Source organism: Lagenorhynchus albirostris, chromosome 7 (genome assembly GCF_949774975.1).
Source record: "Lagenorhynchus albirostris chromosome 7, mLagAlb1.1, whole genome shotgun sequence".
Lineage (NCBI taxonomy): Eukaryota > Metazoa > Chordata > Mammalia > Artiodactyla > Delphinidae > Lagenorhynchus > Lagenorhynchus albirostris.
Window position 1 is genome coordinate 90,914,286 of NC_083101.1, and position 72,089 is coordinate 90,986,374.

At 38.9% G+C, this 72,089-nt stretch overlaps 1 protein-coding gene and 2 pseudogenes across 1 annotated transcript; 1 reads left to right on the top strand and 2 right to left on the bottom strand.

The window, feature by feature from the left end:
• Positions 1 to 4,178: 4,178 nt before the first annotated feature.
• LOC132523813 (RING finger protein 11-like) lies at positions 4,179 to 48,170 on the top strand. The gene is given in 3 exon segments (XM_060155499.1): positions 4,179 to 4,556; positions 47,266 to 47,446; positions 47,449 to 48,170. Coding segments are annotated over 3 exon segments (450 nt in total). The 5' UTR covers positions 4,179 to 4,475; the 3' UTR covers positions 47,637 to 48,170.
• LOC132523099 (centrosomal protein of 78 kDa-like) lies at positions 25,497 to 46,237 on the bottom strand (annotated as a pseudogene).
• Positions 48,171 to 71,407: 23,237 nt separating the features above from the next.
• On the bottom strand, positions 71,408 to 71,834 carry LOC132522993 (mitochondrial import receptor subunit TOM20 homolog; annotated as a pseudogene).
• Positions 71,835 to 72,089: the final 255 nt, after the last annotated feature.

Below are 72,089 nucleotides of genomic sequence, written 5' to 3' on the forward strand. Positions count from 1 at the left end.
AAAATTTTTGAGGACTAGACAGTCCTCCAGAGCCACTGCACCATTTCATAGTCCCATCAGCAAAGCACAAGGACTCCAATTTCTGCGTATCTTTGCCAACACCTGCCATTGTGTTTTGTTTCAACAACAGCCATCCCAAGTGTGTGAGGTGACATGCCATCCTGCTCTCAGTCTGAATTTCCCTAAAGATTAGTGATATTTAATATCCTCTCATATGCTCATGCACTACCCGTACATCCTCTTTGGAGAAATGTCCACTCAATTCCCTTATATTTAATTGGACTGCCCTGTATTTTTATTGCTGAAGTGTAGGACATCTTTTGGTATTCTGGGTATCAATCCCTTATGCAGTATATGATTTGCAAATATTTTCTCCCATTCTGTAGATTACATCTTCACTCTGTTGATAGTGTCCTTGGATGCACAAAAGTTTTAAATTTTGATGAAGTCCAACTTATCTATTTTTTCTCTTGCTGCCTGAGCTTTCGGTGTCATATCCAATAAACCATGATCAAATCCAATGTCATGAAATTTTGCCATGTTTTCTTCTAAGAGTTTGATAGTTTTAGCTTTTACATTTAGGTCTTTGATCCATTTTCAGTTAACTTTTATATATGTTAAAAGCATAACTTCCTTTCTTAATGCATGTAGATCATCTACTTCTCCCAAAACCACTTGTTGAAAAGATGTTTCTTTCCCCATTGAATAGTCTTGGCATCCTTGTTAAAAACCAGTTGACTACTTCAGGTCCCTTTAAATTCCATGTTAACATTAAGATGGGTTTTTCTATTTCTGCAAAAAAAAAAAATCATTGTGATTTTAATCGGTATTGCATTGAATCTGTAGTTTACTCTGGGTAGTGTTGACATTTTAGCAATATTGAATATCCCAATCAATGAATATGGGACATCTCGCCATTTATTTGTGTCTTTTTAAAATTTGTTTCTTTAATTTCAGTGTAAATATTTTTTCTACTTGGTTAAATTTATTCGTAAGTATTTTATTCTTTTTGACGCTATTGTAAATTGAATGGTTTTCTTAATTTCCTTTTTGATTGTTCATCATTAGCATACAGAAATGCAACTAATTTTCGTTGTTGATTTTGTATCTTATAACTTTGCTGAGTTCATTTATTAGTTCCGTTTCTTCTCTTTTTGGGGGTGTAATTGTTTTGGTTTTCTACATATAATGTCAAGTCATCTGTGAACAGAGATAAGATTAATTCTTCCTATCTGATTTGGAACGTTTAACTTTCTTTTTCTTGTCTAACTGCCCAGGTTGACTTCCAGGACTATGTTGAATATAAGTGTTGAAAAAGAACATTCTTGTTTTGTTCTTGATATTAAGAGAAAAAGTTTTCAATCTTTTATCATTGAGTATGAAGTTAGCTATGAGTTTTTCATATACGGCCTTTATTATGTTGAGGTGATTTCCTTCTATTCCTAGTTTTTAGAGTGTCTTTATCATGAAATGTGTTAAATTTTGTCAAATGCTCTTTCTTAATGCATTGAGATGATCATGTGTTTTATTCTGGTTTGGTTTGTTTTTTCTGCTAATGTGATGTATGAATATTACATTGATTGATTTTCATATGCTGAACCACCCTTGCATTCCAGGAATAAATCCCACTTGGTCATGGTGTAAGTAAACAGAATGTTTATGGGGAAATTTAACAAATATTTTTAAATTATAAAAATTTTCAAATATTTACAAAAGAAGAAAGGTCAATAAATCTTATGAATTCATCATCTAGCTTAAAAAAAACATGTTTTAAATCTATCCCCTAATATTTGTTCTTTAAACCAAACAACTTTAAAGTTAATATGAATCTCAAAAATAGTAATAAAAATATTTCTTACATAAACACAATCACATTAGCACTTGTTACAAATTTAATTATTTATTAATGTCATGTAATAATATTCAATTCATAATCAATTTCCTTTACCTTCTAAGAAATGTATTTTCACAGTTTTTGATCACATCAGAATTTTTAAAAATCACGCAAAATCCTCCATTTTAATTTTTTTCAATTCTATTAAAATTTTAAAGAAATGTAGGCAATTATTCTATAGTACACTCCAAAGTTTGGATTTTATTGATTGCTTCCTTATGAGGTAGTTTAACTTTTTCCCTGTTCTCCATATTTTCTCAATATTTTAGTTAGATATAATGGTTTGAATATATTAAACTTCAAAAATTTTGTCAAGAATACTGTGTAGGGCTTCCCTGGCGGCGCAGTGTTGAGAATCTGCCTGCCAATGCAGGGGACACGAGTTCGAGCCCTGGTCTGGGAAGATCCCACATGCTGCGGAGCAACTAGGCCCGTGAGCCACAGCTACTGAGCCTGCGCGTCTGGAGCCTGTGCTCCACAACAAGAGAGGCAGCGATAGCGAGAGGCGCACACACCGCGATGAAGAGTGGCCCCTGCTTGCCACAACTGGAGAAAGCCCTCGCACAGAAACGAAGACTCAACACAGCCAAAAATAAATAAATAAACATTAAAAAAAAAAGAATACTGTGTACATAATTTTGGGTGATTCAGTTGCATAACATGGAGAAGCATAGTATGTTTGTTTGTCTCAGGACTAGTGATTCTAATCAGGAATAAGTCTAGATTAGTTAAGGCCTGAAGCTTTTACACTTTGAAGTCTCTTCTTTAACAAAAAGGCTACAGAATTACAAAAAAAGTGACAAATGTAAATGTTTAGTTAGAATAGTAAAGAAATTACAGACACAAAAATTAAAATTCGTAAAACCTAACTAATTTCTTCAAACATCATACAGTTCTGGCCCCTCCCAGAGCTTGGAAGTGACATATGCAAATAAGGGAACCTGAAGCTGAAGCTTAATTACCTTCATGGTAACCTGCTTCTGATACTAAGATTGATTACTGCATTCCAGTCATGACATAACTCCTTCTTTATAATTCTTCCCATTAGCATTCCACCTTAGTACAATGGTAACAGCCATTATGACTGTTGCCTAAATCCATTATTTCAATATAGATTGCAAAAAGTTATTTAAATTTGATCATTTCTTCTCCATTTTTGAGATAGAATTCATTTTTAAGAACAGTGACCCTCAGAGCTATTTGACTATCTAAAATACAGTTCCTACCATAAAGATAGTAAAATGTGTATTTCCTTACCATTATCTCTTTTGAGAGTAATGAGTTGATGTTTAAGCAAACTCTAATGATTTTATCATTTTGATATGTTACTTTTTTCTTCTTTTTATCACTATCTCTATGAAACAGCATGTTCACCTTTATAATATGTATACTATATATATACACATACATACATGTATACAATATATACACACAAATATATAGGCTTGTATGTATACTGTATATAGTACTTACACATAGACTACAAACGCATGCACATATAAACATATGTGTATACATATATATATAATATCTATACACACATATACAAATTAATAGGCTTGTATATATTCAATATTTTTACATATATAGTTTCGTTTTAAGGAGTTGACTCTTGTGACCGTGAGGCAGGCAAGTCAGGGCAGGACTCTGGGCTGGAGACACAGGGAAGAGCTGATGTGCCAAGTCCATTGGAGGAACACTTCCCTCTTTCTAGGGCACCTCATTTTTCTCTCCAGTCCTTCAGCTGATGGACGAGGCCCACCCACGCCGCGGCATTGCCAATCTCCTTTACGCAAAGTGGACCAATTTCCGTGTTAATCTCTTCTGAAAAATACCTTCCTGGCCACATCTGGAATAATGTTTGTGGTTGCCGGGGCCCCACGCAGTGCGCACATGAGATTAACCATCCCCGTGGCGATGATGACACTTTATTTTCTCCCTTGACCATTGTCACTACTATTCCAATTAAAATGGCAGTGCTATGAGGGCAGGGCATTTCCTTTTTTGCCAGTACTGAGCGTCCGCGGTCTGGTGCCTAGCATAGGCTAAATACACGGCATTTTTGTGAACAGAAGCCCGGATTCCAGCTGTCATATTTAATAGGAATTATAGTCTTATTATTGGGGGGAAGGGGGTGTGTCACGGTACGTCGAGGGCGGGAGTCGAACCCGCCATCACTGGCCCTGAGGGGGTTTTCCCGGGTCCCCACTTCGGGCCGGTGGGTGTGGCCAGGGACAGCCGATGACGTGCGTACGTGCGTGCGTACGTGCGTGCGTGCGCGCGCGAGAGCGTGCGAGTCCACGGGGCGGGCCGCGCGCGCGGGGAGTGTTTTAGTCCGGACCCCGGCTCATTGTGCTCGCCTCACGCCGGCCCGAGTTCGCAGCAGCGCTGGAGGCCCCGGGCCTGTGACCACAAAGAGGGAGCCGGGGGCCGGGCGGGAGCGCGGCGGCGGCAGCTGAGGCCCAGGCCAGGCCCCCTCCCCTCAGCCTCCCGCCTGCCCGTCTGCCCCGCCCCCGCCGGCGGCGCCGCGGCCCTCCTCCAACCGCCCGAGTAGCGCGGTGCGGGGGCCGCGCGCGAAGACATGGGGGAGAAGCTGGAGCTGAGGCTGGAGTCGCTGTTGGGGACCGAGCCCGCCGTCTACCCGTGGCAGCTGCCGGTCTATGTAAGTGCCGCCCGTCCCCTCCTCCCGGAAACCCGCCCCTCTTCCCCCACGGCGCGCGCTGAGCCCACCGAGAAACGGAGGGACTCGAGTCGCCAGACCCTCTTTGGAGCCCCCCTTCCCGCCCCGCCGTGGTTCTCCGCGGCAGTTTCCAGCCCCCGCGCGCAGAGTGGGCAGAGGGGAGCCGGCGCCGGCCGGGGGCGCCGACTCGGCCGCGGGGACCCCGCGCTTCCGAGGGGCGCCTGAGCCGGTCTGCGGTTGGCTCTGCAGGGCTGCGGACCCCGGTTCCCTCGGGCCTGGAATGTCGGCGGGCTTGCCCTTCTGTACTTTAGGATCTGACATGTAGGGTTTCTTTTTCCTGGTAGTTTATTCTTAGCGCTGTCAACGTGCTTAGTTTTTTTTTTATTTTTCAGGTCACCCTTTCCTCTCTCTCTCCAGTTTTTTTGTGTTTCTGTTTTGTTTTGTTTTAGTTAGGCATTTTGTCCCTCTGATCTTGAGTGGGTGGGCTGGCAGGACACTTGGAGAGGAGGCGTTCTGTCCCCTGACCTTGAGTGGCCTTTGGAAAATGACAGGCCAGACGGAAATGTACACAGGCGTCCGGTGATTCCAGAAATGCAGGGTGTCCGGCTAGGTGGGCGCCCGGCCTCTCGTCCCCCGTGGCGGCGTGGTGCGCGTGTTCCTTGTTTCAGGGTTTACGCCTGGGCCCCGCAGCCCACCTTCCGAAGGGAAAGCGCAGCGGGCGCCTTGGGCCGGCGCCTTTGGGGCGCCCTTTCGTGCCCTCGGCTTGCGGGGGACCGTCCTCCAGGCGACCCGGCCCTCGCGCGGGCTCCGTGTGTGTCAGTTTGTGGAAAGTGTGTCGCGGCCGGGGTCGGGGTCGGGACGCTGGGACCGCCTGGGAGCCGATGTTGACTCCCGGGCCCCGGTTCTCCGCAGTCATCTGAGGTCCGAGGGTTTCCAGCCCGCCACCGCGCACTGGCGCTTTCTATTTTTGCCCTTTCTGTGCCCGGAGGCGCGGCTGAGCCTGGGCTCTGGCTTTTCCGGTTGGGTAACTCCGGGTGGCCCTGGTGGGCGGCCTGAGCAGTGGGCAGGGCGGGGAGACATCCCAGGGGAGGGAAACTGAAAGTGGGGAGAACCTTCAGAAGTCCAGCTGATCCACTTGCCTCCCCGCCCCTCTTACTGCACTTGTCATGCACGGGTTGGCTGGCCGGCGCATTTTTCAAAATGTAATCATTTGTTTATCCTTAGTAGCCGTGAAGCATAGTTCACTTGTAGTGCACAGTTGTAGGAGTTTTGACAGATGATCGCCGTCCGGCGGCAGAGCAATCCTCTCATCCCTTTTGCTGCCCTTTGGCGCCAGTGCGCCTCTAGCTTCTTGGCCGCTAATCTCCTGTCTGTCCCTAAGGTTTTGGCTTTTCCAGAAAGCCAGGTAAACGGAACAACAGCATGTAGCTTTTTGATTCTGGCTGCTTTAGCTCAGTAAAACCTATGCGAGATCCATCCCGGGTTTTTTTGTTGTTGTTGTTGTTTTAAACATTGATTTAGTTAGTTATTTACTTGGCTGTGCCGGGTCTTAGTTGCGGCACATGGGATCTTCATTGGCGCATGCAGTATGTTTTCGTTGCAGCGTGCGGGATCTAGTTCCCTGAGCAGGGATGGACCCCGGGCCCCCTGCATTGGGAGCGCGGAGTCTTAGCCACTGGACCACCAGGGAAGTCCGTCATCCCTGTTGTTGCGGGTATGAGAAGCCACTCCTTTTTCTGGCTGTGTTGTATTCCATGTTCCGTTTGTCCATTCGCCTGTGGGTGGCAGGACTTGTGGGATGTTTCCAGTTTTGAGGGGATCAGGAATAAAGCTGCTGTAAACATCCCAGGGCAGGTTTCCATGTGAACTTGGGTTTTTACCTCACTTGAGAAAATACTCAGGAGTGGGACTGGGATCTGTGCTAAGTGTATGTTTAACAACTCTTCTGCATCTTAGAAATTGGTATTTTTGAGTATTGGAAGAGTTTAGAAATGCACTGTGACCCAGCACCCAGGCACTTGAAACGAAGTTGAAAGTTCATCTGGAGATGGTCACGTTGTCCCCGTCTCTGTCTTTTATTCGAGGCAGAGCAAGGCCACAGATTTGTAACCCTTGTAAGGAAGGCCTCGTGTGTCCAGGCCCTGGCAGGACCTGGCTTTCTAGTGGTGGGCGGTTCTGAAGTGGAGAGGGCGTCTTTCCCTTGCTGGCCAGACCTCGCTTGGCAGGGTGCGGGGTGTGCTGCCTGCCTGGCTGGGCGCTCTTTCTGCCGGTCAGCAGCCGTTCCTGGTGTGTCTGTCCTACTACCAGGCAGGCGGTCAGGGGCCCTAGTGAAGTGCTCAGCGAGCCGCAGCCTTTCCAAAGCTTTGCGGGTAATGTCTGCTACCCTCCTATTTCCCTGCTGAGGAATTTTGCTTTCTCATGGGAAGTGAGGGGGCAGTACTTTATAAGAGTTCATATTTTGTGATGACTCGATGCTGACTACGTTAAGAAAATGGGCTCCTTCCAGAAGCTTAACTTCTTAGAAGGTCGGATTACTCATGTGACCGCACGTTTGAAATGAGTGAGCTTGTTTGTTCATTGATTCATTCATTCTGCAAGCACCTCCTGGATATTTAGAGTGAGTGTTCCAGGGGGCACGGAGGACAGTAGACAGTATTCTTTTTTTTTTGATTTTTGAATTTAATTTAATTTATTTTTTTATACAGCACGTTCTTATTAGTCATCAGTTTTATACACATCAGTGTATACATGTCAATCCGACTCGCCCAGTTCAGCACACCACCATCCCCACCCCACCCCACCCCACCCCCCGTGGCTTTCCCCACTTGGTGTCCATACGTTTGTTCTCTACATCTGTGTCTGTATTTCTGCCCTGCAAACCGGTTCATCTGTACCATTTTTCTAAGTTCCACATACCTGCGTTAACGTACGATATTTGTTTTTCTCTTTCTGACTTACTTCACTCTGTATGACAGTCTCTAGATCCATCCACGTCTCAACAAATGACTCAATTTCGTTCCTTTTTATGGCTGAGTAATATTCCATTGTGTATATGTACCACCACTTCTTTATCTATTCGTCTGTCAATGGGCATTTAGGTTGCTTCCATGACCTGGCTATTGTAAATAGTGCTGCAGTGAACATTGGGGTGCGTGTGTCTTTTTGAATTATGGTTTTCTCTGGGTATATGCCCAGTAGTGGGATTGCTGGATCATATGGTAATTCTATTTTTGGTTTTTTAGGGAACCTCCATACTGTTCTCCATAGTGGCTGTATCAATTTACATTCCTACCAGCAGAGCAAGAGGGTGCAAGAAGCTAACCTTTTAGCTTCTTTTTGTTCCTTGATTGTAGTTAAGCTTCATCTTGCCTCAGGGCTTTTGTATTTGTTTTTCCCATGTTTTGGAAATAGTATTTCCAGAAAAATTGTCCATAAATGATTCCTTTCTATTCTTTGGCACTCATCTCTTAAAGATATTTTTTCCTTGATTGTCCTACCGGCCTAACTTAGTCCCAATTTATCAGATTACCTTACTTCTTTCACAGAATAATCATAAAAACAAATATTATCTTTGGTGTCTCTTTGTATTTAGATGAACTTCTTCCCAAAGAACTCAAGCCCCACAGTGACAGAGGTTGTTACCTTTCTTATCCCTTATTCTGTGTCTTAGAACTGTGTCTGGCATGTAGTAATCACTCGAGGTCTGTTGACTGTGTAAAGAATATGTGAGTAGATGAACAGATTTGGAGTTATTTAAGGTCGCTCTTAATGATGGCTGGTGTTGGTGATTAAATTAAAATTGTAGGTTTTAGAGTTGGAAGTGATCTTGCTGAGTCTCAGAGCTACGGCAAAACTCTCCCTACTGTAGCATCCCTGACAGATGATCAAGTCTGAGCTTGAATGACTGTATATGAAAGACCCTAACCAGGGCAACCTCGTAGCTTTCTTCAAGCAGCTCACAGCCTTCCATGGGAGTTTGCTCCCTATTAGTCAGCTGTAATTAGGAGAAAACGGTTTGATTTACCCAGAATCATCTTCTCTCAGTCTCCTTGTTCTAGTTCCTAGAGAATAGACAGGACAGAGTTTCCTCTAAATTGCATCCTTTGGGTTTGCACTCCTGCTTGTAACAAAATAAGCACCATGCTATGGCAAAATTCCCCTTGATTGTCTGCCACTTGTTGCTACATTCCTTGTTAGTGTTTAGAAATAATTTGTCTTAATGTTCCACATTATAATTGATGGAGTACAGAAGTAAAAGAGATCTCGGGGTTATGTCAGAAGCAATCAGACAGATATTTTAACTTACCCTTTTAATGTATTTAATGCTGACACTGTGAGGAATTGAGCAGTATAGTCACCGCGTTATTGCCATTGCTGAAAAAATGTCTTTATGGTGAAATTTATGGTCACTTTGAAAGCATTAGCTGATGGGGGAATTGTCAGCTACATCTTAGAGCGCTGAGCATTTCTCAAAAAGTTGTGATATGAAACACCCCTGCCTTTTCTTGTATTTCTGTGACATTCACCTACTTCACAAAAAGCATTCGTCATATTCCTGAAATAATGATGGGCTTAGTTGAGATTCTTTTGGGTCCTAAGGGACCAACATGTGTGCATAATAGTGTCGAGTTACACAGAGCCTGGATGTTTGGCTCCAGACTGAAAGCCCCATGGAGTCGTTTTCTCACATCTGTTCACCAATGTGTATGAATGGGAGAAAACCAAAGTTCTGGTTTGTTTGATCAAGGGGAGCCACACTCCTTTTACTTTTGCTGTGACAAACAAGTAAAGAGGTGTAAAATATCTGATAAGAGCCTCTTAAGGTTTGGTAGAATGCTTAAGTGGGATGTAGAGAATATAAAACAAAAAGAAAAGCAAGTGAGTACTGCTGGCAAACTTTTTCAAGGACAGCTAACAAATTAATAATAGTAGTAACAACAATAGTAAGATTGATTTTCAAAGACTTAAGAGTGGCATGGATTCCTAACCACTCTACATGTATTAACTCCACGCCACAGCCCTGTAAAATGGGTGAGGTTATTAAGCCCTTGATTTTCAAAGAGGAAGTGGAACACAAAGAAGTACCACTCCTGAACTCCCACCACTAATAAGTGGTGGAGCTGGGGAAAAAAGATCCAGGCAAATTAATTTTAGAGTTAGTGCTCTTCACCCGTAGGTTATATCCCACAGGTAATATTTTCACATTTTGAAATCACTTTACAAATACTATTTTTACCCCTAAAGTACACAGGGAATACCCAGGAAAATTGGCATTCTAATTATTTTTATATCTTTGCCAATAATCTGTTAACTTTTGGCAGTTCAGTATCCTTCCCCAACTTTTTTTTTTTTTCTTCCCCAACTTCTTAAAAATTCAGCCTACAATCCAAAAAAGTAAGGGCTAGTGAAAAGAAATGTCTTGTAAATCCAGTTCAAGAGAGCAACTAAAAACTAAGGCCCCTCAAGGATGGAAAAGAGAAAGCAAAAGAAAAGAAGAGACAAGAAGCCCAAACCCTATGATTAAGCTCCACGTTGTTAGGTAAAGGGGCATTTAATTAATGCTTCTTTAATACCATGTGTACAGAGTCATGGCTCTACAGAAGCCAAGGAGTCTCCCTTTCATCACTGATTTATGGTATGCACCTGGCAGGGTCACTTCCTTCTTTGAGCCTCAAAACTTTTCATGAAGACACTGAGGGAAATGGAAAAAGGTTAGCTCTCACAAGCCAGCTCTCATGTTCTCTCGTGTTACCTGTGAGCCTAGGTAAGTGCCGAATGTCTTTAACATGACAGATTATATTTTTTCTTAACCATTTCTCTTCTCCTGATATTTACGTAATTTCTAATACATAGTAGAATAGTAGAAAAGAAAACATACTACACTAAAAAGTAACCGACACACTAACTTTCCATTCTCATTTCACTGCCAATTCAGCCAGATGCCTTCTGTAGAATTCTGATGCAGACCATGAAAACACACTGTAAGTGTTCCAGTCTTTTCCATATTTGGTAGTCCTGTGATTTCCATTGGCAGAACTATCTTGGACTGGCATCTGAAAATCTATCAAAAAGAAATTAAGTAATAGGAATTCATATCAATGGTATTGGAGAAAGAAATCCTTGAACTTATCTTACTGTGTGAACCTTCATCCATGTACAAAATCAACAAGAAAGTTTAAACTTTAAAGGCAACATATTCCCATGAATATAAGGGAGAACATAACACAAATAATATACAATGCTAACATTATGTACATACACATATATACAAGTGGTCTTGAAATATATTCCCAGATATTAATTGGATTAAAGTTTGGGGCATTAAAGCATATTTTCTCCTAGAGAGCATTATTCTTTAAGGCACATATAGACACACATAGCTGCCCTGCTGGCCTCTCACAGTTTCAGTAGATTCCACTCATGTCCCCAGTTCATTTCCCCATATATTTATTCTCGGATTAGTGATTTTTGAATAGGTGTTCCTCTCTTTAGAAATACCTGTGCCATGACCGCAGAGTACTCAGATTTCTTTTTGGCATTTGGTGGCAGATGATGGGGAAAGTGACGAGTTGTATGACAGGAGAGGTACAAGGTGAACCTTAGAGTAACTAAGACTTTATGCGTAGTTCTTAATCCCAAAAGAAAAAGAGAAGGATAGCAGTGGAAGTCATTGGAATAAAGGATCTCTGAGATGAATCAGCATTAGAATAATTCATTGGTTACTGACTGTCCAGTCAGTTTAGGTTATAAGGTATTCCTGAGTGACTGCATCACTTTATGAAAGGTTCTACCTAACTATAGCTTTCTTTTGCTGGAATTAGTTTATATGGCAATAATATGCATAGAGAATGGCAATAGTGAATTCATGTCTTCCCCAAATTGAAGACACTCGTTAAGGTACAAGTTTACCCAAGCCTGCAAATGATTTATCCATACTATACTAACTGAGACTGTGTCTTACCATTCTTGTTTGTTAAAGGAGATAACAAGCCTAACTTTGAGTAATAGCAGGATACTTAGAAAATACTTTCAGGTTAAGTTTTGTAAACAAAGTTCAGTGTTTACCCACCAAAAGCAAATCAGCTCATTTAGTGTTGCAGGAAATGCCTTCATACTTTTTCACTGCCACTAAAGCAATTTAAAACACCTGTTGGATATATTCCCTCCTAGAATGCCATTTGTACACTTATTCCTAATAGGGCCTGTTATTTTAAATGCAAACTCGTATTATAAGGCTCAGAATTGATACTCAGTATTTTTAGTGATCACATGGTTTAGGGTTCTCAGATTTGGACTCAGACTTGCATTTCAAGCATTGCAATGTGGGCCTGTTAAATGATTTCCTTGCAACCAGGAAAAATTGTTTATCTGAATCTAAAGTCCAATTAAAGAAATGTGATAGTGGTGATAGTGGTTGATGAAGCCGACTAGCATAGCAGCTAGGGCAATTATAGACAAGTTACATTTAACCTCTCTGTGCCTCAGTGTCTTCCTCTGAAACTGAGTTTCTTCATCAATGGGGATAGATACTGGTACCAATCTGACAGAGTTATTGTAAGAAATGAAGGAGTTCACAAATTTCCTAGAGACTTAATGTTTGGCTTGTCGTTACTAAATGCTGGTAATTATTAGTAAAACAATATCCCTCTATTATTTATTATATCAAAATAATAATGATAAGAGCCTGTTATTTTAGTAGTTTGATTTTTTGGTCATATAGTTTAGACTAACTCATATTGTTTAAATGTGAAACCAAGAAGAAGAACAGTTTTGTTTTGTTTTTCTTAACCTGGTCAAGGAACCCAAATCACCTAATTCAGAAATGTTTCTAACTTGGCATCTGCTTTTAATCTGTCACAGCCAGAGAAAGTTTAATGTCTCAGAAAGTGACAGCCTTGTATTTGTGTAGCATAAAAAAGAAGATACATGCTAGATAACATATATACCCCTTATCATAGTCATGCCACATGTAATGCAACACTATTCCTGCTGGGTTCAAGCATTGTGATCCAGAGCCTGCCATTGCCTATTATCAGGAGCAGGAAAGCGTAAGAACCGTATGTGTTTGCCCTTAAGTTGGTCTACAACACAGATACTGTCAATCAGCCTCTGATAGTACCCTCCCCGTGGACAACCTTCTGTGCCCTTTTGAGCAGGCTCAGATGGAGTCTACCATCAGTGTGGTGGGACTTAACTTCGCTTCAAGTGTGTCCAAGTTGAAGGGTGTAATTAACAAATACTAACCAAATTTGTGGCTGTCCAAACTAGGAAAATAGTTAAAGAATCAGGACATGAAGAATCAGGCAAATACTCATTTGGTGTCAACCCAATAAAAAAGCTTCATGGTGAGAAAAAAGTTGCCAAAGATGAAAGCCCAGAATAGTGCTACCTTAGCCTAACCACAGTGTCAAAGCAGATGACACACATACACACAAACACAAAAGGAAGCCCTCTTCACACTAATGCCCCCAAATCCTTTATGGGGCTTCAGATTGAGCAGATTAGGTAGATTGATGGTTGTCATTTACGGACTGGGTCCACCTAACAAGACTGGTTACTAACAGAATATCTCTGTTTTGTCATTTAATAGACATCCCAAACTTAATATACCTTGCAATCAAATACACACGTAGTCGCTCATGCTTTTCCTGTAGACTTTACAAAACAGAAAAGCGCAGCTCCATTCTTCCTGGTGCTCAGTTACAAAATGTGATTCATCTTTGACGTTTTTCTTTCTCTCTCCTTTCACATCCAATACACAAGCAAAATGTGTCAGCCCTATCTTTGAGATAGAACCAGAATTTGACAGTTTCTCGATTTTTCCACTGTTACCACTCAGGATTAAGATTTCGTTGTCTGTCATCTTAATTATTATCCCTCTGAACTGTGTCCTTAACATAGTGGCCGGAGAACACTTTGAGAATCTAAGTCAGAAGAATTATGTGACTTCAGTGTCTTCCCCTTCATCATAGTTGAAGCTGAAGTTCTTAAAATGCTGGAAAGTTGCCACATGATTACCCTCCACATTATATATTTGATCTCATGTCCTCCACCTCTACTCCTTGCTCACTCTTTTGCAAACACCTTATACTCTTTAGTCCTTGATGTTCAACAAGTATAGTAGGAAGACATTTTCACTTGCTGTTCCCTTTACCTGAATTGCTGTTGTCTTTACTATCTGCAGTACTCATCCACTCACTTTTTTAGGTCTTTTCTCAAATATCACCGTCTCCATTATGAGGCCTTGCTTGCATTCCCTGTAATAACCTACAGCCCCACTAATACACCCTACCTCCTTAGAAGCCTCCCTTCTGCTGTAGAATCTGTTGAATGAATGAATGGAGTGAGCTATATCTAATTTCCATAAAATTAAACATCAACCGTGAACACTTGTTGAGAGACAGATTCAGGGTATAAAGAATAAAAGAAGTGTAAATTCAGGCCTTAACATTCACCATCCATCCCCTCAGGGTTCTGCTATGGTGTATCTTTGAATAAAGAGCACAATTTGATAAGACTAATTAATAGCTTAAATTCGTTAGAATCCCAAACCTTTTATAGTAGAAATGTGATAAAAATGGTGTCAGAGATTCTCAACAAAATGTTAGTGAATTGAAGCCACAAAAGTATAAAAACAATTATATACCATGACCAAATGGGATTTGTGTCAGGTACGTAAGGCTGGTTCAACATTTGAAAATTAATTAATATAATCCAACCAAGACAAATAAAGGAAAAAAACATATAAATACATGCAGAAGAAGCATTTGACAAAATCCAGCATGCACTCATCAGAAAAACTCTCAGTAAACTAGGAATAGAGAGGACTTCCTTAACTTGATAAATACGATCTACAAAAAAACCAATAGCTAACATCATACTTCCTGGAGAGAAACTCAATGCTTTCCCACTAAGATTAAGCACAAGGCAAGGATATCCTCCTTTATTATAACTTTTCAATATTGTGCTGCAAGTCCTTGCTAATGCAATAAGGCAAGAAAAGGAAATAAAAGGTGTACATATTGAGAACGAAGACATAAACCTGTCTTTGTTCACAGGTGACATGGTCATCTATGTAGAAAATCTTAAAGAGTTGACCCAAAACTCCTGTAACTAATAAGTGATTATAGCAAGGTTGCAGGATCCAAGGTTAATATACAAAAGGCAATTGCTTTCCTATATACCAATAATGAACAAGTGGAATAGGTTTAAAACAAACCGACACTATTTACATTAGCATTGCCAAAAATGTAATACTTCTGTATAAATCTAATAAAATATGTACAACCTCTATAGGAAGAAAACTACAAAACCATGATGAATGAAGTCAAAGAATAAATAAATGGAGAGTTATTGCATGTTCATGAATAGGAAGACTCAGTATTATCAAAATGTCAGTTCTTTCTGACTTAATCTATAGAAATTCAGTGCAATCCCAATAAAAATCCCAGCAAGTTATTTTATGGATATTGGCAAACTGATTCTAAAGTCCATATGAAGAGGCAAGAGACCCAGGATAGCTATCACCTCATTGAAGGACACAGTTGAAGGAATGACACTACTCAACTTGAAGACTTACTATGAAGGTGCAGTAATCAAGACAGGGTGGTATTGGTGAAACAACAAATAGATCAGTGGAACAGAATAAAGAGCCCCAAAATAGACCCACATAAATACAACCAACTGATCTTTGGCAAAAGAACAAAGACAATACAATGGAGCAAAGATAGTCTTTTCATCAAATAGTGCTGAAACAACTGGATGTCCATAGTTAAAAAAAAAAAAATCGAGACACAGACTTTATATCCTTCATAAAAATTAACTCAAAATGAACCACAGACCTAAATGTAAAACACAAAACTGTAAAACTCCCAGAAGATAGCATAGGAGAAAACCTAGATGACCTTGGGTATGGCAATGACTTTTAAAATATAACACCAAAGGCACATTCCATGAAAGAATTGATAAGCTAGACTTCATTAAAATAGAAAATTTCTGCCCTCTGAAAATCACTATCAAGATAATGAAAAGACAAGCCACAGAGTGGGAGAAAGCATTTGTGAAAGACGCATCTTGTTAGGGTAAAGTGGCAACTTGCAAGCTTCTTACATGTGCAACTGGTGTAATTTATTTTGGTATGTAGTGTGAGGTACAGACTTTAGTTTTAAATGGGTGTGTAGTTTTCTAGGCATCAATTTTAAAGATTATAACTTGACTTTATCACAATCAAACTTCCCAGACATACTAAGAACTATTTGTGGATATTCTTTTCTGTTTAATTTGTATATGTGTTCATTCATGTAGTGCTACAATGTTTGAATTGTAGTGGCTTTATAGTTAAGTTATATAGCTACCTGCTAATTAACAGATACTCAACTTCTAATAAAATTTAGGACTTGTACCTGAATGCCTCCAGACTATGTTCTTCATTCAGACTCTTTACTATTCACTCAATATAAATTCAGAGCTGATATACATTAAAACTGAACTAAAGAGGCTAACATTTTTTAGTTTTCATCTATATTCCTAGATTCAAAATATGAGAAAGTAATACAATGCAACATTTTTTAAAACCTCTAATGACTCACATTTTCTATCTCTAATTAAAACAGAATACTCTGTGGAATATCTTTGCATCATTTACCCGGTTTCATTAATTCTGGCTGCTGAAGTTAATTTAAATTCACTCTGGTAAAATGAGAGCTCAGTATAAGGTTTTAGCATCTCAGTGAGACTTACAAATAATCATCTGCTAGGTGGTAAACAGTAAACAGTCTTGTTTATTGCAAATAATCTTAGCCAATAAATGTTATTTATGCTCCATTTAAGAATAAAGATGTTAATCAGAGATCACAGAACGATCTTTTTGTTAAAGCTAAAAGCAATTCTGCTTTGATTAGTTGCAAATGCAAATATTACCCACCTTCTTTCTCCTTCTTTGATAGTTGTATAGAAATAAAACTAAATATAAGAATGTAAGCCAAACCCACTCCAAATGAAACTGCACTACAGGCCCAGTATCTTCAGTGATTTCCAGAATGATTTCTATGCTCAAACCTTCATTCTATCCTCTCTTCCTAAACAGAATTGTTTTGTTTTGTTTTGTTTTTGAGTAACTTTTATTACACAAGAGATTCATATTCTTTATAGAGAAATCATGTAATCGAATAATCCAAAAATAGATTAAAAAAATAAAAATTAGCCATAATTCCACCTCTCAGATATATTATCACTGTATCTATTTTATAGTATAGCTTTCTTATATACATTTTTTAACATCTTTATTGCAGTATAATTGCTTTACAATGTTGTGTTAGTCTCTGCTGTATAACAGTGCATCGGCTATACGTATGTATATATCCCCATATCCCCTCCTTTTTGCGTCTCCCTCCCACCCTCCCTATCCCACGCCTCTAGGTGATCACAAAGCCCACAGCTGATCTCCCTGTGCTATTTGGCTGCTTCCCACTAGCTATCTATTTTACATTTGGTAGTGTCTATGTGTCCATGCCACTCTCTCACTTCGTCCCAGATTACCCTTCCCCCTCCCCATGTCCCTAAACAGAATTTTAAGAAGATAGCCAAGATAAAATGAGAAACTGATTTAGACTTTGGTACCAGGTTTACAGCTTCAATGATTTAGGAAAATCCCTTGACAGCTATACTGAGCCTCAGTTTTCACATTTGTAAAAGGGTGAGGATTAAAAAAAACTGATACTTCTGGAAATGCCTGTCATTCTGATTGGATATTTTTAAAATGTTGACTGAAATTTAAATGTATAAATTATAAAAAGATGACAAAAAGAACTATTATCATTTTATTACCCAGATAAACCCTGGTGGCCCACTGATAGGAGACAGGGCTTCTCTAAGTAGTTTTCTTCATCCTGATTTCTGGACACTCCCTTCTTTAATCTGCTTTTGGAGGCACTGGGTGACATTTTGGCAAGTTTTATTCAATTTCTTTATGCCTTGATTTTAGGAAAGAAGAATAGTAGCTGTGCTGAGCTCTGCCAGGTCAGATAGAATTTTGGAGTATTCTCGTTCTCTCTCTTGTAGACAGCCACTGTCATTTGGTAAGCCATAAGCCTTCCTTTGCTTTGACTGTGGTTAGTGTGTTTGCTGGATTTCTAAAATATATTTTTAGTGTTTACTTGTTTAGATTGAAAAGATTGGGCTATATTTTTAAAAGTTTATCCCTCCATTTTGGAAGGCCTTTTAAGTTGTGATATTACATGCAAGAGAGCTAACGGAATTCTGGACTCCATATTTTCGTTTTTACCTTTTTTTTTTTTCCTCAGACTTTGAACCAACAATGGCTAAGAATGAGAGGAACTCAGACCCGAATATTTTTTCCCTTGTCAAGCACAGAGAATATGGGAAAAAATGAAATTGGGAAATTGTTTTGCTCGTCTTCCTTTCCTCCTTTTTGGTCAGTTACCTTAGTCGTCCACCTCACTTTGTATTTCTAGCCTGGCTTCAGAAAGACCTGAATTTGATGAACTACACATTGTTGGAGTAGTAGATTGCTAGAAGGAACCAAGATCCAGACGACCTTAGATGGTGGCTTCATGGATTATATTCAAGGATGGTCCAGCCTATTTCCTCACTTCCATTGTGAAAGGAGTTCCCTATTCCTAAGATAATGGACCTATGTGCCACTGACACAGAAGATGGAGATTTATCCCAGTGCCTTTATATATGTATAGATATTAAAATTATGTATATATATGTGTTTATATATAGATAATGCCTAATGGAAATATCTCAGATGTTCTATTTTGTTTTTTCTTTAATTTTACTTATAAAAATTGTGACGATTTTTTAACTCAAAAGAGGAGAACCTTAAAAATTAATTAAAAACACATTCTCAGTAGTCTAAGGTTCAGAGTGACTTGGCAGAGAAAATTGCTGAATGGTTAGATAACAGTGCTGGTAGGCTTGGCTATTGTAACACTTTACATTTGAGTTTCTCTTCCTTGAAATTACAAGAACTATATGGCTCAAGAGAAAGATTGATAATTAGGAATATTCTGCTTGCTTTTAATATAGCCTATTGAAGAACATTTTGATTATTTGGAGATCATAGGAAGGAACCTTTATGATCTAACTTTTGAACAAGTAGTGTTGCAACACAAAGCTATGACTTAAAATTAAAAAGGAAATTTGAAATGACCTATTACTTTTGGCATCTCAAGCCAGATATCTGTCAGAAAAATGAGTCACTTTTCAGTCAAATGGGTGGTCAGCAATATAATTTTTCATTGGGAAGCTGAAAGACACCATTGCCAAACAGAGCATCTGCAGTGTTCACATCTATATTTGAGCATCTTTTGTTTTCCCAAGGGGTGCAGATGAGAAGAAGGAAGGCAGAGAAATGCACTTGCATAAAGCTTTCCAAGATGGATAGAACAGAGAGCATTCCCAGAGGCAGGTCAAGTTCAACACGAGAACAATTCTCTCAGTGCTTTCACAACTAGTTAAAATACAAGACCAGTAGTAACTCAGCTCTCAAATCAGTGCTGAAATCAAGCAGAAGGTTGTTAATATTGATACGGTTAACATACATCAAGTAGGATTACAGAATTTTCTGAATCCAAAAGTTCTTCATAGTGTTGACATTTCCTTACTGAATTCCTAGGATTGTTTGGTTTCAAAGGCTGTTGTGCTCAAGACGCATTTGTTTTTAAATAATCCTTCATAAAAAGTTCAGCTTTCAGTCTAATATGATTGAAACCCAGCTTGAGTGTGTTTTATAATGCACTGAAATGGAAAGACTATGGACATTGAATTATTCAAAACATGGTAGGCGAAGGAGTGATATGTGGGGAAGAGGTGATCAAAGAAATCAGTGAGACTTGATATGTCTTGTTATCGCATTTTATTTACCTTTTAGAACTCTTCCCAATATTAGAGGAAAGAAATCAGTATCAATTTTCACCTGTTACGTTCCACACTTCAATTATTAATGAATGTCAAATTCGACCACAGTTTTCTGTACCACCTGCTCTGCAATAATATTTCTGAGCCTTTATGAAAAATGTAAAATTGTCATTGAATTTCCAAACATGATTTCTCCAGTGGCTAATTCAGTTTGTTTTATTAATAAGCAAGTTCTGAGGAGTAATACTAATTTAATATGCCTGCATGTAAGGTTAAACTATGAGATGGTGATGAGATCTGACTGCGATGTGGTGGTAGGGCACTCACCTTCCTGAACAAACCCTGCGAGCGTACAGTTCTTGGGAGAAACCAGTACTTCATATAGTAGCAAATCTGATATTATTTTGCATGTCTCCTGTAGCAGTGGAATGCACACACACACAAACATGATCATGGGTGAAAAAACACACATGCGCACCTTAGGTGCTTACATTAATTTCTGAATATAGTTCTCCGGAAAGAAAAAGCTTTACTGATGATTTGTATTTTTATAGTTTTTTATTTTATGCATACTAAAACACTTCATGAAATCACTTACTGTTTTGTTGTCCATGGAATCCTTTCAATTTTGAGATGCTAAATACAATAATGATTATAGTCCTTGGCCATGAAAGACTAAGTTACAGAGAACCTGGTGACTGGAGGTCAGAGCTGCCACGGAATTATTCTCTGCTCCAGAGACCATTAGAATATCACTGTGTACCCACTTAAGGATAGAATGCTGCTATTGAGAAACTAGCTCTCTTTTATTTCTACTAAAAGGAGAGAACAGTAGGGGAACTTGCCTGAGTGTATAAGACTTTCTCTGTTTTGTACAATAAGCCAAAAACAATACATGACATAGCCTCAGGTCTTTTGTCTTTTGTACCCAGCTCCTTCCTGTATTACTCCTGATCAATTACACTTAAATCCACAACAGTTGCTTGAACATTTTGACAGTTATGTTCCCCATACCCTGAAGCATTTTTAAAGGGTTACTGAGATAAAGCTATTTCAAAAAATACTCCCTCCAAATTTTTTCCGGGTGGCATCAGTGAAAAGGTAACTTAGAGGAAAAAAACTCCACCTTGAGTTCCTGGCCAACCACTCTAAGGCCAGGCAAGCATAAACCTTCATAGCAAAACCTAAGTTTGTTCCCAGTTGAGAATTTGGTTTCTATGGTCTTATTTAGAAAGTATATGGAGACTTTAATTCCCTATAAGCCCTTTCCAAAGAGTGAATACAGTTCATCATTAGTAAGAGATGATGAAAATTACAATTTTGTTGAATAGGTGGAATATATATTATATATAATATATATATTTATTTTTAATATATATATAAAGTTACTATTCAGAGTCCTAAAACATGGATTTTTCTTACTTACCAAGAATGAACAGTAACTTGATCTCTAAACACAATAAAGCACCTGGCCATAGCAGAATCATAACAAATATTTGCTATCAGAATGAATTCACTGTTCAGGTGTAAAGAGGGAATAGCTTCAGTTTGCCTCTTTCTTGCACCCCATTATTGAATCCTGGACAGAGGAGATTTTCTTGATTTTAATCTAAAGGAGAAATGTTCACTTTTGTTAAGATGGAAATTGACAACCTCAGTAGGTAGAGGCACTGTTTTTATTTGGCTGAATTCATGTTTCCAGTGATAATTCAAGGTATAATAGGGTTTTCTCTGCCACTCCAAAATCTGAAAATGATAAGCATCTCACCAGAGTTTCAGGATGGCCCATTACCTATGCTGTGGAAAGGATATTCAAAATACCATGTTTCATCAGTGTCTTCTCAGATTTATTAATCAATGGACAACTACTGAGTTAAGACAGTGTTTTATCTTTGCTTCAAAAAAATAAAAACAAAAAACCCCCACAAACACAAAAAAACTGTTAACGATGAAAACTTATTATGCCAGGACTTAGTATGGCCTGACTTGGAAATTTAGTTTCAGAGGCTTTTGTGAATATACCAAGGAAAGAGGACCTAGGTGTATCTTATTCCCACAGGCTGCCAATAAATATTTGCTTCACAGAGAAAAAATTAATATATAGTATAGGAGAGAGCCTGACAGATGCTTAACATTATTGAGTGACAGCAATGCCCAAACTCATCTGTGATCAAACACTATGACAGTATCCTCCTAAGGATAAATTTATTACAAATAAGTGAAAATTCAATTATGGAGATACTTTGTTTCAGCTCTGATATGCAAAACGCTTGGAAGTTGTCACTGTATCTTGTCCTTACAAGATAATGCGGTACAAAATGAAAATCAGTGACTTTTCTCAGACGTGATTAATAAAACATGTAACTATGAAAGAATTTTAAAACTGTAATTATGTGTGTGTATATATGTGTCTCTGAAAAATCTGGGTCAAAGAAAACTGAGGCTATCAGTATAAACTCATGTAACTTCTATCTCTTCTTATGTTTATTTCCTCCCAAACTTACCAGTATCCATCCAACTCGAAGGATACAAGTGATTTTTATATACTGTGCAAGGTTTTTTTCTTATTCATATGTCCATGTTTCCCCAATTCTCTAAATTATTATCTACATCTTCAGGATCTCCTTTATCGGTTCCTTCATTTCAACATATAAAATATAAGTCCTTCTCATTCTAAAAAATTCTTTTTTGCTAATTATGTTCTCTTTTCATCCAAACTCCTTGAGAGTAGCCTATTCCCACTGTCTTCACTAGCCCCGCCTGGCCCCCACAGGCAGCCCTACACCCTCAATTTATTGCCATCTGGCTTTTTGTCCACCACTTCACTGAACTGCTCTAAGGTCACTGGGGACCTAACTGCCCAAATCCAATGGACACTCACATTCTCTGAAGGATGGCACTGTCATCTACTTCCTCCTTCTTGAAACTTTATCACCTCACTCCTTCCCAGAATTCTTTCTCTGCTTATTACTTAAACGTTGTCAGTACTCACAATTCTCTGAAATCTCATCCATGTTCATGATTTTAATGACTGCTGATGACATTCAAATTTTTATCTTTCCATGTCTTCACGTGCATGTCCAGTTATCTACCAGTCTGTCTCCTGAATTCTACAGGTGCTTTACAATTCAACATGTCCAGAACTAAAGTCTTTTTCCCAATTCAGTTCTTTATCCCCTATTTCCAAACTCAATGATACCACCACCCAACCTTAGTCACACAGATGGGGGTTCAGCCTCCGCCTCCTACTTCTTCCTTACTTCCCAAGATCAAGTCTTGCTTGTAATTTCCTAAATACAATTAGACCTTATTTCCTCCCTTCGTCTATACCTTATTTCAGACCCCTTTCTTCTTGGTATTACCTGGTCTAGAAGTTACCAAATTGCTGTTTGGTGGAACCAGTTGTTAGACACTTCTGTTAAAAAAGGACACTAGAGTCAAATAGCTTTGAGGATGGCTGTGTACCATGCGCCTGCTGTGACAATCCAGAATGAACACTAGCTTGCAGCAGCCCTGAGGAGATGTACAGTAAAGAAACCTGATTAACTTTACTTAAGCCAGGTTCTCCCTTCTGCCGGCCTATAAACTTTTCAGTAGGGACAGGAGAGGAGGTGGCAGCGTGAAAGTCCCACTTGAAAATAAAAAACACTGCTCCTCAGAAGAGTGGGGCGTAATTGTCTCCAGGCTTCTTCAAATTCCTCATCCATACTGACGTCAGTGGTCTAAAATACCACCTGAACTTGTCCTTTCCATTCTTAGCTGTTTTCTGAGGAAACCAGCTCCACACACATGGGTGGTTAAGACCCGCTCTCCTCCTCCTCGCGGTCTCCTTTAGGGGCACTTGCCACTGCCTGGTGACACTGCACTGATCCTGCAGAGCCTGTGCCTGTGGCTCCGTAACACAGCCCTCGCACACTCATGGCTCTGGACTTCCGCTATCCTCTCTGCCTTGAGTGTCCTTTCCCTTCACCGGCTGACTCACCAGTTTTTCACGAGTCCTTTAAGACTTAGCTTAGCGACTGCCTCTTTCGATAACTTTTCTTTGCCTCACAGCTCCCCCTCTTCTTCCACAAACACTGACCAAACGCCCTGAATATGCCCATCACAGCATGTCATGTGCAGGATGAGACATCTGCTGTGTGTCTTCCCCTCTCACTCCACTGCTAAAGGGCCAACGCTACATCTTGCTCATTGTTTCACTCCTCTAACACCTAATCCATGACGAATGAACTAACTAGTACTGTAGTAGCCCTCTTAGTAACAATCAGGCAGGAACTTCTAGAAGAAATCTGACACTCCAGCTGTTCTCTGCTCTCACCTTTCAGTCTGAATGAACTAAAGACTCATCCGTACATGTTTTACCAGGGAGACAATTTAATCCAGAGATGTGTCATCACATACTCTTACATACTCTGCCGTTTAAAAATTCTGCTCACGATGGGGGAAGGAGACAGGTGTGCTTTCTGACAGCCCCACTGTTTTGCACTTCTAGTGCTCACTGCCTTCTCTCTCAGTCCCTTCCTTAAACCCTTCTTCTGTTCTTAACAAGGAAACAGGATAACAAAGTAATTAAGAGCTTGGGTTCTGCCTATCTGTGAAACAGAAACATAACCAAGGACAGAGAGAATAGACTGGTGGTTACCAAGAGGGAGGGAGTGGGAGAGGATTGGATTGGGAGTTTGGGATTAGCAGATGCAAACTGGTGTATATACAGGATGGATAAACGAAAAGGTCCTACATGGGACTTCTCTGGTGGCGCAGTGGTTAAGAATACGCCTGCCAATGCAGGGACACGGGTTTGAGCCCTGGTCCGGGAAGATCCCACATGCCAGAGAGCAACTAAGCCCGATGCCACAACTACTTAAGTCCATGCACCTAGAGCCCGTGCTCTGCAACAAGAAAAGCCACCACAATGAGAAGCCTGCGCACCGCAACTAGAGAAAGCCTGCGTGCAGCAACGAAGGCCCAGCGCAGCCAAAAATTAATAATTTATTTTAAAAAAAGTGGATGTATTTTAAAAAAACCAAAAAGGTCCTACTGTAGAGCACAGGGAACTATGTATCCTGTGATAAACCGTAATGGAAAAGAATATGAAAAAGAGTGTATATAAATGTGTAACTGAGTCACTTTCCTATACAGCAGTAATGAACACAACACTGTAATTCAACTATACGTCAATAAAAAAATAAAATTTTAAAAATTGCCATAAAAATAGTCACATAAGGGGGACTTCCCTGGTGGTCCAGTGGTTAAGACTTCACCTTCCAATGGAGGGGGTGAGGGTTCGATCCCTGGTGGGGGAGCTAAGATCCCACATGCCTTGCGGCCAAAAAACCAAAATATAAAACAGAAGCAATACTGTAACAAATGCAATAAACACTTTAAAAATGGTCGACATCAAAAAACATCTTTAAAGAAAAAATTCACATAAATCAGAAACAAATGAAACATAATAAAGTCCATACATTAAAAAAAAAAAAGAGCATGTGTTCGGGTCACATCGCAGCTTCCCACTTACTTACAGCTGTGTAATTCTGGGCAACTCACATAATATCTCTTCAGACTCCTCATCTATAAACGGGGATGGTAACAGTTCCTTACCTCCTTAGAGCGTTGCTGTAATCCATAAACACGGTTAAGTGCCTTGGTAAATGTTTGAGGCTCTCTGGTTATTGTGAATTAAAATACCTCAATGGCTTCTGGCCATGTGATTTATAATAGTTTGACATTTAACCAAATGGTAAAACTATTCCATTTATTATTCCCATCTCTTTTTAACCCTTACCCTGCTTTGTTGTTTATGTTTTCTCCCAACACAGAGTGCTAGTTCCAGGAGAGTAAAGGCTTTATTTTGTTCACTGCTGAAAGCAGTAGCACCCAGAAAAGTACTGTACATATGAAGCCCTCAGTAAACACTAGCTGAATGAATGGTGCAAAGTGTCACAAGGAAAAGTACACCAAAACTTCCATTATAATTAAAAAGTATAGATAAATCTTTCTCTAATGGCTTCCAGTCAAGTAACTGAAACCACCATATGCTATAATAAAAACATAAGTAATTTATTAAAATTTGAAGGCAAAAACATAATTTTAAAAGATTTAGACCTATGTTAGGCGTGATAGAGTATGGATGCTTTCTTGAAATTCACAGTCACATCCAGGAGTATCACTTTCAGAATGTTCTAGTAGATTGAGTTTACTTTTAGTTGTCTTTGATGAAAGTCACTATTCTACTCTCTTTCTTAACAGAAATGTTTTTTCGAAGACTCACTTTTAATTGGTTTATTAACCAAAGAATTATTTTGCCCAATTCCTTTGCTTTTCCGCTTTACAGGTGAGTCAGAGCAGGAATGCAGGTCCTTCCCAGGTTGTTTCCTAGCAGAGTATTTTTTGGTATATTCACCTGCTTTGCTCATTTTCTCTGAAGAAGACCTGCTATTTCTAGATAATTCCTCTTCTTTTCTTTGACTTCCAGTTCCAGAAATGATGTCTGCTGAAGGGAGAACATGTTCTAGCAATGAAATCTTCAAAAGACTCCTGCCGCTGCTCTGTGACTGGGACCCCCAGGTTGTCCTTGGAAGTTTCTAAGGCCTCCTGAGTAGACACTGGGACATGGAAGGAGTCGAGAGGCAAAGGAATCCTAGCATCACCTGTAATTTTCTGAAACTGGATGGAAAAACAAAAGACAAGACAAAAATTCAGTGATGAACAAAGCCAACCATTAAAAAGTAGAGTTCAAAACTTCAGTGTTACTCTGTGATCTTATTATTAACACAGTCAATATTCAGATTTCAGAGCCAGTTTTTTTCTAATTATATCTTGCCAAGTGATCTCAGCTTAACCTAGCTATATCCAAGGGTATGTCCGCTACATTTTCAGACTTTGGTGACTGGGGTAGTTATTACCCATTTCCTTTCCCTCACTAAAAATAAAACCCTATTCTGTAAGATAATTAATTTCTCTTCTATCCTCCAGGCACATGCAAACAGTATATAGTTTGTGACCAGACTGTGTTCTCAAGCTGTCAGTTCCCAAGACCAGTCTGAGATTGGTTGATGGGGGCTCCAAGTAAGGCTAGAGGAAAAGCTGACAGGTTTTCCCCTCCCATTCCCATAACCAGGTGAGTCACTGTAATATGTTACCTATTAGCTATGTCTGGATTACTTATTTTAAAAATTATATCAGTATGTGTACCTTCATTAGTGTTCCTTCATTGTAAGCTGACTGCATACAAATAGAAACCCAAATAAAATATGAATAGAATAGACATTTATATAATTTAAAATCTGGAATATTTTCTCTAATGTTTTCTTTCTTCATTAAGGATAGTTTGCTTTAACTCATAAATTTTCGAAAGAACTTCCAGTCTCCTTATTTACAACAATACAGTATCATGAAATGGGCAAACATTTACTAATCTCAGATTTGGAAAGGCCTCCAGAGTCTTCTAGCTCCTGAGCATGTGAACTATTAGAGATTGATCATTATTGTTTTCTCCCTGACTTGGTCATTTCCTTTTTGCTAATCACTCTTAGAATCATTAAGTGCTGTTCTGTCCACTTACTTGGATATTTTTCATTTGTCCTGGGGCACCCTGTTTTGATTCTGATTTTTCTTCTTCAAGTCCCTTTTCTTCTTTACATGGACTACTAACAGTAGAATTCATCTGGGGACGACCTAGTAAATGAAAATCTGACTGATCTGTACCAGCCATTGTGGCCAGCTGCCCAAGCCTGGACCAGAGGAGAAAAGGAGAAAAGACAAAGGTTATTATAATCACATAAGAGCAGTTTAGATTTCCCCAGACCTACAATCATGAAATACTTCTAAAACTCTTAAAAGCCAACATCCTACTCCAGACAAGCCTCTCTCTCCCCCAAAATCTCAGCCCTTTCCAGATTCATCCTCTAAGACACATCCCACTGTCTCACTAGGAGCTTCAACATGTACCATGCATTTCGTCCACTGCCTGTCACACCTCTATTCCCACACTTCTTTACCACCTTTCCTCCAGTTTCCAAGAATGTGTTTGTTCCTTCCTTCCCAACACCAACACCAATTCATTCACTGACAAAACACCACTCCATCAACTATCCATCTCCACTTCCCTCTTCCAGCAAAATTGCTCCCAGTTGAGAACCACTGACCTATATCTCCCCTGCAGATTAATAATAATTTTTACGTCTAAGGCAAAAATAACTTTAATTCAGACTTATCAAACAAGCAAAATAAGTGAAAGATAGGAAAATTCTTATGCATTCCCGAATATTTTCAATGAAAACTGCCTTCAATTTAGTCTTTACAAAAACCTACACCTACTAATTATCTACAGGTTACTCTTTTATAATGAGCTCCCCACTCTGCCAAAGCAGGCTTCCCTATTTGCATTTCTTAACAAATTTAATTCCTCATTTTAAAAAGTCAACTATATTACCTATTATTACACTAAATATGGCCACGGAAGTGATGAAAATTGCTCCAGTTCCTCAGCAAACTACCATTATAGTCGCAAAGAGAAGAACGGCCATGAAGAGAAATGAACTAACACAGCATCTTTAAGGACATCCAAGAAAGCCTGGAACTTCTGAAAAGAATTCTCAATGCTGCCCAAAACACCTGCATCACCCAGGATCAAGCTTGTCAATGAGTGGGCATGAAGGGTTTCAGACAAAGAGAAATTCATATTTCTTAATTGGGCATTTTCATGTTCCAGCTATAAAAGAAGGCTAAAAATGTCTGACATGATTTTTTCTCATTGTGGTCAGAAGTAGTCTTGCCTATTTCCAAGGAACAAAACTAAAACACTCAAAATGTAATTAATTTGTAATTAACCTAACTTTCCACCAGTAAAGACAGAGACCATATCACACAGTAACCAAAACCCACAGGCACCCAACAAAGTTTCCTATATAAACACTTAGGTGGTATATAAATAAACCAAAGTTATTGTTTTATTAATGATTTTTCACAAAAGATCACATTTCTAACTAGTTCAATTCATAATGGAGCCTCAGTCCACATTAGAAAATTACCTGCTTTAAGTTTCTCTTAGAAAATGAAATATAGAATCTGATTTGAATAAAACATACTACAACTCTGCTGAATGTTAAGAATTAACTTTAGTGAGCAAAATATCTAATGCTTACGTTTAAAAGTCCTAAATCATACCCAACCCAATTTATTAAATGTACAATCACCAATATTTTCTTTGGCTTCTTGAAAATATTCCCCCTGTGCACTCTTCCCCTTCCGCTCATCATCTATGCACTTAAAACCCCCTGTAAGCTCAACTCTAGTATTTCTCAGAAAGGCCATTAATGTTCATGATGCCCCTTGTGCCTTACATGAGCAGGTGCTAAACATTTATTGAATGAGTGTCCGCCAATCCAATGGATGCACTTTCAAAAATTCCTCCCTACACTCACCCTGTGATAAATTATATTTAGATAGAACTTTTTAGATTATGCCCTGCTTTCATGCACATTCCCTAATGTAATTCTCATAGTATATATTTTTATCTTTCATTGCATTCTCAGAAGTTTTCCAATATCTTAAATTTATTTAAATGATTCACTTTCCTAATTCATTGCCAGGAGAGTCTCATCGTGTATTTTATGTTACTGTATATACAGTATATGCACAAAAAGTGCCTTTTTGAATCAAAGAATCATGAACAGGAAATAAGCTAATGTCATATAAAAGCACGCACGCACACACACACACACACACACACACACACATAACAAAACCAGATTTTCACATTTTTAAAAACATGCTTTCCAGAATATAGATCATATGATCACTAAATACCAGTAAATGCAAAAGTCCATATTACACAACCAATTTGCAACATATTACAGTTTTAAAGCTTACAAATTATGTGTATATGGCTTAAAATCAAATCAAAATAAAACCAAAACACTCTCTAAAGCAGAAGAAGAAACTTGTTTACCTCACTGACTCGTTTATCAGCCTTCAGTCTTATTACTCTTTCCTCCTTTAACTGCTTTAGTCACTCCTCCAGGTTTTCCTAAACAAACAGAGTCAATATTATAACTAATTCATAGTATAATATCCCAAAGCCTTTCCAGCTATTGGTCTCATCAGGATTTAGGGGCAGAGCCAGAAGTGAACTCAGATTTTAGTCTGCTACTAGTAATATCATACCATGCTAGTGAAATGAATTATCAAAATCTATCAAATTAGCATAGGTAAGATTTATTTAAATTCCACTCTTCCCAACATAAATTTGTGGCAGCCCACCATAAAAGGCATATGCATATAACATAGTAAGTCAGAAATAAGAAGTTAAGACCAAGAAAGAAAAATTCTATTTGTGGCTCTCTTTACAGCAGGAAGTCCTATTAATGAACATGCTTAACACACCTGAATTGCCTAATTGCAGATTCAAAAGCATGTTTTTAAAAAGTAATCACTTTTAAAGCAATTCACAGTCAAGCACTGTTCCTGGAGTTCCCTGGGTATGAAATAATCTAATCATCAAAACCCTAAAAGGGGGCTTTCCTGCTGGCACAGTGGTTAAGAATCCACCTGCCAGTGCAGGGGACACGGGTTCGAGCCCTAGTCCGGGAAGAACCCACATGCCACGGAGCAGCTAAGCCCGTGCACCACGACTACTGAGCCTACGCTCTAGAACCCACGTGCCACAACTACTGAAGCCTGCACGCCTAGAGCCTGTGCTCTGCAATAAGAGACGCCACCACACTGCAACGAAGAGTAGCCCCCCGCTCGACGCAACTGGAGAAAGCCCGCGAGCAGCAACGAAGAACTAACGCAGCCAAAAATAAATAAATAAAATAAATGTGTAAAACAGAAAACCCTACGAGGAAAGAACGATCACTAACTCCATGTTTTTGTTTTTGTTTTTTTGCGTTACGCGGGCCTCTCACTGTTGTGGCCTCTCCCATTGCGGAGCACAGGCTCCGGACAAGCAGGCTCAGCAGCCAAGGCTCTTGGGCCTAGCCGCTCCACGGCATGTGGGATCCTCTCGGACCGGGGCGCGAACCCGTGTCCCCTGCATCGACAGGCGGACTCTCAACCACTGCACCACCAGGGAAGCCCTATTTTCCAGATGAGGGAAACAAGAGGCAGAGAAGTAGAATAAGTAGAGCAGCACAGCCAAGGTCACACCACTAAGTAGCAGAGCCACACTGTGGACTCAGGAAGCTGGGTGCCATTCCTGTTCACAGAGGTGGTAGTCTTCCCATTCACCAAGGGCACTGAAATAAAATGAACACTGATAAACTCCCTTAGGAGTTTCAGGAACTAAGACACTTTGCTCCTTGAAGTGGGGACACTGCTTGCAATAGGCAGAATTCTAACAGAGCCCCCAAGATTCCTACTTACTGAAGTACACAAACCTTCCACTTATCCAATCAAACTCTAAATCTAGGTGCTGTAATGAAGGGATTTTGCAGATGGAATTAAGGTTCAAAATCAGTTGATTTTTTAAGATAGGGAGATTATTCTAGGTGGATGTGACCTACTCAGGCACCCTATGAAAAGGACCTGAACTCTTCCCGAATTGAAGTTCAAAAGGGACAAGAGGGAGACTCTCCATTGCTGGCTCTGAATAAGTCCAATGCTGCGGCAGGGAAGGCAAGCGAGAGGCCTCTAGGACCTGAGACTGTCCCCCGACTGACAGCCAGCAAGGAAATGGGGACCTCTGTCCTGCAACTGCAGAATCTGAATTATGCCAACAAGCCGAAGAAGACTGGAGGCATTCTTTCCCAGAGCCTCTGGATGCTAACACAGCCTGACTGACATCTTGATTTCAGCTCTGTGACCCACACAAACTATGGTGAACATCCAACATTTGGGGCTCAGTGTCTTACACTTAAATTTCACATGCTTTAACACTCTTGGGAGGGAACCCACATGTTCCAGTGTGTATCTGAGCAGGAAACGCAGTCACGCTGTGCCTGGACTTCTGACCTACAGAACTGTGAGCTAGTCAAATAGGTACTGTTTTCAGTCAGTAAGAGTGCAGTAAAAGAATTAATATTCTACTCAACTTCCAGGTTCGTGAACAAAATAAGCGATTTTCATTGTTTTACGCCACTGTTTCAGGGTGGTCTCCTATGCAGCGATAAACAATCAGAATACCTACACTTATGAAAACAGTAAGGTATATTTATACATTTTAGCTGCTTTGAACAATCACTTAAAGAATGAGGAACTCTATTATATGCCATCATTGGGAGAGGAGCTGGTATGACTTTCTGGAGAGTAGCTTTTGGTACCTAACAACAATCCTACATCAGGGGTTTACCCTAAGGAAATCAAAGATGTGGGCAAAGATTTATCTACCAACATGATGTCATAAGATTGTTTATACCCAAACCCTAGAAGAAAGCTAAGAGCCTCCAAATTAGGATTGGTTTAAACAAAAACAGCTCACCATATGAAGGAATGTGCTATGAAGCCACTAAGAAAATAATGACAACAGGTCTCAACCAGAGTTAATGAATGGGCTTCAGGAGTTCTACATTCAAAATATATCTCTGCGTTTTTCCTGGGAGATGGTGCATAAGCTTAATCAAATTCTCTGATGCAGAAGAGTATTTAGTGATAAGACAAAATATTTTTCATACATTTTTCAGACAAAAGAGCAGATTAGGTGTGTGTACATGCAGAGGTGGCTTTTATTTCCTTCAATGAGTTGTCCATTGTTTTCAAAAATTTACTCAATGAACATATATTTTTATATTCAGATCATGTTTAAAAAACTGACAGTCTAAGAACTTCAAATTCTTTAATGTTTCATGACTAAAGCCAGCCAAGTTTTCAATGGGGAAAAAGGGGGAAAAATTGCAAAATTCCTCTACTTTCAATATAATGGTTTAATAAATCTTCTAAAACCGATTTCAAAGAATTTCTAAACAAATAAGCAAACAAACAAAAAAACCCTCACCACAGGAAAGTAGAGTAAAACTTTCTGACTGGTTCTAAATAGCACATCAAAGTGCAATTACATGAAATAGTTTCTCCCTCTAGTGGAGGGAATTAGAACACAGTGTTAAATTTTTGTGAAAAAGTGTACCCTCCTCCCACAAAGTATTAGTAATTCATGCCCCTTACATGGAAATATGGAAGCAAAAAAGTTAGAAAGTAAAATTGCTTGATATTCTATTACTTAGGTAAGACTAATGATAAGGCTTTGGAATAATTTTCCTTCCTGTCATCTGCTCTCCCTTCCTCCCTTCTGTACACTGGCTAGGGTGATTTTTCTGGGACAAAGCTCCCATCATATTGGATATCAAATTTTAGGTTCACCTTTTCTCCATTTAACATTGAAATCAATCATTTCTCATATAATCAGGGGATTCATAACCTAGATTTTTTTGTGTGGGCTACAGAATATTCCACTGAGTGGGTTTACTGGTTAACCACTTTACACATTTAAATTCTTTCCAACTTTTCAATATTATAAGACAAAATAACCGTTTTTACGCATGAAAGCTTTTTTCTGTATTGAGAATAACGTTCTTGCAAGAAATCCATAAAAATGAGTTTGAGGTCAAAGCAAATGAACATTTTTAAGGCTCTGAGGTACCTATCTCCAAACTTCTTTCCAAAAGATTTCTGAGATTTTGGGGCTGCCCTGGTGGCGCAGTGGTTGAAAATCTGCCTGCCAATGCAGGGGACGCGGGTTCAAGCCCTGGTCTGGGAAGATCCCACATGCTGCGGAGCAGCTAAGCCCGTGAGCCACAACTACTGAGCCTGTGCGTCTGGAGCCTGTGCTCCGCAACAAGAGAGGCCGCGGTAGTGAAGAGCCCTACGCACTGCGATGAAGAGTGGCCCCTGCTCGCCGCAACTAGAGAAAGCCCTCGCACAGAAACGAAGACCCAACACAGCCAAAAATAAATATAAAAATAAATAAATAAAAGATTACTATTAAAAAAAAAGATTTCTGAGATTTTATACTGCCATCAGCGATGTATCACTTGGTATATAACCTCTACTACAACTGCTGGCTTATTTCCTCACGTAGAGTGCAAGTTATTTGAAGATAGGGGGTGTATTTTATTAAGTGTTTATCCCCAGCACCTGTGCCTAGCACAACGTAGGCGGTCAATAAATAATTGCTTAATAAGGAAAATCCCTGCCAATACAAGATGTATGTGTGTGAAAGACAGACTGTGTGTTTTTCTCTAACTGGATAGATGAAAACTTGTCATCTTCTTTAATGGCAATGTTTTTTCTTATAATTAGCAATTAAATTTCTCTTTTAGATTATATTGTAAAAATTCAGATTCTCTGAGGCAAATGGGCCTGGCACTACCCATTAGCTATATAACCTTGGACAAGTTCTATAACTCTAGGCCTCAACTTCCTCATCTATAAAATGGAGATAAGCTCCCGTATCACAGAGCTCTTGTGAGGATTACATGAGTTAAAACACATATAAAATTAGAAGAGTGCATGGTACGCAGCATATGTTCAATTAATGCTGAATGAATAACATGTGAATGCAAACAGTAGTGAAGGGCTTAAAATGAAATAGTCTCATCCCACTCCCACATCCAGCACTCAAGAAGCGACCGATTCTTTACTCAGGTTTTTAATTGTAAAATACGATATGCGTACTGAGAAGTGCACAGAACAAAACGGTCAGTGTGACAAAGAGAATACTTACATAACCAGTACTCGAATCTGAAAGTATTGATACTTGTCAGCATCTCAAAACCCCCCCATATCCTTTTCCCATCACAATCTCCTTCCTTCTTCCCAGTTAAACACCATCCTCATTTCTTGACAATCCTTTCCTTTAACCTGCATGCATCCCTAACAAGAGTTTAGTTTTGTCATCTAACTTTATGTAGACGATCATAGTATATGAAGTCTTTTCTATCTTATTTCTTTCACTCAACATAGGTTTAAAAAATTCATCCACATTGCAGCCTGTAGCTCTAGTTCATTCAATTTTATTGCTTGATAGTTTTCCCACTGTACGAATACACATAATTTATTTAATTTTTGACTCTTAATGGACATTTAGTTTGTTTTCAGTTTGTGCTAATGCAAATCATGGACAGGAATCCTGCTGTACCGGCTATTCTGGTGCATTTACACAGGGCAGGGGTGAGGGCTGCTGGGTCCCAGGCTATTTATATACATTCAGTTGATGGAGAGTGCTAAATGCTTTCCAAAGTAGTTGTGTCGATTTACACTCCAGTATAAGCAGGGTAGAGGATTCCCATAGTACTCCAGGTCTACAATACCTGATACTACCACACTTTATGTATTTGTCAAACTGATTGGCATGTAGTTTCATTGGTTTTGACTCACTTTTCTCTTATTACTTAATGAAGTCGTACACTTTTCTGTGTTTACTGGCTGTTTGGATTTCCTTTTTTATGAGGTTTACGTCAACTACTGTTATTTTTTAATTATTATTATTTATTTATTTTTGGCTGAGTAGGGTCTTCATTGCTGCGTGCAGCCTTTCTCTAGTTGCGGTGAGCGGGGGCTACTCTTCATTGCAGTGGCTTCTCTTGTCATGGAGCACAGGATCTAGGCAGGCGGGCTTCAGTAGTTGTGGCGCGTGGGCTCAGTAGTTGTGGCTCGCAGGCTCTAGAGCACAGGCTCCGTAGTTGTGGCGCACAGGCTTCGTTGCTCCGCGGCATTTGGGATCTTCCCGGACTAGGGCTCGAACCCATGTCCCCTGCCTTGGCAGGCAGATTATTAACCACTGAGACACCAGGGAGGTCCAACTATTGTTATTTTGAATTCTTCTCCATTTCCACGTAATACTCTTACATGATCATTTTCTGACTAAGCTGGAGGCATTATCTGTTCACTTTCTATTTTACTAAGTAAGGGTTTAGTTCCTTTACACTCTTCCTATGTCCACACTGCTCAGTAAAGTTATGTCATCATTAGTTATTCCACTGCTCATGATCTCTTTGACTTGTAGTGATATACTTAAAAACCTACATTGTTGATCAACTATAAACTCTCTCAACGTCACGCTTTGTAAAATGAGGACATTCATACCATCTTCCCTTTTTTCTACCTCCTGTCTACCTTCCAGACCTAGCTTTTACATTGTCAGAGTTGAAATTTATATTCTGTTCTATGTGCAGTTAAGTCTTCTGTTATTTGAGAGTCAGTAGGGAGTAAGGTTTAAGACAACAGGTAGAGAGCCTAAACTCAAAACCTCGATCCAACCCTAAATTAGGTACAGCCTGGGCAAGTTCCTACCCTGTCTTAGCTTCCGTTTCACAAAAGTGGGAATGATATTAGCACCAACCTCATAAGGCTATTCAGAGGATTAAATGAGTTAATATATGCAAAAACACTTAGAGCCTAATATATACTAAGTACATACTAGTACATTTCAGTACATACCAAGTTAATGCAAATACATACTAAGTATAGTTTAGGTTAGTTATTTGTTATTACATGCAAGTTGACAATAAAAGCTGCAAACCAAGACAGTATTGCCATTATTACAATGAAATTAATATTGCCCACTGCAGATGTACTGTCTCTGTGTATAGACTACACCTCGTTCCATACTGTGTCAGTGTCACTGCCCTTGTGCAGGGTGACCACATACCCCAAGCCGCCTTGGGCTGTTCCAGTTTATACCTGTTGTCCTGATGTTACAGCATTAGAGCGCCTCCTTACACTATTGAAGTGTAAGGAGTTTGGACAAGTTCTGGTTTGGACAACAAATTAGATAGGTGGTCATTACCCCTGTGTGTTGCTGAAAAGGGGGACATCTATAGTGTCAAGTTTAAGTGGATTCTTCTCTTCCTCACCAATAGTAGGTTAAAAATCAACCATAGCTTAGTTTGCTTCAGGTTTATGTCAGTATAGCCTTTTGTCCTCTGGAGTTCAAGTTCCTTCTCCTCTTCCTCTCCCTCCTCCCTTCCAACAGTGCCTAATACCTAGTAAGTATGATATGCCTCAAGGTGTTTCTAAGCTCTCAATCACACAATCAATAGAAGCCTCTCCAATCTAGACTAGCTGCTCTCTGCACTGAATCCCCTATTACCTTCCTTCTTGGTTTATTGCCTCATTTTGCTGGGTTATTTCTATAAATAGCTTAAGGTGTAGCACAGGAGGTCAAATTTTCAAATTTCTTTGTGTACAAAATATCTTCTTCAGCCTCCACTTATGACTGATAGTTTGGCTGGATACAAACCCCTAGGGTGAAAATTATGTGCCTGAAAAACTTTGGAGGTATCTTTCTAATGCCTTCCAGGATCCATGGTGCTGATGACAAGTATGATAAAATCAGATTTTAACTTTTTCTTTTTAGGTGACCAGTATTTTTCTCTCTGGAATGGATGTATCCTGTCAGTATTTTATTCTATGTTAAATTATTTTTTCAGTATTTTAAAGTTTCATAATGAAGGGTGCCTAGGTGTGAGTCTATTCTTGTTCATCATGCTCAAAACTTGAGTAACTATTTTCAATCAGAGGCCTGATGTCTACTTTAAGCTGTGGGGAATTTTGTTGCCCTTTGACAGCTTCCCTCCATTTTTTTTCTGGGTCTGGAGTTTCTAATAGTTACATGTTGCATCTCCCAGATGCAACCTCTTTAACATATTGCTATCACATTTTCCACTGTGTCTTTCTTTTTTATATAATGAGAAATTTTTTAGATTCCTACTGAAGTTATTTCAGCAACCATATTTTCATTTCCAAGAGAACTCTCTTGCTTTCTGACCATTCTCTTTTTAATTAACACCCTAGCCTTATTTTATAGTTGCTAGCTCTTTTTAAATTTCCCTCAGAATACTAATTAGGGTTTTTTCTTAAATTATTTTGTTCCCTAAATTGTCCCCGGTCCTACCAGGATACGTTTTCACACTTTTTCCCCTCTCTCATGTTGTAAGCTTTACTCAACTATCAGGCAAATGACAGTTATTTTCTATTTAAGAATGAGCGCAGAAAGCTCCCTGAAGTCAACGATTGATTGGTTTTCTTATGCAGGAAGAAGCGGGGAGTAACTGTAATAGGATCTCCCCCAAACACAATTTTCTAGGGTGTAAAAACTCACACTAGCTGCCCTAGTTCTCGCCAGTTTCACTGTTTTCAAAATGAAATCATCTCATTTCAGGAGAGTGAGGGCGGGGCTGGGAGTCCACTCCTCCAAACACAACCCTTCAATGAGCTCCCCTATTTCAGTCACACTTTTAACTAACTCCACCCTCTCTCCTACATGCGCATCTGAGCATGGGGCTACTTCTGCAGGTGGGGTCAGAATCCTCCTCAGTTGCAGGTGGTCCCTGTGCATATTCTAGGTGATGCTTTTCCTCTGTCCTACTGCCTCAGTTTCACACTCTTCCACTTGTCTTCCGTCTTTCAAAACTATGTTGAAATCCCTTGATTGTTGTGGGCTTATATACTTAAACACTTTGATACCATCCTTGTAGTGTCTTGTCAAAATGGAGAAGAGCTGAAAGGGTTCTCAGTGCATTCTGAATCTGCTATTCTGTGGTCCCAGTGTGTAAACTTCTTGGTCCTCCCCAGTGTCTATTATTACTATTAGAAATACAATCTCCTGGTCTACTCATGAAGGAAATGAATACAACACATCTAAAATGACAAGGAATGCGGGTTAGATGCTCTAGGGTCTTGTCGTACTCTGCCATTTACTAATAAACCACTTACGTGCTACAAATTGTAGGTGCTCATTTATAAAATGAAAGAGGGTAATACTACATGAACTATAGATTTCTCCTACTCTAACATTTCATAATTTTCTAAGTTTTTTTCTTAAAATTTCTCTATATTATCATTAATTTTAATTAAAAAATAAAAATCTAACTTTATCTTTTGAAAATCAAAGAGTTAATTCCCATAGTCTTACAATAATGGGATAATTAGTTCTGAAACCGGTCAAGTTTCATACGAAAAGAAAATCATATTAAATAATTTTTAAAAATTAAACATGGGACTTTGTAGCACAAAGACAAGGTCCCCCCCAAATGGTGTTCCTTTATTTACTAGAAATGTTCAGCTCTTCATTAAAGTTGAAATAAAATAAATATATTATATTTTAGGTGCAAAAATTTCTTATGAAAATCAATTTTTCTTTTCTGTCCATACAAACAAAAGTATGGAATGACAATAGAGGTCAGGTTTATTTGGTAATAGAATGTAGCTTCTTGATATTTTTTATTTTAGGAAAGGAGAATATCGACATCAAAACTTTTTTCAACTTTACTTTTATTTAAAATGAGGCCATATTTTCCTCTTGTAAAAAGAGAGTTCAACTAGAACTGTCAATTTTCTCATCTGTAAAACAAGAGCATTGAATCAGCTGACTATATTCATTCAGAACTCAATTTCTTTATCTTATGATCACTAAGGTTCTCCCTAAATCTAATATACTAAGGTTCTAAGGAAAGGAAAATATATTACTAACGACGTTTTGATTTTTATTTCTTAGAGTTCAAATGTCCACCATTCACCTTGGTCTAAGGTTAACCATTCAAGGGGATACAATGCAGATGGGAGTAGAAAACAGAACCCTCACACAAGCTGTGCAGTGTTGCAATCAGGCTTCCGTTTGAAAAATAATCTTCTCTATAGCTTTAAAGTGATACCTTTGTACCGGCAATGCTTCTTGTTTCAAATGGATTTTCTCTGGCTCTTCCTGAACACTTTCTGAGGAATCATCGACCTCTTCAATTTCTGAGGAGGAAGGACTCTCTACTGTCACAGTCACAGGAAATTCTCATGGACCTGAGTGTCACAAGAAGATAGGAAACCACAGAGTTGTTAAACTATAGTGCAAAGAAAGAAGACAAGATTGTATAAAAGACAACACAAGCCAGATACCAAATATGCAAATATTAGAGGACATTTAACAAAAGTGATCTGAGGTATCATTATTTATAAATGTCTCTCACTGCTCCTTAGTCTAAAACAGGCAATGACTAATTAAAAGTACAGTAACTTATTTTTGCTATGTTACTGTACAGACCTCTGTTGTACATGGTTAGGATTAGTAATGGGAATTGCCCATATTATTTTATTAAGTTTCTTTCACAGAAGCCAAGGGAAGATCCAAGGTAACCATTTTTTCTCAGATCAACTTTAGACTGCAAATGAAAAATTTATTTTTCGCTATCAGACAAAAACAGTCTGGAAGAAAATGTAGTTTTTCAGAGGAAAATACATCAGTAAAGGGACTGATAAAGAATCAGAAGAATAATCAGAAAGTCAACATATCTAAGCTGTGTATAAAACAGATGTTAGAATTTAAAAAAGTAAATAACATACACATACATAACTAAAACTGACCCATCAAAAATTTCATCTTCTCATCACCCTTAAGCCAAAACTAGGGTAACAGTAATACAATTCTCCTGTCAAGCTTCACTGTCACTGCAATGTTATTCAATTGGACATTTCCAAACATGTAAAACCTGACCTGGCCACAACCCCATAAAAGTCTACAGATCATAAAGAAGTGTGCTGGGATTATGTAACTATGCAGAAGACAAGTCACTAGGACATCATTTTGACAACAAGCTGCAAACCTGCAGCATAGGAAAATCCCAACAGGAGAACAAGGCGCACATCCTTCTCTCTGGGCATGCAAGGGCAGGACTGACACCCAAGATGCTCTTCTCTCAACCTCAGCAGAGGTGCCTCTCACAGAGCAACTATGCAGTCTCCCAGAACCACTGGGAAGGAGAATCTGATACTGACAGTATTAGCTTGCCATGAGGCCAGAAGCGAGGGAATGTGTGTGGCCTTCGTGAGACAGCAGAGGTTTGGGAGATGTTGCTTTATATTGGCTTTCAGATCAGGAATTTGTACATATAGCCCATAAACAACGTTTCTTGAAAACATATGAACATTCTTGAGTATGACAGCTCCATGTGAGGGGTCAGAAATGGCAGTAAAGTTCATTTTACTGGCTAACAGCTGATTTGCAGACTGGAGAACAGGCTTTCTTGTTTACAGACAACCACAAGGCTGCCAGTCGTGTGCCAAATCCACACAACTACACAGTTGCATTGGGAGAGCGAACAAACATGTTTTACATGGATTTATTTCAGAGAGGGAAGTGCTTCTTGTAAGGCTCTGTCAGTTTAAAAAGCAAGAAGAATGACCATCCACCTTTCCCAATTCAAGCCCTATATATCATAAATATAGCTACACACCAGCAACTGATTACATACATCACGAGCTTTGATGAATGGAAAGCCCCTAAAAAAGATATCAACAAAACAAAGCTACATATTGATGTAAATACATCACCAGTTAAACCCAGTTAATACTATTTAGTATTATGTACAGTATCCACACAGAATTGTGTATAAAAATAAATAAGCTCAAAAGAAGGACCTGGAAGGCTCTGCTATGGAGAAAACTGAACAGAATTCAGCTGACTGGCTTGGTAATAACTCTCTGAACTGCTGAGAGGCCCCTTCAGTTCCTATGTTCAGTATGGTTGAGATTTCAGTCTCACTTCTGTAAATGGTGATATTAATCGTTCTCTAATTTACCACTCTGTGTGACGAGGATGGACCTGAGATTAAGTGTCTCAGGAAGAAGACAGAAAACCACAGAGTTGTTAAACTCAAATGCAAAGACTGGGGATTCAACACTATACTTTATGCAACAGCAATTCACATTACCATTTGGTCAGATTCTTTCAACAAAACAAAAGATGCACTCACATGTATTAAAAGACAAATTTAACTGCCATCTGTATCAATATGTTAATGTGCTCCAATCACATGTTTTCATGAAAGTTTAAACATAAAATCACCTTTAAGATCTAGGCCATGTGATCTGTTCCCTGCCATGTCAGATTATACCCCGTGAAGTTTACTGTCTTAAGAGTGATAGAGTTCTTTATACCTTGACAAATAACTAAAAGGAAAATAAAAACCCACACACACAATAAGATGAAGAGCCTATACATTTGTCAATCTTGATTTATTTGCTTTTCTTGAGTCAATTGGAGGTTTATAGCCACATTCTTAAAATCATTAACTGCAATCTTCCCAAACAGGTAATTGATGAACTGATGCATTCTAAAACTTGTCAGTAACGAAGTGTTTTTCCAGTTTACAGCAACAGTTTAATTCTATTTCGGTACTAAAACTGAATACACTGAATACTGCAAACTTTATTCCCAACCACTCAGTAAAGTACTACATACATTTGAGACAAAGGGGAAAAAAAGAAAAACCTAAAAAGCCTAAGACTCTTCTGATTTTCATTTCCAATGATACATGCCAATCTTGATGATCAATCAGCGACTTAAATGTCAACTATAAACCCAGTATTTTATTAGCTGCTATGCAGTATACTAGAGCAATAGAAGAGAGAGGACCTCAAACCCTCTGTTCCCTCAAATTGAAAGGCAGGCTTCCTGACCCCTCCAGACCACTACTGGACACAGGGAACACACACTAATGTTTCAGGACCCCAATCAAGAGTCACCTGCTTTGTGATTACTTCCATGACACACCCTCACCAACACCACTGAATTTGCTGCTCCTACGGGACGTTACATATATTTCCTATTTTAACACATACCGCAGTGCAGTATAATTATGATTGCAGATACATGTTCTAACAATTTAAAGATCATGATGACTTTTTTGCTCTTTATATCTTGCTATTTCCCTTCCCATATTTCTTGAAGAGAAACCATAAAAATATAAACAAACACAAAAAACAGAAAATATACAAAACATGTGGTTTATGGCTTAACACAGACTTAAGTAAGATTAATTCTGACAGTATCCAGCATGACAAACTTCCATGGTACAAATGAGAATGGACCAAGGTTTGAGCAGGTATAGGAGACAATCCAGGCATGAACAACACCAAGAAAAGGTAGACAGGAAGTAACGTGGTGTGTAGGAAATCACGAGACCAGTCTGATGGGAAGAGACTTAAACAAGACTGAAACTCACTTTCTAAACCTCCATCTCCAATTGGACAATTCGCAAGACACAGGTGCCCCAAAGTGGCCGATTTATTCAATCCCTTTAATGGGGAGGAACAGTTTAAAATTTTACCCCTTTAGTTTGCCCCAAAAGCAACTATCAAATGTTGGCAGGACACAATGAAGGCTTACCTTTGTTAACATAGTTACGTCTCTTTCTCTCACAACTAGCCCACTTAGTTCCAGGTTCCTTAGCGCACCTGACGCACTTACACAGCGTCTAAGAGCTTTACACAACTGGAAGGTCACATCTTTATTTCTTATTGCAGGAACACAACTTCTGGAAACTTTATTTCTGTCAGAACCTAAAGCAAAATTATTGTAAAATGAGTGATATAAACCATACATTTTATCACCGTTAAACAACTAAAAAGAAAAAAAGCGTCTGCTCTGTGCTAAGGATTAGAAACCACTCCTGCCCTTAAAGCCTCATTAAGGAGGGACATGTGTAAACTCAAAATTTCAATCACATGAGATAAAGAACCATAACCTTTATGCACAGAGGTTCCTATGGAAGCTAAAAGTTATGTCTGACGGCTTCATGATAACCCTGAAGTACAATCGAGAAAGATGAGGCTATGCAGAGTTGGAGGAGGAGGTGCATTAACTGCAGAGGGAGCACCTTTGCAAAGACACTCAAGCCTGACTCCTGCTGGGCACTGCAGGTGGGGATGACTAAAGGCCAGGGGTCCAAGTGTGAGAAGGGACAGAAAATAGAGATGTTGGTCGAATCAAGCCTGGGAGAGAGCATGGCTTGTATCCCACAGGTGATGAGGTCCGGGGCTACCACTGGCTGAGTAAGAGTGCCTCCACTGATTAGCAAAAGGCACCCCGCTGCTGAAGGACCAGTTAGATAAAGGGAGTGATCACAAAAAGCTCCCCTTCCTCAGGGCCAAAGAGCCCCAGGAGGCTTGGTAGAGCACAGTTCAGACTACACGCCTCTGGGCAGAGCACACGCTGGGCGGCTAGTAACTCTGTGTGGGCAAGCCATTAGCAGCATTATTTTAGGCGTTATCTTTTCATGTTAGAAGATCACTCAACCCCAGTAGGCAGATGAACTTAGAGGAACTGAGTCCAGGGGCCGCGAAACCACCCAGGAGCTTCTGCCATAGTCCGGGCAAAATGCAATGTGGATGAAGAAGCAAATTTAGGAGGAGGCCAAAATCTACAAGCTAGCCCCACTGGATGCAAGACATGAAGAAAGTTCAGTGAAGGAACTCTGAAGAGAATGGGCTCTGCAATAAATTTTTCTTACAATCAATGTAAAATATTAGGCAAAATTAAGTACAGTGGCCTTCCAGCTCTAATTTCTTTTGATTTCTAACTTATTACTCTGGTTAAGTAAAGTCCCTTCAGAGGTGCGGAACAGTTCCTACACCTGAATGGGATGCAAAGAAAAATCTAATTTCTCTTCACCAGGGGATGAGTTGAACTGTTCTTACAGAAGAGATGACACATGGTGTGAACCCCAGATCCTAGAAAAGGGCCAGGCTCACGATAAGTATTCAACTTTTTGAAAACAAATGAACAATCATTTTCTCTCCTAGATCTTAATACCCTTTCTCTGCTGGCTACTTTCTTTCAGCTTATAAACATCCTCAATATACTCACTTTAAAAGCCCTCAGACCTATGATTCTTTGGATCTTCTTGTGGGTAACCTAAGTATCTCCCATGCCTTCAAATACCTGTCCTCCCAAAAAGCTCAGATCTGTACCTTGGGCCCAGACCTGTCTACCAGGCCCCTCTAAAGCACTGAAGATGAAGTAAGATCCTCTCCCCACCCCCAATCCCTTTCCTACTGTGCTCTGTATCTCACAAAAAGATGCAGCTGTAAACCGTCACCCACACTTGCTGCCCTTCCTTTTCTAACTGGTCACCAGGCCCCACCCATTCTCTCTCGGATCTGCAAAATCCATTTCAACCTTTTATAACTTAAGTGGGACCCTTAGATTACAATTCACCCTGCACCCAATCAAGTGCCTTCCACATGGAGGTCTGAGTGAGTCTCTAAACCAGAAGTCCATCTCACTGTTCTTTAGGGTTTCCCACAGCCTTTAGGATAAACATCTAAACTTCTGACAGGACAAACAAGGCCCCTTTCTGTTGGGCCCCACTAGGTTTCCAGTATCAACTCTCATTTCTTTCCCAAACACTGAGTTCCAGTCCTGTATCTTAGTTTTGCCATATTTTCTTATATTTCTCCAACTTTGACACACACTGCTCCCTCCTGCCACCCCAGGAGCTTCTACATATCCTTAGAAAGGATGGCACCTCCTCCAAGAAGCCTACCCTGAACTTTCCCTTCCAAGATTCTGTGCTCTGCAAAGGGGAAACATGGGGGGGAGGGATAAGTTAGGAATTTGGGATTAACATATACACACGACTGTATATAAAATAGGTAATCAACAAGGACGTACTGCATAGCACAAGGAACTCTCCTCCATATCCTGTAACAACCTGTATGGGAAAAGAATCTGAAAAAGAATGGATATATGTATAATGGAATCACTTTGCTGTACACCTGAAACTAACACAATATTGTAAATCAACTATGCTCCAATATAAAATAAAAATTAAATTAAAAAAAACAAGATTCTGTTCTCTGTAACACCAGAACTCACTTCTTCCCTAGCACTGACTACTGTGCTTGTGTTTACTTGCCGCCCAGTAGAAGGGGACATTACCTAGGGCAGAAGCATCCTCTCCAGCAGCGCTTGGTTCTGACAACTCATTCAAGTGCCAGGATACTCTACACACATAACCTGCTTAATTAATTCTAAGAACCCACAGAAAGGGTGGTTTTTAATGTCATTTTACAAGTGTGGGGATTGTAGTGCAAAAGAAACCTGCCCAGGCCACAGAGAGCATAAACTCTGGAATTCAAACCCTAAGCTGCCTTCACACCAGTGCTCTTTCCACTGTATGATAGGACTATTGAAAAAAAATTTTTTTTTCCTGAGCCCTGTTTTAATGAAAAGGAAATGAAGCTGGGATATATCAATTTCCTAATTGCTTTGGCGTGTACCAGGCAAAGTCATTCAACAGACCAGGTAACATCTGTGGAACAATGAACGATGCTTCAAACTGTGCTAAGTGTTCTACATTGTAGAGTCTATAAGCATTAACAGAGTGCGACCTTGTAACTGCCACAGAGAGTGACCTTGTAACCGCCACAGAGAGTGAGTCCTGTTAAGCCCATGCTACAGATGAGAACACTGAGACCTAGAAGCCTTAAGGCACTCGGCCAGGATCACCGAGCCGGCAGGAGTCCTAGGCCACATGCCCCGTCTAGTGCACGCACACCTGGGCACTGGGCACCGGTTCTAGTGCCCACCCTCCACCTTGTACCATCTAAAACTCTGCTTCGCAGCGCCGACACGAGAGCCCCTGGAAGTGGAAAGTACAAACCCGTCTCGCCAAGCCATGGCTGGAAGAAGCTCTGGATACAGATCGGGGGCAGAGGGTGCTCAGGGGCGGCGCCCAGTCCACCCTGCGCAGGTGGTGGGTGTTGAAGTCCGGCAGGCCCTCCCACAGGGAGGCGCCCACGGCGGGCAGAGGCACCGAATCCTGCAATGCACACAGGTCCTCACAGCGCCAGAAAAATGTCGGCTGTGCTGTCGCGGCACAGCTTCACTCAGTGATGACGGGCCGAGCGTGGCCTCGGGGACGCTGGCTGCACACAGGATGCCCACACACGCCTGGAAGACCCGGCTAGCCTCCTGGCCCCTCAGGCGGCCATATCAGTCCAGGGAGTGGTAATAAGGATCAAAGTGGTAAAGGTCTTGCATTCTTCTTCTTGCATTATTTCAAAACCGGCATCGCTGGCGTCAGGCAGTCCGGTAACTGGGTCCGGTGGACCGGTAATTGGGTTCATTTGCCTCTGCCTTATCTGCCTGCCATCTGCTTCCTGAAATGCAAACAGCTACACAGGGTGATTTGCTACAAGACAGTGCAGGGAGCTTAAGCACCAGATGCAGGATATAATTTACACTGACAGCTAGGGAGTGATAGGAACAGGATGTAATTTAGCTTTGTGAAACTTACATCTAGTTACAGACAGTACAAATCAGTAACAGTTTAAATAAAACTAGGATCGATTAACCCTTTCAGGCCAGTTTATGTGTCTTCTCTAGCCTGTTCACTGTCCCCTTTACTTTCCTTATTTTCTGGAGAGGAAAAACTTCATTTCTATTTTTGCTGCAACACTATTATGCTTAGTGAAATAAGTCAAACAGAGAAAGACAAATATGGTATGTTATCACTCGCATGTGGAATCTAAAAAATAAACAATAAATAACAGAAAGGAAATGAACGCACAGATGTAGACATCAAAGCAGTGGTTACCAGTGGGTAGAGGGAAGGGGGGAGGGGCAAGATAGGGGTAGGGGAGGGGATGAAGAGGCACAAACTACTATGCATAAAATAAATAAGCTATAAGGATAGCCAATGTTTTATAATAACTTTAAATGGAGTATAATCTATAAAAATATTGAATCACTGGGTTCTAATATATTGTTATTACAATATAATACTGTAAATCAACTATACTTCAATTTAAAAAATGATCACCACAGTACGTCTAGTTAACATCCATTACCATACATGGTAGAAATCTTTTTTTCTTGTGATGAGGACTTTTAAGATCTACTCTCTTAGCAAATTTTAAATATGCAATACGGTATTATTAACTATAGTCACATCCCCAGGACTTATTTATCACTGGCAGTTTGTACATATTGACCACCTTTACCCATTTCACCCACCCTCCACCCCCTGCCTCTATGAGCTTTTTTAAAAATTCCATATAAAGTGAGATCATACACGATTTTTCTTTCTCTGTCTGACAGATGGGGAAGTGCCTTAAGTCCCCCACTTCGGATGACATCTCCCTGCCTCACAAGTCTCAGTCCGGCTGGGCTAGCTTTGGCAAAGGGACGGAGCTGGATCAGGAGCCGCTGCTGCCATATCTGGATCAAGTTCCAGTTTTGGTCTATCATCCAACACCTAGCCAGACTCGCCTAGCAACACAGCTGAGAGGAACAAAATAGGATAGCTCAAAAGAATAGGCCTCATACAGCATCAGCCTAAAGGAGTTTATGACCCTGGAAGAAACGGATCAGAAAAAAGAATCCGGGGGGCTTCCCTGGTGGTGCACTGGCTAAAGTCTCCGCACTCCCAATGCAGGGGGCCCGGGTTCGTTCCCTGGTCATGGAACTAGATCCCACACGCATGCCGCAACTAAGAGTTTGCATGCCATAACTAAGGAGCCCACCGCCTGCAACTAAGACCCAGCGCAACCAAAAAAAAAAAAATCAATCAATAAAATAAAACAAATATTATAAAAAAAGATCCAGGAGTGTGTGATCTGTATGATGGACTTTGTTTATGAGAACACAATTTGATTTCTGCTGTGTATGCAGGTCACCTGGGTTGTACAGATGACTGGCTGATGAGATCCTTCACATGCCCCTCCTGCATGGAGACAGTTGATGCAGCACTGCTTTTGTCCTACGAGACTAACTGAGCCAGTGTCTCTCACCTGACTTCAAGAGAACCATCATTTTTGGTGGTTTTGATCTTTTGTCGTTGAGCCCAAAGAGCGGGGGATTAGGAATTAAGATCATGCATGAAAGTTTCCTAAAAATTCCTGAACGGCTTCAGATGTTGGGGAAAAGTATGTGATATTTTAGAAATTCAGGAGGAAAAGTAGGATGCTATTTTTATGTAAAGCCTTCGCCCAGTGTTTAAAAATATAATTGTATTTAGATCTTGTTATTGCTCCAGTACATAGGATTTGTGTAAAGTGTTACATTAGCTATAAATGTTTCAATTGTGTGTAGAAGATTAGGAGAAAGATACTGGTTGTTTTTCCTAAGTGAGATATCTTTCTTCTTCCCCATACCCAAATTCTTTTCTGAAGTTGCTGGCATTTGGGTCAAGGTTTTATTTAAAGCTACATTTTATAACACTGGCACAAAAAAGGTAGTTTTAAGCTTTTTTGCATAGTTCTTTTTTTTTTTTTAGAATAAACATAGAGCATTTATTTTTTACTTTATAGGAACTCCACAAGTTAAGGTCCCATTGTTTTTTTGCTGTGATTGTTGTTACTATTGATGTTGCTGTTTTCTGTCTTTGCTGGTTCTTTCTAATCTACCATTTGTCGTTATTGGCATACAGTCATCTCAGGGTCACAAGATAGCTGCTGTAAAACCAAGTATCATATTCTAACAAAACAAGGAGGAAGCAGAAAAAGAGTCCCAATGGTCATTTTCCTAATGCATATTTATCTTTTTTCAGAGAAAAATATCATTCTTATAAGCACAATAACAGCCTTCCCCTAATTACTCATTTGCCAAAACAGACTGATATGACCATTCATAAGACAATTCATGGCAAAGAGGGATATGATAATGATTGCCTCAGCCTAACAAGGATTTATCCACGAAAGCTGAATGCTTCACTCCTCAAAGAAATCAACACTTTTCTACATACAAAACACAAGTCTCTTGAAGGGTTCTTCATAAGTGCATTATAGAAGAATTTAGTATGTCATAAGCACTTAAGGATTTGACATTCAACTGTAGTAGTATCCATGTTGGTTAATTTTCTTACAAGCCCCATGATGAGTTTGAGAAAAACTGAAAGAATTACAGTATCAGGTTCTATTAAATCCTTACATGTATCTTGCGTAAGTTTTGGTTCATTAATTTATATCCAACTACATAAAGCAAATTTGGAGGAAAAATAAATAAATAAATAAATTAGATTTAGGTCTCCAAATATTTTCATAGGAAGATGTCCACCATATATTAAATTATAAACCAGAATGTCTAAATACTATACCATTAAATCACATGTACAGTCAGTGCTGTATATCCAACGGTTCCATATCCTGCAGACATGGAAGGCCGACAATACTACACCATTTTACATACGGGAGTTGAGCATCCGAGGATTTTGGTATCTATGGGGAGTCCTAAAACCAATCCCCTGCAGATACCAAGGGACCATTGTATATGCTTATATCTGCATTTTTTACGTCTCAAAAAATATGTGCTAAATTATTACTGGTGGTCACCTCTGAGTAGGGGGCAAAATTGCCTTCCCTTCCACTTCCTACATTTCTCTGACTGCATTTGTTGCATTCAGCTTACATTACTACTGTAAACAGAACAATTTAAACATGGTCTGCCTCTTGGGGTTGGCAACTCACCTGCAGATGTGGTAGCCAGTCCTGTTTAAACCATGGGTACAGTGGACACCAATAAGTCTGTCTATAAAACAGGGAATATGGAATTAAGTAAGCGAAGTAGATACACTAAAAACAAGTTATACAATTTTCTGAAGAGTAGCGTTTATTAGTTACCAAAACACGACCACTAACCTGAAAAGGAAAAACTCTGAAGAAAGAGTGTTTTTGCAGGAACGTACTATCAAGAATTAACTACTATAAAGTCAAAATTCATTGTCTCTGTGAAATTTTGCATAGCCTCCAATCAGATGCAATAGCGTGGACTGGAGAATGCCTATCAGGAACTGACCTGACTATAGAAAAAGGGAGTGGAAACACAAAAACAAAAACAGGCTACCAGAAGAATAGAATTTGTTTTTGAGTGAAACAAATGGAATGCCTTCAATTTTAATGCTCAATATTAAAAAGAACAAACGGTTTCTGAAGTGCTCTTGGGGTCCCAAAGCACTTCCATTCCTTCTCTCATTCACTGCTCCTCACATACTATGGGTCTATGTGCTTGTGGACTTCCCGGGTCAACTAGTATCGTTTTTATTTCACAATGAAAAAGTAAGGCTTGAGACGTAAGCCCAAGCTGCACAGCAGGCAAACAGAAAAAAGACTAGAATCGAGTCTCAGATTTTTCCAACTATGCCACAGTAATTCGTGGTCCAGCACTTAAAAAAAATTATATGAGAAAGTAAATATAAAACATCAACATGTAGCTGATCTCTGCAAAAGGTATGTCTGTGACTAGGTGGTGTCTGGCATCGTCATCTGCCTGGATTACTACCGCCCTATAATTCTAACAGTCTCTTCTATTTCAACTGATCCTCCACATGGAAGATGTTATCTTTCTAAAATATAAACTAGGCTGGATTGCTCTGTTGCTTGAACATCTTCACTTAGCACAGAATACAGCCCAGGTTGTTAGCACAGCATTGAGAACTCTTTATAAACAAATATCAGTCTGTCTCTCCAACTGAATTGTAAGTTCAAACTATGACTTCCAAGGACCTACATCATCCACCTCCCTCCTTTGCCCTGCCAGCCTCCCCTGATCTCATTCTCTACTGCCCTGCCCTCACTCACTTTCCCCTGTCCAGCCACACTGGCTTCCTTACTATTCCTCAAACATGCCAAGCACAGTCGGGCCTCAGGGACTTTGCACCTACTATTCCTTCTGCTTCAGAACACACCCTCCCACCCCATCTCCACTCTCCCAGAACACACCCTCCCACCCCATCTCCACTCTCCCAGATAGCCAATGGCTTGTTTCTCACTTCAAGGCTCTGCTCAATCGACATCTTAATAGAGAGGACTTCCCTGATCACCTACCACATTCCCTCACCTCTTCATCTTCTTTTGTTATTCTCCAAAGCATTTACCACCGCTTGACACTCCATATATTGACTTATTTATTCATCTCTCTCCCCCACTACAATGGAAAGTACGTAAGGGCAAGAACTTTGTTCTCTTCCTACTTCCTAGAACAGTGCCTTCAATTTAGAAGGTGTTATACAAATATTTGCTGAAAATCAATGTATGACTTCTTTGCCCTTTCACACTACCCTCTAGTCACACCAGAGGCTGCCCCTCCAGAGCACAAGTTCAAGCCCTGTGCCTTCTGTACCTGTCCCCAATACCTGGGCTGTCCTTTCCTCATTCCGGCAAAATCCTCTTCCCCCAAGCCCAGCTCAAACGCTGTCTCCTCAGTCAGGCCTTCCTCAATTTCTCCTCTATGTTCCTGCTGCACTTGATTCTTTTATCATAATTAACCCACTTATACTCACTACATGTTTCTCTTCCTAGATAACTGTAAGTTGCTACTGAACAAAGACTTCTACTCACCTCTGTATCCCCGTGCCCTAACAACAAACCTATAAGGCTCTCGGTGTTTACTGAAACAATTTATTTTCTGAGTCTCTACCAATCCTAGGGAGTGCATAGTATAGTCTCCTCCTCATTATCAGTGAGCCTGGCACCTGTGGGAGGGCCTTACAGCAGAGGAGAGTCACCAATGGATCATAACTAAGGTCCTGAGACAGCAATGGCAGACAGCATGGTGAAGTTGCCCACTCCATGCAGAAGACCCACAGAGGAGTCAGCATATGCAACGGACTACACTTGGTATAACATGTGAACAATCAAGGTTTACAAACGTGTTCTCATGCACTTGTAAGGATCTTCTAGCCCACGCGGAACAGACAGAACACACACAAAGGAGCCTGGAGGAAGTGAGTAGGCCGGCAGCTGCGCCCTAACATCTTAAGAGGGAACATTTCTGTGACTACAGTTTAAACAAATCAGATAATTTGCCTCCTTTCTAGACACCCTGGTTATCACAGGACAGGCCAAGCCTCTCAAGTTTTAAAGCTGAAGTACACAGAAGGTCTGTGAATAGGGCTTAAGATATTTAAGAGCTAGTACCTGCATTAAGCAACCAGGTTATAGAATGAAAATTTATCTTGAAATTCCAGTCTCTCCCTCTCTCTCTCGCCTCCTATCCCCTATCTTCCCACCTCCATCTCTATTCCTTCTCCCCTATTTCCTGTTTTATGTATATACGTGCATCATTTTATATATACACGGAATATTTACTGTCTGTTACGTTTATTTAATAAAGTGCACACTCCTCAGGCTAAATTTAGAAAGAGGACAAAATGAACACTTTCGCATGGGCGTCAGTGGTGTTCCAAAGACAAAAGATTCCTCAGTCTTAAAACATGGCAAACACCACGTTCCTTCTGATAGTTAGATGCTAGAAAAAGGCAAGTGGATCCTTAAAATTCACACGCTATTAAGACCTACTATCAACAGAGTAGATCTTAAAGCGGAAACAAGAAAACACCAGCCTTTTAAGTTCTTCCTGTCTGAAGATAAGAATAAGAGGTGGTAGTGTTCTTCCTCACTTGCACCGAAGTGTAAAAGCAGCAAAAATATCTTAAACACATATATGATGAGGAAGCCGCTCTTCTGGTCCACTCTGTTTTGTTTTGCTTCTAGGGATCTGTCTCACTCGGAACCTTTGCTTTTTGTTTTCTCTTTTATATATGCTAAGAACCCGAGAGTCTTAACCTTTTCTTCCACCTCTCAACCAATAAATAGGACAAAAGAACATTTTTGTTTTTATGTATTTTCCATTCAAATTTTTAAAAAACAGATAAGTAAGCTAGCTCAGTTCATATTTCTCACAAAAATCACTTTCCAAACTAAATTGTTTGTGACCATAAACAGGAAAAACACCGTACTCTATTAGCACCATCTGACATTTCCACCTTAATGTTACCAAACACAACTTGACACTAATGCCAGAACTATTAAAAATGTTAAAAATCCCCAACCCCACTCAAAATGCATACCAAAGTTCAGGTAAAGGAAAAACAAAAACAAAAGCAACTCACCGTTATTTTTATGTTCTTTCAGAAACCCATTAACAGCACACTGGAATTTAAAACTAGCGTCGTCATCTGACACCTGATGCCCAATTGTACAAATTTTTAAATAAGGAATAGTTTCTGGTAAGTCCTATAAGGCAAAACCATGAAAATATGTATTATTTCCTTTGTAGCGAAAGAATAAAAAATTAATTAGAGAAGGCAGGATATAAACCAGGAGAGTACATTAAACTTAGTATGTCAGTCATTCTGATGAGAGCCATTTTTTCCAAAGCTGCTTTAACCAGTAATTATCACTTGATTTTCATTAAAACTGCAGAACGGACAGTTACCAGGCATGCAAAAGGAAAAGCAAATCTATATGAATGAATGCACATGTAACTCAAAATGATATAAACAGTTCTACCTACATTTATGTTCTATCTTACATTTCAAGGGCCATAAAGCGGCTGTGATTTAAGGAGAGTAGTAGAATAGAGTCAGAAGAACTTGGATTCGAATTAGGAAATAGAGGCAATTTCAGGCATTGTTGAGAACTGGTATTCTTGGGGTGGGAGAAAGTAGACTATCAATAGAAGACAGAAAAGGATAAGTGAAAATTCTCTAGTTCTGAATTTAAATGGAAAGTAGCAGTAGGAACATATGACATATTTTAAAAATATAAACAAACATACATATTTCCTAGCTCTGACCACTGAAAAAGTCTAGAAACAACTGATGTCATGTTAAAAGGACTCAGGAGTCACTGACAAGCTCCAACTGGCCAAAGATAGGGCCTCAGTTAGAATAATAACTGTAACGGAGTCCACGGTGATAGGAGTAAATAAAATTTTACAAAACTGGTCACCACTGGAGGATATTTGTGAATCAACTCATTATTCTGAAAACTGTTAAATAAAAGAAGAGAATCATGCCTCTACAACTGGGCAACCAAACAGTTGATGAGGGGAATCTTCTCCTCATACAAATATACCCAGCTAATAAGTGAAAAAAAGAACAACAGAATTCACCATTCTTTGAAGCCTCAACTGAATTAATGGATGTAGGTATGAATCATCAGTGACTGCTAATACCACAGAAAGAGACAATTATACATGTCTCCATGGAAGAACACATCATCACCTATGAAACTGTCTCGCCAAAACAAAACATGCAAGCTTCATTCTGATCAACCACCAATTTACAGGGAAAAAAAGGATTGAAGAATATGTTACCAACACATGGAATGTAATCATCGACATCTAGATGGGAAAAATTACCTGGTTTCTTTAAAATCAAAATTCAAGGAGGAAAAAAAACGTGAGAGAGACATGGAGGGAGAACTTATAGATTAAACAAGACTTCAGAGACCTAACAATCCACGGCAAAGTGTGGACCTTATTTGGATCTAATTCAAAATTCTTATAAACAATTTTTTATGACGTTTAGGAGACAACTGCAAATTTGAGCACTCACTGGGTATTTAATATTAAAAAATGATATTAAGGAATAAAAGTCCAATATTTTACATGCACGTACCAAAAACGTACAGGTGTAATTACATGTTGTCTTGGAGCTGCTTCAAGATAATATGGAATGGGGTGAAACAGGGGGGCGTATAGATAAAACATGACAGCCATCAGTTGGTAAATAAGAAAGCTGGATGAGTTCATGGGTATACAAGGAACATTCACAGTATTTTTATACTTTTGTATATGGTTAAAATTTGTGATAATTGTTTAAAAACAAGACAACACTGTAGAAAACAGTTTGGCACTTTCTCAAAGGTTAAACGTAGAGCTACCGTATGATCCAACAACTCTGCTACTACCTACGCTGCACATCTAACAGAACTGAAAGCAGGGATTTGAACAAATATCTGTACACCAATGATCATAGCAGCATGATTCACAATACCTACAAGGTGGAAAACAACCAAGTGTCAATCAACCGTTGAATAACAAACTATGGTCTATATACACACAATGGGATTTTCTAAGCCAAAAAAGAAACAGCATTTCGTTACGTGCTATAACATGGATGAACCTTGAAAACATGATGTTTAGTGCAATAAGCCAGACACAGAAGGACAAATACTGCAGATTCCACTTACACAAGGTACCTAGAATAGGCCAATTCACAGAGACAGAAAATAGAATAGAGGTTACCAAGGGTTGGTGGGAGGGAAAATGGGGTTGTTACTGTTTGATGGTTACAGAGTTTTTGTTGAGGATGATGAAAAAGTTTTGGTTATAGACAGCGGTGATGGTTACACAACACTGTGACTGTACTTAATGCCACTGAACTGCATATTTATAAATGGTTAAAATAAATATGATTTATCTATATTTTACCACAATAAAAAAAAAGGAATAACAGAGCTGAAATTTCAATTCTTCCGAGAGTCAGTTTCATCGTCTGTAAAATTAGTAATTGTAGTTGTCTATCCTCTGAGCTTAGTGCAGAGTAAGCACTCAGTAGGAGATATCAGTACTACTTCCACTTCAAGAGCAAAGGACTGCTGTGAAGATTAACTAAGTCAATGGATATGAAAGAACTTTCTAAATGACAAACTGCTCTACAAATATTAAAAGACATTAGGTGTTACTGTCTCCCAAGGCCATGGAACAGGTCAGAAGAAGGATAATTCTTTTGCACTGGAATGTCCTACATGGGCCAAGAGAATATATGGGTTTCTGTACTATATCAGAAGGCATTAGGAAAAGGAAGCATAAAACTTAGAGAACAATTGTCTTTTACAGTGATGCTTAAACATGCTCAGGCAACTGCTTAAAATAAGTGCTAAAGACATAATGGACATACCTTTCTTTCTTTTTAGGATACTACTGTAACTACTAAAAGTTTACTTCATTTTCAAAATATAGAACATGGAAGCTTACGGAATTTCTTAAGCATATCTAGAGCCAACTGCCAAATACTATAGTTCAATTCATATCTTTAATCTCATTTTGAAACAGCAATTACAGGAAACCACTAGCTTCCCTTTTTGAACCCATGAGAGAAGGCCAGGATTCACCTTAGCATAAGATGATAACTACTGAACTACTATGAATTATTACAGTATCAGAAAGGTCATTTTCAATTACGGCTTCCATTTACCTCTGGCTTATAATAGCGGCGAGTATATGTTAAGTCAATAATCAGCCCAAGTTCTTCATTCTGTCCTTGGATTTTGTTAAGAAATCCAAGGGGGAGAAATGTTCTTCTGGAGCAAGATTCTTTTCAAAACTCTGTCAGAAAGAATAAAATAAGGAAGAACATATTTTTAAAATCCTTTACTACATTATCCATTTATTCAAAACCTGTGATGCTAACACATGAGATTCAAAGTAAAGTTTCCTCCTCTGGAGTTTACAAGCGATATTACAATCCTTTCTTCCAGAGAGATTAGACGGAAGAAAATAAGCTCACTTCTATATAGTTATTTCTATGTTTGTTTATTTCATGTTGGTCTCCTAACCTGACTGTAAACTCCGAGAAGGCAGGGACCACATCAATTTTGCCCACCACTGTATTGCCAGCTCCAAGCAGAGTGCCTGTAAATAGACACATAAATAAATACTTCTTGAATATCTACCTATATAAAGGATGGCTAAATATTCTTTTATGTATTGGTTTATTTATGTACTCTGTTTGATTGATCTGTTTGGTTATTCAAGTGCCAGCAACACAATTTTCTTTTTAAATTAGTAGACTAGTTTTAGAGCAGTTTGAGTTTCACAGCAAAACTGAGCAATATGTACACAGTTCCCAGTTATACTCTCTCTCCTTCATCCCACACAGCCTTCCCCATTATCAACATGCCATACCAGTGTGCTTCATTTGTTAGAATTCATGAACCAACACTGGCACATCATTATCAATCAAAGTCCATAGTTTACTGCATTCATGGTACAAGTAACTGACTATTTATTTCTAGTATAGTCATCCCCAAACATTTACATACTGAGATACATATTACTTTCTTATAAATTACTTTATTCTTTATTTATAGTTAGCGCATTCCATTGTTGTATTTTTAAAATTTTATTAAGTACAAAAGTAGGTTGTATTTATCTATGAATTCCATTTCTGGATAGTAAAAGAGGTATTAAAAAGTATTTGCTATAAAAAGGGAAAATGGAGTACGATGGGGTTGAGAGCCAGGGCTCTATATGGAGAATTCAGATTTCTGAAAGAATACGGTATTAACTTTTGCTTACCTTTTTTTAAGGAACTTTGAAAGCAATGAAACGAGTCCCAGGCATCCGCTGTTCAACTGGGAGATAGTCTTTCCACCTGTTAATATATTTTTTGTTAGGCAAATTTTATGTTAGGCTGTCTCCCTGCGTAGGATGAATGCGCCTTGAAAATGGAAATCATATCCCTCTAGGGTAGGTCCCTCTTCTTTCTGCTTTACATTTTGCTGCTCCACTTATTCAACCCCACCTAGTAATAACCTATCCTGTTTTCCCATCTTGAAAACAGATAAAAGGCAACAAAACAATGCAAAGGTCTCAACAAATAAGGGATATCTAAAACCAGAGATGGCCAGAACTTCTGTATCCCTGATAAAACCTAGCCCGCTGTTGACTACTAAGGTATCATTAATACATGCGTGTTGACTGAAATAGTTTAAACTCAATTCTTCCACTTCACAATTTACTTTTAGTCCTTATACAAAACCTGATAATAAAATTCCTTAATGCTAGGAAACACAGTGAAGAATAATATCTGAACTGACTTTTGTAAGATTAGTTCGAAAATTCGGCGGTACCGGTGCGTTTTTTCACTCAAACTTAGTTCCAGTGACTATTACTCACATTTTCTGTGCCTCAACAACACAGCTTGAGGAACTGAAGGGGATTCCATCCTGGTAATTAAGGAGGGTCCCCAACACTGACAGTTCCATCTTAAAAAGCAGTCCCTCTGCATTTTACCCGAGGAGCAATGGCCAGAGCCTCCGTTTTAAAACGATGGGGAGAAATCAGAACATCACACACTGTCCCTTTCAGCTACTGTGAACTGAGCCGCGAGACGACCAATACCCCCTAGCACAGCGCGGACAGGCCAGCGCGCGGAGGCAACAGTCACAGGAGACAGCACAAGATACGAAGCCCAGGCCCAGGGGCCAAGCCGTATTACCTTTCCGAGATGTGCTTTCCACCCTTCCTCCTGGCCGACGAACGTCCGTCTGGAAAAGCCGCGACGCTGACCCCAGCGCCCACGGGCATGATGCCACTGGCTCATGCGACCCCCAAGATGCCGCCCACCCAATGCCAAGAGTGCAAAAGTCGCCAACCCGGCGCCCCCGGTGCCAGCACAGGGCCCCGAACCACAAGCGCCCATGCACAGACGCACGCAGCTCGCGGGCCTCCTTCTACTGCGCATGCGCCACCGCGCGTCGAGATGACGTCATTACGCCGGCCGACTGAGATGCTTCCTTAGTAAAGAGGAGTCTGACGCCTGCAATTCCCTCCCTTGCCGTAAGATGGTAGCAGAGGTCCATTAGTTCGTGTGTTTACCCTTCAGAATTCCAATCATGGGACATGGAAAGTTGTCCCACTCTCCCAGTATCTTGTGTGGTTCTTTCAGATATTTCCCAAGTGTTTACATTCACACTTGTTGTATCTTGTATGTAAGTATTTCTACGTAGTGGAGCTCCTGTATTTTATACAAGAGCAGCATAATATACATAGTCTACAATCTGTCTTGGATAGTGATCTTCCCAGTCAATTTTTGCGTACATACATTCCATTCTCTTTAATAGCTGCGTCACATTACATAATTTACATGGCCAGTCCAATATTGATGGACTTTTAGTTGTTTTCAGTTTGGGGGTATTTTGTTTCTGTCCTCTGTTACAGATAGGCTGCAATGTGAACCTATACACATTGTATACATGTGTATAGCTATATATAAATTTCTAGAACTAGAATTTCTGGAAAGAAAGAGATGCAAACTTAAAATATTGATTTTCAATCAATCTAATCTTCCTAATCAACCTTCAAAAATATTCTATCAACTTATACTCCACTCACAGTGAAACATTTATTGGGTTTCTATTATGTGCCTGGTATCATGCTGGAGGTTGACAGTATGTATTTACATTTTAGACAATACCAAAAAATGCCTGAGAGAGATAAGAGTGGAGCTCAAGTATAACACTTCCTCACAGTATCAGGCATAGGGATCTGTACCTGTTAGAAAAACTATGAATCCTGCCACAAGTGGAACAGCAAAGAACAGCATGTCCTACAGTAGGTCTGAAGGTATAATAGCATCCTAAATTCCATTGTTATTTATAATAACAAATATTTTTTGTTAGTTTTACTTTTCGGTTTCTAATTTCTGAAAGTATCTTACATACACTGGTAGTAATCTTCACAACCAGGTTTAAAGGGAGGGTGCTAGGAAGAAATTCAATCATTGTTTCTAGTTTTAGATTTTATCTATAAGGAAGAGCTATTATTCACCAATTTGATCTCTCTAGTTACTCTCTAATACAGTTATTAATTAATAGGTATAAAAGCTTAATAATTCCCTTAAAATTTCTTGGGAATAATTTTAGATTCATAGAAAAGTTGCATAGATAGTACAGAGTATTCCCTTTACCCAGTTACCCCTAGTGTTAACATCTTTCATAACTATGGTACATTTTTCAAAACTATGAAATTAACATTGTTGCAATATTGTTAAGTAAAGTATAGATTTTATTCAGATTTCACACTTTTCCCACTAATGTCCTTTTTCTGTTCCAGGATCCTATCCAGTACACCACGTTGTATTTAGTCATCATATTTCTTTAATCTCCTCTGATCTGTAACAGTTTTCCAGTCTTTCCTTTTTTTCTCATGATCTTTAGACTCCACTTTAAAGAGTACTAATGAAGTATTTTGTAGAATGTCCCTAAATTTGGATTTGTATGGTACTTTATTATAATTATACTTAAGTTATGGGCTTTGGGGAAGAATTCCACAGAATTATAGTCCCCTTTTAATCACATATGAGAAATACATGATAACAACATGACATTGCTGGTGATGTTAACCTTGATCATTTTGTTAAGCTTTCTCCAACCAAGTTTCTCCACTGTAAAGTTGCTATTTTCCTCTTTCCATACTCCCTGGAAGTGAGTTACTAAGTCTAGCCTACACATAAGGGGAAGGGAATTAAATTCCGTCTCCTAGAGGAAGGAATATCCACCCATTATTTGGAATTCTTTTTTAAGGAAAATGTGTCCCTTCTCACACATTTGAGCTCTAACCATCTTATTGTGACATATGTACAATTAGGCTTAGGGCTAGCCTTAGGCTTAGAGTTAGGTTTGTGGTTGAAGTTAAAGCTATGATTATGGTTAAGATTAGATCTGAGGCTAAAGCTAAGGCTAGGATTAATGCCAATGTTAGAGTTAAGGTTAATATTAGGGTTATTGCTAGGGCTAGGACAAGGGATAGAGCTAGGGGTAGCTGAACCTCAAGTTTTGAGGTTCAAGATCTGGATCTAAGAGTAGGTCCCTTTTCAAATTCTAGTTCCAATGTCCAGGTCAGGTCTAAATCCATATCCAAGATCCTGAGTCCAAAGAAAAGTTCTAAGTTAAGTTTAGAATCCTGGTGTAGGTCCAAAATGATATGATCATAGAATTTTTCTTCTATAGCCAGCTGATGTGACGGTTTCATGAATTTATTTTTGCATGTTGAAACAACCTTACGTGTATGGTATAAATCCCATTTGGTCACGTGTATATTTTTAAAATACATTGTTGTATTTGATATGCTATTATTTTTTGATATGCTATTATTTTGTTGAGAAATATTGCATCTATGTTCATAAAAGATATTAGTGTTTAGTTTTCCTTTCTTGTAATGTCTTAGTCTGGTTTTGGTATTGGGGTAATGCTGGCCTCATAGAATGAGTTAGGAAGTATTCCCTTTGCTTCTATCTTCTGAAAAGGATTGTAGAGAATTGGTACAATTTCTTCTTTAAATGTTTGTTAGAATACACCAGTTAAGTCTGGTGGTTTTTTTGGAATGTTATTATTTATTCAATTTCTTTAATAGATATAGGCCTAATCAGATTGTTTATTTCTTCTTGTGTGAGATTTGGAAGGCTGTGTCTTTCAAGGAATTGGTACATAGTTGTTCATAATGTTCTTTTAATGTCCTTGGGATCTGTAGTAATGTCCCCTTTTTCATTCCTGATATTAGTAATTCGTATCTTCTCTCTCTCTTTTTTCCCCTTAGCCTGGCTAGAGGTTTATTGATTTTATTGATCTTTCCAAAGAACCAGCTTTTGGTTTCATTGATTTTCTCTACTGGGACTTGTTTTTTTAATTTCATTGACTTCTGTTCTGTTCATTATTTCTTTTCTTCTCTTTACTTTAGATTTCATTTGCTCTTCTTTTTCTATTTCCTAAACTGATAAGTTATTGATTTTAGAGCTTTCTTTTTTTCTAGTTCTTTAATTTTGTACTTATATGATAGATGTTCACTAAACTTGGAATAATCACTTCATGATGTATAAAAATCAAATCATTATGCTGTATACCTTAAATTTATACATTGTTGTATGTCAATATATCTCAATAAAAGAAGAAAAAAATGAATAAAATAAAAATTGCTTTCTACATATTTTTTCTTTTCTGTTCTATGCATTCAATGCTATAAATTTCCTTTTAAGCACGACTTTCCCTGCATTCCACACATTTTGATGAGCTCTGTTTTCATTTTTATTTAGTTCCAATTATTTAAATTTTTTTTCTTTAGATTTCTTCCTTGACTCGTGTATTTAGAACTGTGTTGTTTAATCTCCATGTATTTGGTGATTTTCGAGTTATATTTCTATTATTTACTTCTAGTTTAATCCATTGTGTTCTGAGAGCAGACACTGTATGATTTCTATTCTTTTAAATTTTTTAAGGTGTACTTTATGGTCCAGAATGTGGTTATATTGGTGAATGTTCTACATGAATTTGAGAAGAGTGTGAATTCTGCTGTTGAAGTAGTTTACAAGTGTCAACTAGTTGATTCATGGTACTGTTGAGTTCCGCAATGTCCTTACTGATTTTCTGCCTGCTGGATCAGTCCATTTCTGTAAGAGGAATGTTGAAGTCTCCAACTATGATAGTAGATTCATCTATTTCTCCTTGCAGTTCTATCAATTTCTGCCTCATGTACTTTAAGGCTCTGTTGTTAGGTACATACACATTAAAAGTTGCATGTCTTCTTGGAGAATGGATCCCTTTATCATTACGAAATGATTTTTTAAAATTCCTGTTAACTTTCCTTGCTCTGAGATTCATATAGCTATTCCTGCTTTCTTTTGATTACTCTTTCTTTTGTTATCATTTTCTCCATCTATTTACTTTTAATCTACATGTGTCTTTACATTTAAAGTAGGTTTCTTTAAATAGACACCATATAGTTAGGTCTTATTTTTTGATTCACTCTGACAATCTCTGTATTTTAATTGGTGCATTTAGACCATTGACATTTAAAGTGATTATTGATATAGTCAGATTAATATATACCATATTTGTTACTGTTTTTTGTCACCCTCATTCTTTGTATTTTTGTCTTACACTATTCTTCTTCCATTCACAGTTTATTTCATATGATTCTATTTTCTCTCTTTAGTACGTGAGTTACACTTTTTAAAGAATTACTTTTTTGCTTGTTTGTTTACTGGTTGCCCTGGAATTTGCAGTATACATTTACAATTAATCAAGGTCCACTTTCAAATAACACTACACCACTTCACATGTACCTTGTAATAAAAGCAATAATCCTAATTCTTCCTTCATGTCCCTTTTGTCATTGCGGCCATTCGTTTCATTTATATATAAGCATATATACATGAGCATTATGTATGTTTATACATTACATAAGATATATAATCATACATAATCAAATACATTGTGTTGATATTATTATTTTGAACAAACTTTTGTCTATCAGATCAATTAAGAATAAGAAAAATGAAAAACTTAATTTTACCTTCACATTTCTTCTTCAACACTTTCTGTTTTGTGTAGATCTGAGCTTCTGACTTAATTTCATTATCTCTAGAGAACTTCTTTTAATATTTCTTGCAAGGTAGGTCTACTGGCAACAAATTTTCTCAATTTTTGTTTGTCTGAGAAAGTCTTTATTTCTCCTTCACTTTTGAAGGATAACTTCAGAGTACAGAATTCTGGGTTGGTTCAACACTGTAAATATTTCACTCCACTCCCTTCTTTCATGATATGTAATTCTTATCTTTGCTCTTCTATAGGGGTGTGTTTTATTTCCTCTGGCTTCTTCAGGATTTTTTCTTTATCTCTGATTTTCTAGTTTGAAGATATGTCTGGGTGTAATGATTTCAGAATTTATCCTGGTGTTCTCTGAACTTCCTGGATCTGTAATTTTGTGCCTGACATTAATTTGGGGAAATACTTAGTCATTATTTTTTCAAATATTTCTTCTTCTTCCTTCCTTCCTCCCTACCTCCCTCCTTCTTTCTTTCTTTCTTTCCTTCCTTCCTTCCTTCTTTCTTTCTTTCTTTCTTTCTTTCTCTTCCCTTCTTTCTTTCTTTCTTTCTTTCTTTCTTTCTTTCTTTCTTTCTTTCTTTCTTTCTTTCTTTCTTTCTTTCTTTCTTTCTTTCTTTCTTTCTTTCTTTCTTTCTTTCTTTCTTTCTTTCTTCTCCTTCTAGTATTTCCACCACATGTATGTTGCAACTTCTTTTTTTGTCCCATTTTCCTTGGATATTTTTTCTCCCCCCTTCAGTCTTTATTCTCTTCGATTTTTGTTTTATATGTTTCTGATTGAGATATTCTCAAGCTCAGAGATTCTTTTCCAGCCATGTCCAGTCTACTAATAAGCCTATCAAAGGCATTCTTTGTTGCTGTTACAGTGTTTTTGGTCTTTTATCATTTCTTTCTAGTTCTTCCATCTCTTTGCTTACATTACCCATCTGTTCTTGCATGTTGTCTACTTTATGCACTACAGTCCTTGCCATATTAATCATATTGATTTTAAATTCTTGGTTTGATAGTTCCAACATCTTGCCATGTCTGGTTTAATGCTTGCTCTTTCTCTTCAAATTTTAATTTTTGCCTTTTAATATGCCCTTTAATATTTTTTCTTGATAGCTGGATGTGAAATGGTGGGTAAAAGGAACTGTTGTAAATAGGCCTTTAGTAATGTAGTTGTAAGGTGTAGGGGGAAGTTCTATAGTCTTATGATGAGGTCTCAGTCTTTTTCTGAGCCTATGCTTCTGCTATGAAGTTCACAAGTGTTTCTCAGGTCTTTTTCTCCTCCTTAGCTAGGACAGGATAAATAGAGTGAGTTGGAATAGGGTTATTTCCCTTCCCCCTGGATCAGTCAGGCTGTTAATACCCCAGAAGGTTAGGCTATGGTTAACTAGTTTATTCTAAGGGCAGGTCTTGTTAAGAAGAGAATGTTCTGGTGTATTTTGAAATGGTTCCTCCTCCACCCCTCCCCCCACTCTCTGGGCTAGAAACATAAGATTTCCCCCCAGTATTTACCATGAGAACCTGGTCAAGCTCCTGGTGGTAAATCTCATGAAACTGTGGGGACCCTCCTAAGACTGGGTCTTCCTGCAGTTTTTAACTCTCAAAGTTGTTCACACTGAGCCTCCAGCAATTCATCAATTATGATTCAGTGTTTCCTACCCCAGCACTGGTTCCTAAGGTAGTTTCTGTTCATGAGTCTCTGCTCCCATAAGCTGTGACTTCATATATTCATCTGTCTGTGTCTCCAATCTTGAGGGCAGCAATTTGTTCTCCCATCTCTTATGGACACAAGAATAGCTTTTGAGTTTTCAGTCTCCAGCTTTTTACTTGTTATTAGGATGGAGCTCCTTATATGCAGAACTAGAAACTGGAATTTTTGTTTGTTCCCTTTACTTATGACTAGTGCTTCTGATATAGAGTTTAACAATTCACTAATTGAAGAACATTTAGATTGATTCCAGGTTTGGCTCTTACAAATAAAACTGCTATGAACATTCATGTACAGGGGTTTGTGTGAACATAAGTTCTCATTTCTCTGGGATAAATGTCCCAGAGTGCAGTTGCTGCGTCATATGGTAATTGCATGTTCAATTTTATAAGAAAGTGTCAACTGTTTTCCAGAGTGACTGTAATCTTTAATATGTGTGTGTGTGTGTGTGTGTGTGTTACTGTGAAATGATCAGCTACTTAACATCCATCACCACGCAGTAATTTTTTTCTTGTGATGAAAACTTTTAAGATTTACTCTCAGCAACTTTCAAATAGACAACAAAGTATTATTAACAATAGTCACCATGCTGTACATTGCATCCCCATGATTTATTTATTTTATAACCGGTGTTTGTACCTTTGACCACCCTCACCCAGTTTTGCCACCCCCACCTCTGAAAACCACCAATCTTTCTCTCTGTTCTCTTATTTATGAGTTTGATTTTTCTTTTTTAGCTTTTTAGATTCCACATATAAGTGAGATCATACAGTATTTGTTTTTCTGTCTGATTTATTCACTTAGCATAAATGTGCTTCAGTCATGTTGTTACAAATGGCAAGATTACCTTTTTTAATGGCTGAATAACATTCTTTTGTGTGTGTGTGTGTGTGTGTGTGTGTGTATACACACATATATCTGGCTGTTCAGTTTTCCCACTTATTGAAGAATGGTCCATTTCCAATTGTATATTCTTGGCTCCTTTGTTGTAAATTAATTGTGTGAGTTTATTTCTGGGCTCTTTATTCTGTTCCATTGTTCTGTGTGTCTGTTTTAATGCCAATATCATACTATTTTGATTATAATATCTTTGTATATAGTTTGAAATCAGGGAATGTGATGCCCTAGCTTTGTCCTTTCTCAAGATTGCTTTGGCTGCTCAGGGTCTTCTGTGGTTCCATACAAATTTTAGGATTGTTCTATTATTGTGGAAAATGCCATTGGAACATTGATCAGGATTGCATTGAATCTATAGGTTGCTTTGTGTAGTATGGACATTTTGGCAATATTAATTCTTCCAATCCATGAACATGGAATATCTTTCCATATATTTGTGTCTTTTTCAGTTTCTTTCATCAATGGCTTATAGTTTTCAGTGTACAGGTCTTTCACCTCTTTGGTTAAATTTATTCCTAGATATTTTATTCTTTTTGATGCAATTGTAAATGGGATTGTTTCTTTAATTTATCTTTCTGATAGTTTGTTATTGGTGTACAGAAATGCAACTGATTTTTGTACAATTATCCCTTGGTATCCTCAGGCATCTGGTTCCAGGACCCCTGTAAATACCCAAATCCACGGATGCTGAAGTCCCTTATATAAAATGGCACAGTATTTGCATATAACCTACACACTTTCTCCTATATACTTTAAATAATTTCTAGATTACTTATAATACTTAATACAATGTAAATGTTATGTAAATAGTTGCTGGCATGCAGCAAATTTGCATTTTGCTTTTTGAAAATTTCTGGAATTTTTTAATGAACGGTTTCAGTCTGCAGTTGGTTGAGTCCACAGATGCAGAACCCAAGGATATGGACAGAGGGTCAACTGTTCAATGATTTTGTGTTCTGGAACTTTACTGAATTTGTTTATTAGTTCCAATAGTTTTTTGTGGAATCTTTAGGGTTTTCTATATGTAATATCATGTCATCTGCAAATAGTGACAGTTTTACTTCTTTCTTTCTGATTAGGATGCCTTCCCCCCACCACCACAATTGCTCTGGCTAGGACTTTCAATGTTATTTTGAATAAAACTGGTGAGAGTGGGCATCCTTGTCTTATTCCTGATCTTAGAGAAAAAGCTCTAAGCTTTTCACGACTGAGTATGATGTAAGCTGTAGGTTTGTTATATATGGGCTTTATCATGTTGAGGTACATTCCCTCTATACCAAGTGTGTTGAGAGATTTTATCATAAATCGATGTTGAAAAATTTCAAATGCTTTTTCTGCATCTATTGAGATAATCATATCATTTTTTATTCTTCATTTTGTTAATGTGATGAATCACACTGATTGACTGGCAGATGTTGAACCATGCTGCATCCTTGGAATAAATCCCACTTGATGATCGTATATGATCCTTTTAATGTATTGCTAAATTCAGTTTGCTAATATTTTGTTGAGGATTTTTGCATCTATGTTCATCAACAGGGCTATTGGCTTGTAATTTTGTTTTCTTGTGGCATTCTTTTCTGGTTTTGGTAACAGGGTAATGTTGGTCTTGTAAAATGTGTATGGAAATGTTCCCTCCTCTTCTATTTTTTTGGAAGAGTTTGAGAAGGATTGGTATTCTTTAAATGTTTTGTAGAATTCACCAGTGAAGTCATCTTGTCCTGGATTTTTGTTTGTTGTGTAATCTCTATATTTGGAGTGTTTAATACATTCACACTTCATGTAACTGATATGGTGGAAGTTATGTTTTCCACTTTGCTATTTATTTTCTATATGCCTCATGTCTCTTTTATTCTTCTTTACTATTTTTCAAAATAAAATTCTATACTGTACCATTTTAATTCAAGTGTTGATTTTTAAACAATTTTTGTTATTTTCTTAGTGGCTGGTTGCTCTGTGGATTACAATATGCATCTTAATTTATACCACAATCCACTTCATGTTAATTCTAACTTAATTTCAATAAAATGTAGAAACTTTATTCCATCCTAACTTCATTTCTGTCCTCCTCCTTTGTGCTATTGTCAGTATATTACATTCATATATGTTATAAGCCAAATGGTAGTGTTACAGTTATTGTTTTATATCCCATAGATTTTAGCTCTTAAATATTTCCTGAATCCATTCACACCTCTGTATCCATTCACATCTCCACTACTACCATTTCTTTCTCTCAACTGGTCTCACCACATCTATTCTCATTCCAGCCAGGTGGATCTAATTAAAATGCAAATCTGGTTAAAGTGTTCCCATCTTAAAACCTTCTCATTACCACCCATGGTGGTTTTCAAACCCAGTTGCAAATTTTTTGATACATCTCTCATGACCCCTCCCTTGAATCTAGGTGGGCTTGTAACTACTTCAAACAATATATATGGCAGAAGTAATGCCTTGTGTTTTAAAGGCTAGGTCTTAAAAGGCCATTGGCCTTTTTCCTGGGAACACTCTTTCTTAAGTCTTGAGCAGCCATATAAGCTGACTATGCTGGAAAAGACATTGGTAGTCACCCTGGCTGACAGTCTCACATGACATTATTAGTTTCAAATATCTGAAGCAGAAGACATTAAAGTATACTGAAGATAGAGTTTTAAAATACTTTAAAAATTCTATTCCAGGGCTTCCCTGGTGGCGCAGTGGTTAAGAATCCGCCTGCCAATGCAGGGGACAGGGGTTCGATCCCTGGTCTGGGAAGATCCCCCATGCCACGGAGCAACTAATCCCGTGCGCCACAACTACTGAGCCTGTGCTCTAGAGCCTGCGAGCCACAACTACTGAAGCCCGCGTGCCTAGAGCCTGTGCTCCACAACAAGAGAAGCCACCGCAATGAGAAGCCCGTGCACTGCAATGAGATGTGGCCCCACTCTCCGCAACCAGGGAAAAGCCCGCGCGCAGCAACGAAGACCCAACGCAGCCAAAAAAAAAAAATTCTATTCCAATGGATGAGCAAAACTAAGACCTTAGGTCAGAAAGATCAATCAAAACATTAAAATAGTCCTTTCTATAAGAGAAAAACACCTCTTAGAGAAGATCAAGTGTCTTTGCCTGAGGCCTCTGGAAAAATCTATTAAAGAGCAAGTGGATATCACTCTATTCAGCCTTGCTCTACTGAACAAATATCTTTTTTGACATTTATTTTTCCCAGCTTTATTGACATATAATTGACATATAACATTGTATAAGTTTAACATATAACATTGTATAATTGACATATAACATTGTATAACATGATGACTTGATATATATAAATATTGTGGTATTATTACCATGCTAAAGTCAGTTAACACATCCATCACCTCACATAGTTAATTTATGTGCATGGTGAGAACTTTTAAGATCTACTCTCTTAGCAACTTTCAATCACACAATAAAGTATTGTTAAGTATAATCACCATGCTATAAATTAGATCCCCAGAATTTATTCATCTTATAATGGAAAGTTTGCACCCTCTTACTATCTTCACATATTCCATCTCCCTTCCCCAAACCCCTCCAATCCTGGTAACCACAATCTGCTTTTTAGTTTTTTGGGGGTTTTTTAGATTTTTTTTTTTTTTAGATTCCACATATAAATGCTGTCATACAGTATTTGTCTTTCTGTGTGACTTACTTCACTAAGCATAATGCCCTCAAGGTCCATCCATATTGTCTTTTAAAAAATATTTATTTATTTATTTTTGGCTGTGTTAGGTCTTTGTTGCTGCGCGTGGGCTTTCTCTAGTTGCGGCTAGCAGGGGCTACTCTTTATTGTGGTGCACAGGTTATTCATTGTGGTGGCTTCTCTTGTTGTGGAGCATGGGCTCTAGGTGTAGGGGATTCAGTAGTTGTTGCTTACTGGTTCTAGAGGGCAGGCTCAGTAGTTGTGGTGCAAGGGCTTAGTTGCTCCATGGCATGTGGTATCTTCCTGGCCCAGGGCTTGAACCCATGTCTCCTGTATTGGCAGGTGGATTCTTAACCACTGTGCCACCAGGGAAGCCCCATGTTGTCTTAAATGGTAGAATTTCCTTCTTTTTTATGGCTGAATTGTACAATTCTATTGTACATATATACCACAACTTCTTTATCCATTTATCTGTTGACAGACACTTAGGTTAGTGCTGCAATGAACATGAGGATGCAGCTATCTCTTCAAGATAGTGATCTCATTTCCTTCAGATATATACCTCAAAGGGAGATTGCTGGATCATATGGTAGCTCTATTTTTTATTTATTTATTTTTTTGCAGTATGCGGGCCTGTCACTGCCGCGGCCTCTCCCGTTGCAGAGCACAGGCTCCGGATGCGCAGGCTCAGCGGCCACGGCTCACGGGCCCAGCCGCTCCGCGGCATGCGGGATCCTCCCGGACCCAGGGCACGAACCCGCGTCCCCTGCATCGGCAGGCGGACTCCCAACAACTGCACCACCAGGGAAGCCCTATTTTTAATTTTTAAAGGAAGCTTCATGTGGTTTTCCATAGTGGCTGTACCAATTTACATTCCCAGCAACAGTGTACAAGAGTTCTCTTTTCTCCACATCCTTGTCAACATTTGTAATCTCTTGTCTTTTTGATTATAGACATTCTAACAGGTGTGGGGTGATATCTCATGGTTTTTTTGTTTTGTTTTGTTTTTAACTTGAAGGTTAAGTTTCAGATTAATTTAAAGAAGTAGTGATAGAACCATAATTTCAGTGAAAATCAACACAATTTATATCTTAAAAAAACAGTTCAGAAATACCAAGTCAGGCAAGCATGTAAAATTCAGAATATTAAAAAATGCAAGTGTGGTTGCCCAAACAGATATATCCCTCAGAAGAAGGTGGATTTGAAGATGCTGAACAGAACCAAAGAAATTAGAAGCTGAAAGGGAGGCTTCTCTGAATAAGCAGACCAATTCTCTCATTTTATAAATGAGGTAAGTGGGCAGACATTAACTGCTGAAGCTCATTCATCTAGATTAGGGATGCACATAGATCTAATTTCCAGTGCTATTTGCAACTACATATATCTAAATGAGTTAGATAGTTATTAAGGAGATAACTATCCAGAACACATTAAGCCCACTGATTTAACCAAAACATGTCAAGATTAATATACATAGTGGAGGGTGAAATTGTTACTACAGTACAGCAGCACATCTCACATGTATAAAAGATTAAACAGGGCTTCCCTGGTGGCGCAGTGGTTGAGAGTCTGCCTGCCGATGCAGGGGATGTGGGTTCGTGCCCCGGTCCGGGAGGAAAAAGATTAAACGGAAAGAATCAAAGATTTTAATGTTCACCTTTGATAAACACAATCAAATTTCCATCCAGTTTTCTGATGTAAAGCAAAATGTACTTGCTTAAAAAAAATGTGCATTCTTTAGCTTTCTTCTACACTTTTTTGGCCATCTTTCAAAACTGAGCACTGAGTATTTGTAATGTAAACAATGTGATATGTATATTTTAATTGCATGTTTTAGGAATAAACAAAATCTAAATTTCAGTAACACACAGTGTATTTATAAAATGAAAATCTCTCTCAAAATATGCTTTTTACTGGGAAAAATAAATAAAACAGACAAATGGCTCTACACAAAGTAAAAATTAACTTTGGTAGATTTCAGTGTAGGACAGTCAAAAACAAGCATATTTGCCCTTATGTCCCCCACCCCACCCCCAGAGCTGCTCATCTTCTGAGTTAAGATTTTTAAAATATTTTAAATTGAGATAATTATGTTGACATTTTTTCTCATTCCACATCACCTTCAGTCAAGCTCTGAGCATTTATAATTAATTCTCTAATTGTTGGAAGCTTAGTCAAAAGCATCTGGAACACTGGTTGTTGAATTGTTAGCCCTAACACTTGCAATAACTGCTATGACTGTCCACACACAGCAACTGCATTTGTCAGGTGGTCTATACCCTTCTCAATATTCACCCTGGGCTAGTAACTCTTCACCAAGCCATAGTTATTGGAAAAAGAAATTCTGAATAGCTTCAGCATCTTTAAGGTCAGGTAACTTGGAAAGCCAACTCTCTCTTTGTCAAGCTTTTGTTTCTTTCTTCATTCTCACGGCCTGTTCTTGAATTTGGGGTCACTCTGTCTCGAGGCCAAAGTAAATGTAGTACCTGATGAAAAGTGTTCCACCCAAGATGGTGCTGTTCTGGCCCACCATCTTCTCTCCACGGAGGAGTGGGGTGGGTGGCAGTGGGGCCCCAAAAAAGCAATTGGCCCAGAACCTTCAGCAGATAGCTCCCCTCAGATCTGCTGCCCACTGTGAGGGACATGGAGAAAAACCTTATCGTGGTTTTGATTTGCATTTCCCTGATGATTAGTGATGTCAACCACATTTTCATGTACTCTCTGGCCAAGATATCTGTGTGTCTTCTTTGGAAAAAATGTCTATTCAGATCCTCTGCCCGTTTTTAAA